Genomic DNA, 72,089 nt, shown 5'->3' with positions numbered 1-72,089 from the left:
ACGATGAGTACATAAGACCCGAAGATGAAGAGCACTGGGCCAAGGATGATAAAGGAAATTATAGCATAGTCGGCAATCTGCAGAGCTTCTGACATTTCTGAGCAGGCCAACTTCATTAGCACGGGGACATCACAGAAAAAGTGATGGATAACCCAACTACAGAATGACTGGGAAGACGTCAGCACAGTGTAGAAAGTAGACTGGAGAAAAGCAATGACCCATGAGAAAGCCAGCAGACAGATACAAGTCCTATTGTTCATAATTATCAGGTAACGTAGAGGTAAACATACTGCACAAAGTCGGTCAAAGGCCATAACCGCCAACAAAAGGCCGTCCATGTTGGCCACTGCCAGAAACAGAAAGAGCTGAATGAAGCAGCCATGCATGGAGATGTAAATGTCTTTGGATAGGAGGCCATACAAGGCCCTGGGGATAATAGTAGAAGTAAAACACACATCTACAAAGGCGAGGTTCCCCATCAAGATATACATGGTGGTATGAAATTGGGGCTGTGACACAATAAGCATGATCATAAATGAGTTTCCTGCAATGCACAGAATATATGTAACCAGGAAGAAGGAGACAAGGAGAAGAAAAAAGTGAGGCACATCCGAGAAACCCAACAGGATAAAACCAGAAAAAGTCTTATTCTCAGAAGGCTCCATGGGTTACTGGACACTTATGTGTTGAAAAGGTGAGCATCATGGAATTTAAGGAGTAGTTTGAAAGCATTCATGCATTAATAACAAATGTAAAAAAATGGATCATAATGCATGACACACATACAGCGTATTTATTGAGGGATCCAATGATAAGGACTAGTCTGTATAGGAAGAGAAGAACAACCTCAGTCACATAATTATATCCCACTATTCTAGGTTCTATAGAGTAAATCTCATATATATTATATAGATTAACCCTCTGTGTCTCCTCACTGCATTGTCTGACCTCCAGCTCGTATTAATAAACAGAAGGAGAGCTTTGGGATTGTCTTTGTCTGAACCAAAGAAGAATATATAGATGGTGCAGAACCCTAGAGAGACCAAACATTTCCCACATGGCACCGCTATACACCTTCCTTGTCAGGTATACAGGGAAATCAAATCTTACTTTGATGAGTTTTTTTTATTGAACACTCAAACAAACAAACAAACAATTAAAACATATAATCAAACATTTTATTTATTAGTGCATCACCCTGTCTCAGAATCATCCTAAAAGTCACTTGGGCTCTGTAGAGCTAGTAAATAAAGAGGAATTTAAATAAAGATGAATTCTAGGCCAATGTCAAAATATCCATGCACTGCAGGAAGGGTGAATGCACACTGACGTCTAGGGCAGGGGTCTGCAACCTGCGGCTCCGGAGCCGCATGCGGCTCTCCAGCCTCCTTGTTGTGGCTCCCTTCGGCTGCCGCGGGGAGATCTCTGATGGGGGTCCCCCTTCCTCCCAAGACACTGCGGAGGAGGTGGATTCCCTATCCGGTGTTCTAATTAAAAAAATCTACCAGTGAAATAAATCCACCACGGGGCGTGTACAAATGGGTGTGTACAATGACATCCCCCTCCTTTGAACCCCAATTCCTCTGGAATGGGGAGATGTACAAAACCAAAAATGTAGGTGCAAGTGGGGGACACCTGTGACTAACACCCCCTTAAATTTAATTGTTAGGCTATCATCAGAACATAAAGAACTCTGCCCATCAAAAAAATCTACCGTTACACATTGCTGGAGGCACCTGGACCCCAATTTCTCTGGAACAGGAAGGGGGTACAGGTGAACAAAATTAGAGGTGCAAGTGGGGGGCACCTGTGGCTAACACCTCCTAAAAACTCCACCCATCAAAAAACCCCCACCCTGTTACACATTGTTGGAGGCTTCTAGCACCTAAATCCCAATTTATCTGGAAACGGGGGTACAGGTGAAAAAAATTTGAGGTGCAAGTACGTGACACCTGTGGCTAACACCTTCTAAAAATTCATAAAAACTCTGCCTATCAAAAAAAATCTACCCTGTTACACATTGCTGGAAGCATCTAGCATCTGAACCCCAATTTCTCTGGAACGAGGGGGAGGCGGTACAGGTGACCAAAATAGAGGTGCAAGTGGGGGACACTTATGGCTAACACCACCTACAATTGAATCGCTAAGGCATCGTCAGAAAATAAAGAACTCTGCCCATCAAAATAATCTACCCTGTTACACATTGCTGGAGGCTTCTAGCACCTGAACCCCAATTACTCAAGATTGGGGGGTACAGGTGAACAAAATTAAAGCTGCAAATGAGGGACACCTGTGGCTAACACCCCTTAAAATTTCATCGCTAAGGCATCGTCAGAACATAAAGAACTCTGCCCATCAAAAAAATCTACCCTGTTACATTAGAAGCCTCCAGCTAATGTAACAGGATGATACATTAGAAGCTGGAGGCTTCTAGGGGCATAGTTCAGTGTTTAATTTATTTCAAAGTAGGCCTACACATGCACACTTGTTGTAACAGGTAAAATTAAAAAAATATTAAAACTTTTAAAAGTTTATAAACTGTGTAATGTTTTGCGGCTCCAGACTATTTTTCTTTAGTGGAAGAGGAGGCAAAATGGCTCTTTTGATAGTAAAGGTTGCTGACCCCTGGTCTGGGGTAACATTATAAATATTTTTTTTCTTACTTTAATATTTACACCTCTGGCAGCTGGTGATCTACTCTTTCCTCCAGTGCCAATGGACTCCAATGGGTTGTGGTTGGGTCCTCATTTATAATGCAGGACTGCTGGTCCTCCATTGTATATGATGACATGACAATGGATTTTCTTTTACTATAGATCCATGCTTGCGCTATGCAATTGGAATTATATGGATTTTGGCATGCTATATGCAGGAGTCCACCTTGAGTAAGTTCTAGTGTTGGGGTTCTCCTGGGATTTGCATTATATTGTTTGGGCTGAGGCCTGAGTGCTGAGAGTAATCAATGCCCCACCCCACACCTGTGCCCAAAAACCCTGCTCTGTTACAGTATAGCTGCAAGAATATGGGTTACAAGGGATGGTGATGAGAAACCATGGATTTGTATACCTATTGGGCACAGGAACAATTTTAGGAAGGCACTGATCCTGATGTATTGAAGCTCTCTGAGATTGGAGAAGATAGACTATCATAGAAGAACCTTAGTGATCCAGCAAACCTGGAATGGATCTGGTCCAGGACTGACAAACATTTGGTAATTAATACCAAATTATTTTTTTATTAAATACATTAAATGTATTTAATAAATTTATTAATTTATTAAATTAAATACATTCAGGTTTGCCGGATCACAAAGGTTCACCTTCTAAATGAGGTTCACTGTCATTATACCCTAAATGGGCAGTGACGGTGTCCTTTTAATGAGAACCTGTAAAAAAAAAAGGTGCTGAAGTATAAGGTGCAGAGAAACTCCTGATACATTGATTTTTTAGGCCAAATGTTGGGTTGCTTAATTAATATTAATCATAAACAGGATTTATATAGCGCCAACATATGCAGTGCTGAACATTAATGATGGACGGTACATGGGTTTATCCTTACAAGTAGTAGTGGAGGGCAAAGTTTATCCTTTTCAGTTATTAGAATGGCGTGCCTTGTATTTTTTACACTGAGAGATAGAAGGGGAAAGGAGTCACTGCTCCACATTCAGATGTGTTTGTATATTTCATTTTCAGCTATTGAGCTCTGTAAATGGCAGATTACTGGAATGAATGTCAGCTATATTTTGGAGAATACCAATCCTGGCTGAACCACTTATATTTTGCATGACTTTTACCATGTAAATGAGACATTTTTATTTGTGCAGAGAAATTTAGAATTTATTAGGTGTAGCTTTAGTAGTATTACGTATAACAGTATTTAACTAATCTCCACTTGCATTCAAATAGTTAATGTATTATCAAGATAGTCATCGGTAAACCATATAGATTTGAATTGAACCTCCTGCCATTATGCTAGTGAACAATAACATATACTGAAACACAATTAAAAAGAAATGTTACATTTAAGTTGAATTGACAACAGCAATAAGATGTTAATCCAGTCCACACCTTAGAAGGGCCCCGACCTCCAAGTGTGTTACACATTGCAGATGATTGAAAGGTCAATGGCGTCATCCAAATGGGCATATTCATACTTATATTTTGTAGTGTTTGAAGCGCAATCACAAATGTATCACTACAAGGTTCTAGTAACAAATTTGGAAATATTTTGGATTTGGATAACAAATTTGGAAACATTCCATATATGCTAAATGTTACAATGTTTAGTAATATTGCAGAATACATATCATGTATCTATAAAATACTTTCACCTATAACAACAATGTTATGTTATCTTTAAATAAAATACATTCCTAATCAAGCAACAAAGCGAAAAAACTTTACATTCTGTGTATATCTTAACATTGAACTGAGCTACTACTGTATCTTTTTGCTAAGTTTATTTTCAGCTACTATGAGGAGTATAGAACCAATGCCACCGTTAGTTTTGAGAAGAGGAGAAGTTAAGATGTTTGTAGTCCAAATCAGGAGAGTAACCTAGCGTGATATAATAAAGGTGGTCCCTTTTGGGCTGGCCAGCAAAAAAAAAAAATGTGCGATGTTGTCTGATCCCTAACACAGCCCATTCCTTCTCAGATGTACAATAACACACCGGAGTAAAAACCCATGGATAAACTGGGCTGTCTCCATGCAGAAACTAAGATTTTGATGGTTTGTCTATGGTTTGCCCAACTTCATCTTCTTATATTATCACTAATTGAACATTATGGCTTGTGGGGAGGAACAAGTATACAAGAAGTTCTATTCTGTTCTCTATAAGTCCCAGCATTTAATGCACTTAAATAAACTTTCTTCTACCCAATCCTTCTCTGTTTGGCCCATCCATCATCCCATTGGTTTGGATCTGCTGAGGAGAACTATCAACATTTAAATGATCCCTTTCTGCCTTGGCAGTACTGATACACCCATCTCTAGCCATACACCCAGTTACACTGACAATCCCCAGTGGGCATGTCATTGCATAATCAGTCATTTCCTTAGAAGCAAGTCAGAAACAGAACATAACATTAGTAGGGATAAAAGCAAAGTTGCAATATGGAAAAGGTTATAGTTCATCATTGATATAAGTAGAGTAGTCTTCGAAGAAATCCCCACTCATGTCCTCTTGGTTGTCTACACATGGTGGTGTAAACCAAGACATCAAACTGGCATCATACTGGTCCCAGGCCATGATGGAGATATGTCCATATCACTTCATGTGCAATTGTTCATAGACACAACTTTAAAAATATCTGGTCTGCCTAATAACCTCATGTTTTCTAAATGTAACAGTAATGTAACCTCAATCAATTTGTTATGTTTACTTTAACATTTTTCTTACAGAATTTTTGACGTCCTTGTTTCTTAGGCTGTAAATAAAGGGGTTAAGTGTTGGGTTAATGACGGTGAACACTACACTGATGACTCGATCATAGGACGGTGAGTAGATGGAGCTGGGCCGAAAGTACATAAATATGACTGAGCTATAGAGGAGGATGACCATGGTGAGATGAGATGAGCAAGTAGAGAAGGTCCTCCACCTTCCTTGGGATGACTGTAGTGCTGACACTGCTCTGATGATGAGTATATAGGTAATGAGGATAAAGAGCACCGGGCCAAAGATGAAGATGGAACTTTCAATGAAGTCAGCATTGTGCAGTGATGCTGAAATGTCTGTACAGGATAGCATCATTATTACTGGAACGTCACAAAAGAAGTGTTGGATAACCCAACTACAGAACATCTGGGAAGAAATCAGCACAGTGTAGAACGTAGAGCGAAGACAAGCCGTGATCCAAGAGAAGGCCACCAGATAGATACATGTTCTTCTGTTCATGATTATCAGGTAACGTAGGGGGAAACAAATTGCACAATATCGGTCAAAGGCCATGATGGCCAACAAAAAACTGTCCATGTTGGCCACTGCCAGAAACAGGAAGAACTGGATGAAGCAGCCATGGATGGAGATGAAGGTGTCTCCTGATAGGAGGCCATACAAGGCCCTAGGGATAATAATGGAAGAAAAACAAACATCTACAAAGGCGAGGTTCCCCATCAAGAAGTACATGGGGGTGTGAAGCTGACGCTGTGACATAATAAGCAAAGACAGAAAGATGTTTCCAGCAATGCTTAGGGTGTATGAAACCAAGAAAAAGGAGGACAGAGGAAGGAGAAGTTGAGGCATATCGGAGAACCCCAACAGGACAAAGCCAGCAAAAGACTTATTCATTGGAGGCTCCATGTATATACCAACTAATTATGAATCTGATGTTATAATGAAAATCACAACATGGTGCAAAATATCTAAAGAATTTATACTGATAAGCCATGGATCATAACACATAATTATAGAAAAACCATGCATACGGTATATCGAAGGCCAAGTAAACAGAGCACCAATCCACGCATATATTTATGGATGATGATTAGGGCTATGCTGTATAGAAAGAACAAAAAAAATTATATTTAATTTTATAGATAAATACCTTTGGATTTAAATTTAATTTAATTTAATTATTTTAAAAAAATAAAAAAACATATACAATGTGTTTGTGCAATAAAAGTCCATATACTAGTTTCATTAATTTAAAACAAATACATGTTGACCCACCAGAAATGCTCCCAGCTATAAAGCCCTGTTGTAAGCTGACAACACGCAGCATTTTTGAGGCTTTATCAGCCCTGATCATAGCTAAACTACACAACCACTATCACTCCTGAATCTCTACAATATTAAGGCTTATCATTCAGTAGCCCAGTTTAGAACCAGGAGGGATATGTTCAGGCATCTTCACCTCTTCTGGGTTCAGGTCTTTGGCCGCCTTCACTGGGCAGGCCAGAACCACATAACTCAGATACAAGCAGATATATCTGAAAGTGGGCTAAAAGGGGGCTAAAATAGCCAATAGTGAAAATATAATGTTAGTTTAGGTTTTTTAACAGAATTTTTTACAGACAAAAAAGTGTAATAGGTTTGTAGGATACAAGCAATGGTGTTCATGCAGGTAACATATCTGGCAGTCATGTTAGCAAGTAACAGAATTTTACATCAATTACTATAGTACTATATGGAGGAATAAAGTGCACAGTGCAGTGGGGAATAACATTAGCAAATAAAACCATGATGACAATAGAACTTATATTAGATTCCATTGCTCTATACATGCTCATAGCCGTTCTTAATCAGGTCCTCCAAACCCTTGTGAACTATATGGATACAACAACATTTTGTACAGTAATGTAGACTAAACATAGACCATCCACTGGAACATCATGGGATTGTCCTTGGACACCCAGCAAGAGACCTTTTCTACCTAGAAAGAAATGCTCATGACATACATTGGTGTAATAAGGAGATATAGTAGTTAGACATTAGATACACACTTGAAGCATGAGTTATTTTGATGTATTTCCAATTTGCTTATTTAAGATATTATGCTTAAACAAGGCTTGTGATCTGGTGGAAACAAGAACATAAAGACTGGCACCACAAGGGGTGATTGGATATATAATCAATTCTTGCATATGTTTTTCTTGGCACCAGTTTGTATTGAGACCCCAATACTGTAATAGTTTATAGGCGTAAGTTTTGAATTCTGTACATCCATTATATGTTACATAAAAGTACAAATGATTCAATATTATACTTACTCTGTTTAATGCTGTGACGTCTGAACCACATTTTGGCGACCTGGAACAAAAAAGAACGAATGGGTTTACCTATAAATAACAAATTCACTGTAAAGATTCTGTAGGTGAATCTCAAATTCCTAAATTCAAGAATAAATTCCATCAGCGTTATCAGTGTATGGAAAGTGAAGTAAAGAGAAATAGATTTGCTCCGTAATCCTGTTCATATTTTAGATATGCATCATGTATAGACAAATACATTTTAGAGAGATGGTTCTTTGTCCTTCTACTTGAGAAGCATTACAACCAATGACAGACGTGGCCAATGGTGGACCTGGTGCAGAACTGGCTTGGGTTCCCTGTTGGCTGCGAAGGGTCTGGAGACCTTGTTCACTGGCACACTTTGTACTTCTCTATGTCTGCTTTGATTACAACAAAGTATAAAGACACCAAAAAGCAAAAAGCAGCACGAACAATGGGTAAGTGAACAATGCAGAGCCGTTTGCTGATGCTACTTTGCAAATCCCACTAAATTATTAGTCAAAAATTGCTGTAAAAACAGAATGGCCTTAATTTACAATAGAAGTAGCACATTTTTTTACGTGTACACAATTGTGTATTTTTGCACTAGGATAAATGAAGATTTACTTTAATGGTGAACGCTCTACACCTTTATGAATTGGCCCTTGGTGGGAGTAAAAGGATTGAAGAGGTCTGGAGGTGAGATGCTGTGCTCCATGTGGACAGTGGATTGGCTCTATGCTTGTGGTTTCTGCACATGTTACAGATACAATACATTTATTTTGTGAGTATAGCTTTCTTGTACATCAACAATTACGTTTTTTCTCAACAATACTTTCTACTACTAATATTTGTGGAATTAAAAAATGTAATCAGTCTTTTTCAGTTTAAAAAAAATTGGGAAAAAAGGTTAAAGTAATGTATTATCATGGTTGCTATAGATAGAACACAACTCAGTGTAGAGAGTTATAAATTAACTTTTTTGTTTAGCTAAAGTTCAAGCCAAGTAGAGCTAAGCATTTCCACTTTATTAAACCATCTAGGTGTAGCATACAGTAAGTTGCAGATTAGCAGTCAGTTAGTAACTGATACAGTCAGTGGAGCTAATATACTGTACTATAGGAATATAGGCTGTTCATTTAGCAAGCTGTATTATAACTTTGCAAGATATTTAATTTAGGTTAGTGGAAGTGCTGATAATTCACCCCCAAAAAAACTAAATGCTTGCACATAATTGGATGGTTGAAGTCAGCAACCCTTTTTAAGCTAATTGAGATATCTCTTGCAAGAGGATAATTCACTTTGCTATGTGAACAGCATATATTGCTTTGGTAAATCATACCCAATGTATGGTGTAAGTTACACAGTACTTTGTAGTCCCAGAATATGGCCCCATTGTAAAAATGTTTACCGACAAGTCAAATGTACAAAGGAGAATCATCCATTGCTCCATCACCTAAAGCAAACAAAGCTCATGGGGATGACTGCTCTTCATCAAACTTTTAAACACAACTGACCTGATATATTATAGAGAACAAAATCTTTGTACCTAAGTCATACAATCTGATGGGCCCATGTTCTTGTTTCACAAATGGAAAGACACTGTGGCCCATTCACACCCTCCTGTTCCTGTGTGTTACAGCAGTCCATTTTTTTTTAATGGGCTGTCAAACAAAAATAAAGGGTCAAAAGACTATCCAGCATTTTTTTCTGTGCAATGCACAGTAGTGGGTTACCATGTGTTGTGGAGCATTGCTTCACATGTGTTGGAGTTGTGTTGCCTTTCCAGTGCATTTGGCGCCATTTTTTACTATGTGAGGGATTCTACAAACATCCACTTACCTGTCATTGGTCTAAACATAATTGCTTCTGCAAAGTCAATTCCTGATGTAGTATGATTTTATATGCAGAATAAGATAACTAGGATCCACTGTCTAACCCCCCCACCACAAGCTTCATAAAGTACACATGACACTGAATGATTGCCAGTATGTCATATTGGAGACAAGGAGACATTTATAGAGTATACATAGAACCCCAGAGACTCCCAGCATCTCCCCAGAGTATAATTATAAACTGTGACTGTCAGGTATACATCAGAATAAGGGTGTAGGATGATTAGGAGTGACATGAGTTTTTTTTTTTAATAAACCATTTGGTAACTTTTTAGGTCTGCATGAATATATTTCTAGCATAATATCTACAAATATCATTTTTCAGACAAGGACCACCTTCTATCATTAAAAAAAAACAACTAAGCTATTGAGCTATGATCATTTTCTTTGCTTAGGCTGAGACTATACAAAACACCTTTTTATATTCAATATTATAGCTCTGGTATACCAACCTTCAAAGACCATTCAACCATCAACCATCCTAGGTTCAATGGGAATGTCCTGGGCTTGGTCCTGGCATCCTGAGGATATGGGCTGTGTCTTGTAGCCAAGGGGAGGAAAGCTTGTTCCTGGGCTCAGCTGCTGCCCTGTGCATAATTGGGGGCAGAATGATGAATGATGGCAGAATGATCTTCTCCCCAACAGACTTTGCTTTGTGACATAGATTTTAGAGGGTGAGGGTGTTAGTATGGGACACAGACTACTACAAAGTGAATGTTTTCTACTGGCCACCAAAGCTTACCCCAATCCCAGTGGGGACCTTTATTCTCCCACACCTCCCATTGAGCACTGGTATTCTTCCACATTCCCCCCTGAGCACCTGTTGTTCCACACCCTTCACAGAGCACCATTGTTCTCCCATACACCCCACTAGGCACCATTGTTTTCCTCCACTGGGCACTGGTATTCTCCCACACCCCTCACTGGGCGCCATTCCTCCCCTATATTTTCCATTAGGCTCCAATGTTCTCCTACATTTTTAGTATACTAGCTGGGCACTATTATTCCTGCAGCTGTTGCTGGGCACTGTTTTTCTCGCATACTACCCACTGAGCACCATTGTGCTCTCCCAACCCCCTTTGGCCGCAGTTTCACCCCTTAACACCTACTAGGCAGCATTGCCCCCACAGGCATTATTTAATCCCTCTTTTACTGGGCATCATTGTTCTCAAACACTACAACTGGCCACTATTGTCCTTCTTACATCCCCATTGGGTATTATTGTTTTTCCCCACTTCACTCAGGGCACTGATGTTTTTCCCAACCCCCTGCTGCCCTGATGGCAGACATACTACTACAGGGTTTGTGTATTCTGTTAAACCCCCACCCTCCCTGAATACCATTGTTCTTGCACTTCCGCCATGGGGCACTTGTTGTTCTTCCACACCCTTCGCTGGGCACCATTGTTTTCTCATATTCCCCACGATCCCCAACAGGATCTCCTACACTATTAGTGTAATAGCTGGGCACTTTTATTCCTTCAGCCCTTACTGGGCACTATAGTACTCACACACTGCCCCTGGGCACTGTTTTTTCTCCACACTACCCACTGGGTACTATTGTTTTCTCCCAACCCCCTTTGGCCACAGTTCTACACCACAACCCCCCCTGGACAGTATTCCTTTCCCTCCTAGGCAGTATTCAGCCCCCTTCCCATGGTGGGCATCATTGTTCTCAAACACTCTTACTGGGCATGTCCTCCTTCATTCACTATTGTGCATTGGTATCGTCCTCACCTCACTCTGGGCACAATTGTTCTCCCCCACCTAATGCCAAGAGAGAGAGGAAGCGTGGCAGACAGACTACTACAAGGTTAGTGTATTCTACTGACCATCTACCCTTACCCCATTGTTATCTCACATCCTCCACTGCCCCACTGGGCACACATTGTTCTTCAACATTCTCGATGTTTGCCCCACTCCACTGGCCACTATTGTCCCCTCTCCACTCTGAGACGTATTGTTTTCCCTCCACGGGCACTATTGTTCCCTATTATTAAATATATAGGATCCTCAGCCTTCCCAGGTTCTGAAGAAAAGGCCCAGTGAATATTAAGGCATAGGCAACCTGAAGAATCCTCACAATATTTACTTATCATATAAAGATGTTTTTGGAATGTTTTAGGCTTCCAGATAAATTTTCCACAGATTATTGCCTATCTAGATGGTTTACAAGTTTGTGGCAATTTATTGATGGTTTCAATGGTTGGATTGTGTGTTCATGTATCTACACCATTTGATGCCTTCGAACAATTGCATTCCAAATAGGTGGTTTAGTAATATATATTTTTATTTTAATTAATTCACTTTTTTTATTTATAAATATATTTTCTGTATTATTTTCTACTCAACTGTATCCAGTATATGATCTACCATATTGGAGAACGCATTTTGTACGTTTTGAGATGTTGACACTTTAGGAATCACAAAAATGTAGACAATAAAAACAAACAAACATTAAATAAAGGTTAGGCTCTCAAAAACAGGCATACATATGTACATATAAAATAAATAATAACACAACAAGAGGTACCTAAAAAACAGCTGCAATCATTTTTGTGTATCATCGTGAACTAACATACCTTCATCCTGTAGTTGGAAACCTTTGAAGGAGAAAACTAAATTCACAGTTATTAAATATTTTAATATACTGAATATTCTTTATTCCTACTTATTGAAAATCTTGTGTTGAATAGACTATAACATATAGAAAAAACTATACACCTTTATAAAACTAATCATGTATTTTTTCCTCTGAAGTCCATTTTAGACTTTCCTTCTTGCAGCATTGTGTGACCCTCTTCACAGCTCCTTTCACCTCCTTGTTCCTTAGACTATATATAAATGGGTTGAACATTGGTGTGATGACACTGTAGACAACACTGACCACCCGATCATAGGTTACTGAGTAAAGGGTACTTGGCCGAAAGTACATGAATATGATGGAGCTGTAGAAAAAGATTACCACAGTTAAGTGTGAGGAACAAGTGGAGAAGGTCCGTCTCCTGCCTTTGGAGGTCCGTAGCTTCATAATGTCTCTAATGATGAGAATGTAGGAGCCCAGGATAAATAACATGGGGCCCATGACAATTAAGGACCCTTCAATGAAGACAGTCATTTGCTGGGGATAAGTGTCTGTGCAAGACAGCAGTAACATGGCTGGAACATCACAAAAGTAGTGATGAATAACAGAATTGCAGTACTGAAGAGTCGATGTCATGGCTGTGAACAGGGTGGAATGTAGAGTAACAACAGTCCATGAAGAAGTCACCAAACCCAGGCATGTCCTCTTGCTCATAATGGTTGCATAACGCAAGGGTTGGCACACAGCAGCATAGCGATCCAAAGCCATGATGGCCAATAGAAAGCTGTCCATGTTACCGACTGCATGGAAAAGGAAGAGTTGCGCAAAACAACCATGGAATGAAATGGCCATATTTTGAGTCAAGAGACTACAAAGGGCCCGGGGGATGGTAATAGAGGTCATGCAAATATCAACAACAGAAAGGTTTCCCAACAAGAAATACATCGGGGTGCGGAGCTGAGACTGAGTCACGATAAGGAAGAAAATGAGACAGTTGCCCAAGACACAAAGAATATAAGCTATCATGAAGAATGAGAATAGGGGTAGTTGAAGGTGAGGTTTCTCTGAAAGGCCCAGCAAAGTGAAGTCCCTGAAGGTTTGGTTCTTTAAATCCATATTTGAGGAACTAGTATGAGTTACATGTTTTATGGATCCTCCCAGCTGTAGGTAAAATGTGTGATTCAGAGCTCAGACACAACTTGCCATTGAGTAAATCAAAGGATTTAAAAACAGAAGCCATGTTTAATAACAATGATTTTACAATGGATTAAAATAAGATCAACAAAAAAAAAATAGTCTTATGATACTGTAAGAAAAAAAAATGATAGTTTGCTATGGGAAAAAATCATATAGACCTTGTAAAAAAATTTATTTTTTCAAATTATGTAAATTTATTGTATCAACAAAAACAAGACATCACCTACATGGTCCTCTGCACCTTTTTGAGAAAGATCAGAGGTTACCTTTCATGTGTTTTTGGAAAGCAAATCTCATACTCTATTACAGTTTGTGTAAACTCCAAATGTAATTTAAAAATGTCTTTCCTATCGTTTTCTCTTTTCTTTTAAATAATTTGGAGATGAACATACTAACCTTACCAGCCTTTGGTCTCATCCTGTAGGTGCGGGTGACATTAATGGGCCCCAATGAAGAATTCTGGGAAAACTGAGGAAACCTGTAAAAGTCAAGGGGCTACAAAGAACACAGAGGATGGTGATGGAAGGCAAAAGAATATCAATTAAAAAAAAAGCTGCCCATAAAGTGGTAAATTAGATTTAGCAACTGGGTCATGATGAGCATGGAAATTGGTTCCCCCAAAGAACATAAACTATCATGGACAACAAAAAGACAAAAAAGTAAAGTTGGGGTTGCCTTGAAAGAACCACCAAGGTGAAGCTCCTGATTGTCTGATTTTTCATATCCATATGTAAGGAACTAGAAGAATTTTAATGCTTGATGGCCCCTCACAGCTGTATCTAAAAAGTGTGTGCCAAGCCACAGACATCTTGTTACAAGTTCAGAGGAACAAGTTAATAAGCCTTTCAAAAATGAAAAACATATCCAAGAAAAAAGGAAAGACAAAGAGAAAAGACTGGGGTTTTGAGGAGCTAAACTTTAAAATATAATTAGTATGAATGCCTATATTCCATATGAGTAAGGTGATACAATATTTACAGTAATGATATAATAAACAGGTAATATAAGGTTGGCTCTAATGTGCGAAGACACAAAGGAGAATGCCAGGTTTACTAAACAAAAGCCACCTGACTAAATATTATTCGTAGGACTGATAATTGTCTCAATTACGACGCGTTTCACTAATCGGGCGTCCTCAGGGAACATGTAGAGACTTTTCAAACAACTGTATAATAAAGCAGAGTAAAATTGGATGTTTAAGCAATCGCATATAATATACAAGATTAGAAAATATATAATATTATAATTATACGGTTAGTGATATATTCACAAATAGCACTAAATACTTTCTCACATATATATATATATATATATATATATATAATAAAAATAAGCCTTTGTTATATCTTACATTTTACTGTGTTAGAATGCTGAAAAAGTTTATTAACCAACATTCATTAGTTACCACCTTCACACTTTCTATTTCTGATTAGTGTTTAATTGAATATATGAGTGCAGGAAAAGATCTACTTATTCTTCCAGATTCCCAGTGTCCCTGCTACTTTCAACTATACAATGTTATCAGATCTATTTTCCTAGGTGAACTACAGAACACAATAAGCCGGATTTATTAAATCTCTCCAAGGCTGAATAGGAACTATCATGGGAGAATCTGGGTGATCAGGCAAACCTGGAAAGGATTTTTTTTAATTTTTTAAATGATTTTCTATTATTTGTCCTTTTTTTTCAATCCTGGACCTGATCCAGGTTTGCTGGATCACACAAGTTCTTCCATGATAGTCTATCTTCTCCAGTCTCAGAGAGCTTTATTAAATCGTTATATTATGGGGATGAGGAGTTGGTGGGGTGTTGTGCACACCTCTTGTAGGGTGCAATGCTGCTCCCCTATGGATGCAATGCAGTGAGTGTTGTCACCCTAGGTAAGATTACTGCCAGGATCAACACATGAATCACTACATTCAGGACTGGTAAACTGCAATATATTATGTGTTTGTTTTTGGATTGACATTCATTTTGAATAATTATTATACACTTGCAGAAAAATGTTTTTCTCCTAAATACAGAAGCAGGAAACTCTTCACTGACCTGCAACAAAAACCAGACAGAGAGAGATAATTCCAGGTCTGCAGCTTCTGTCTCACCCACAAATGATGAGATATGGAAGCATTTAAAGCAGGGGTGTCAAACTCAAATACAGAATTAGAAACTTAGACCAAGTCGCGGGCCAAACTTGAAATTTATTGAAAAAACAATTAATCTCAAGAGCATGCAGCAATATGCAGTGAATAATTTAGATGAATCCACAGAATATTACTGCATGCTTTTCTCATGTGTTCTTGTTTCTTCTTATTGAGATTATTGTTTTACTTTGCAGGAGTATACAATGTGAAACCAAATGAATTGCTGCATTCTCTAGGACAGTAAAACAATAATATAGAAATAGCTCTATGATAATTCCTCATTATTGAGTTTACCTGTCAGTATAAACTCTGTGGGGTCCGCGCATAGGCTGCTGTTCATTTGATACAATAAATTGTTTTAGGCAATACATTCCAGGTTTGCTGGTTCACCCAGGTTCTCCCCTGATTGTCTAAATTTCTCCAGTCTTGGAGAGCTTTAAAAAATCAGACTCTTTATATAATTAGGTCCATAAATATTTGGACAGAGACAACTTTCTTCTAATTTTGGTTCTGTACATTACCACAAATAATTTTCAATGAAACAACTCAGATGCATTTGAACTGCAGACTTTCAGCTTTAATTCAGTGGGTTGAACAAAAAGATTGCAAAAAAAAGCCTTTTTTTTACACAATCATTCATTTCAGGGGCTCAAAAATAATTCGACAAATAACTCAAAGGCTATTTCATGGGCTGGTGTGGGCAATTCCTTTTTTGTGTCATTATCAATTAAGCAGATAAAAGCCTGGAGTTGATGTGACAACATGTGGTCCAAAGAGCTCTCCATGCAGGTGAAACAAGCCACCCTTAAGCTGCAAAAACAGAAAAAACCCTCCGAGAAATTGCCACAATATTAGGAGTGGCAAAATCTACAGTTTGGTACATCATGAGAAAGAAACAAATCACTGGTGAACTCAGCAACGCCAAAAGACCTGGACATCCACGGAAGACAACAGTGGTGGATGATCACAGAATCATTTTAATGGTGAAGAGAAACCCCTTCACAGCAGCCAACCAAGTGACCAACACTCTCCAGGAGGTAGGCGTATCGATATCCAAGTCTACCATACAGAGAAGCCATTCATAAGCCTCAAGAATAGAAAGGCTAGATTGGACTTTGCGAAAAAACATCTAAAAAAGCCAGCACAGTTCTGGAAAAACATTGGGCAGATGGAACCCAAGCTTATTGGTAACTGACATCTAGAGCTGGGTGTAGTGCATCGTCAATGACACCCAGTAGTGTGTAATACAAATATAGTGAATGGAGTACTGACAGGCGGCAGCAACAGCAGGAGGAGAAGGCGGTGGGCCCTGAGAAGGAGCGAGGACTGCATTGGTAACTGGCATCTAGAGCTGGGTGTAGTGCATCATCAATGACACACAGGAGTGTGTAATACCTTTTTTGTGAATGGAGTACTGGGCAGGCCGCAGCAGCAACAGCTGGAGGAGGAGGCGTTGGGCCCTGAGACAGAGCGTGGAGCGCATTGATAACTGGCATCTAGAGCTGGGTATACTGCATCGTCAGTGACACCCAGAAGTGTGTAATACAATTATAGTGAATAGAGTACTGACAGGCGGCAGCAACAGCAGGAGGAGGAGGCGGTGGACCTGGGGACGGAGCGTGGAAGGCTTTGGTAACTGGCTGAGTGTAGTGCATCATCAATGCCAACCCAAAGTGTGTAATGCAAATATTGGAAATTTGTGATTAAACGTAGAAGGGCCAGACCAGGATGTTTTGTGGACCAGCACTGTTGCTGCAGTCTGTGTGTCTGGAGTGGTAGGAAGGTAGACAATATTGCTAGTTTGCATCATGAAGTGGATGACATGAATGCCAACCCTCAATCTTACACTCTTTAGCTGAAAAATTAGACAAAGGCCATGGTACCCATCAATGTGGCAGTACTGGGGGGTTTCATCTGCAGTTTGTTGGCCTCATGGAAGCAGCAGAAATGTAAAGTAAATTGCTAGCTGGCACAATGGTAGGCATGACACCGGCAAAGAATGCCACCCCTGGACGTTGAATTTACTAGCGGAAAAATTCAACCAAGGCAGGCCCAGCTGACAGTGTGTTTGGTGATACGTAAGCCACAGACTCAGCACAGGAGCAGTGTGGGTACAGAGGCATCTTGGTTGGCCTAGTGGGTACTTGTGTCAGTCAATCAGTGACATCCGCAGTGGGGATATGATAGTTGTTATTAAACCACCTTTCGTTCATTTTTGAAAAGGTGAGGCGATTGACATATTCCGGCGACAGTTGTGATTGGTTATCTGTTACCACTCCACTGTCTTTCGGACAAAACACTGGATGCCGGGCACGAAAGAAGCTTGATGGCATGCTGTGCCAACTGCAAGCAGATTTCAAGCCTGTTGACCCAAAAATGAATGGCGTCACTACTGTCAGCACAGCATCCTCCTCATAACCGCTGATGTCAACACAACCACCAGCCAGAAAAGAACCAACGTAATCTGTTCTCAATTGTTTATGCCCCTGCACTTCACTTGTTTGAGGTGGCCGCATCAGGTTTCGCCAGGCATCCAGAAAATCACCCCTGCCTTGGCCTACACTTTTGGATGTGTGCAGCCTGCTGCCATTACTGCTGATGCTGCCGCCGCCGCCACAAGAGCATACAGTGGAGGCGGTGTCCGTCTGAGCTCCCTGTGTGGAATGCGGTGGGCAGAACTCCTCACACAGCCGGTCGCATAGTATTCTGCTCAGGTGGGTCACCTTTTCTTTCTCTTGCACCGGGTTGGGTACAAACTGTGACATTTTGTAGCCACTGTGACATCCAGAAGGGTGGTCAGCCAGTAATCATCCCTGTTTTTGATGCTGCAAACACGGGCGTCCCCCTTTAGGCATCGCAACATGTGGACACCCTTATGAAGGGGGGGTTCCCTGGGCTCATCCTCCTCCTGTCCCTCAGTAGGTGCCAAAACATCTTCCTCCTCATCACCCACCTCCTCCTATTCAAGCTGCAGCAGTTCCTGTTGTTCCATCGCCTGCACAATGCCTGGGGCGTGACAGCACAAATGCAGTTTAGACAGGTTACGGCAGCAGTAGGGGATCGGCGTACATGGCTGCAGATGGAAAGCAGGGCACATGTGTTATGCAGCCTATGCGCATTGCGACCACAAGGTTGACCCCGTTGTCGCACACTACATTGCCTGTTGTGAGCCAGGAGGGCAACAGCCAAGCATCAACCTCTTTGTGCAAAGCGGACAAGAGTTCTCTGGCGGTGTGACTTTTCTCCCCCAAGAGTACCAGTTTTAGCACTGCCTGGCAATGCGTGTGCTTGAGGGAGCCGTAGTGGCATGCCCGCTTAACCACAGTTTCCTCTGCTGCTGGCCTTTCAGGAGGAGTGTCTAAAAGAGAGGGTTTGCGAGTAGAAGGAATGAAGGAGGAGGAGGGAGAGGACTGGGGTGGCCCATGCTTTCCCACCACACCCCTCGGCGGGGGTACCAGGTGATGTAATGCCTCTTGCAGACTACCGCCCACTGAGCTTTGCAAGGCCACCCAGTGAGCAGTGAAGGACAAGTAGCGACCCAGTCCGTGCCTGGTTGTCCAGCTGTCCATGGTGACGTAGATTAGACTGGACACCGAGAATGCCAATGCCTGGGAGGGGTTACCCATTACATGTGTATGTAAACTGGGAACGGCTGTGCGGGAGAAGTAATGCCTGCTTGGTATACTCCACCGACACTCAGCACAGGCCATCAAGGCACAGAAGGGAGCAGAGTCCACAATGCTGTACAGCAGTGGCTGCAAGGCCAAAAGTTTGGTTAGACGTGAATTGAGTTTGATGACTCTTTTATTGGTTGGGCCCATAGCCTGATGCCTTGCACAGAACTCTGGTAGAGTGAGCTGAAGGGACTGGGAGCTAGGGGAGCTGAAGGGGTCACTGGAGTACCCATCTTTCGGCGACAAACGTTGTCTGACGCCACAAAACCTGCGCCCAGAAGCTGATACTTCCTCGCAGCTTGAAGTCTGGCTGTCACCAACCTCCTGAGTAGCAATGACAGTTGGAGGTGTAGAAGGAGTCGAATGAGGTGAAAGAAGAGACGATGACATGGTTGCAGCTCCTTCAACAGAACGCAAGAACTGCTCCCACTTTGGTTTGTGGTTTTTGCACATGTGGGAAAGCAGGGATGATGTACCCAAATGTGATCCAGCCTGTCCTCTGCGAATCTGCCTGTGGCACAGGATGCAGATTACTATGCGCCCGTCATCGTCTTTCAGCGTGAAAAAGGACCACATTGGAGAGGTGCGTGCAACCACTCTGCTTTTTTTTCTTTGCCTGCCTGTGCGTCTGCTGGGTGCCCTGCGTCTGCTCCACCTCCATCTCCCCTACGGTCTCATAGTTTCTGATTGTTACCCTGCTTGTGCCCACTCGTCTGTGTGTTCTTTGGGACTCACATGAGGCAGATTTGAGGCCCCTTCCATCCCCAGTCTTTTGCTGCTGTTGCTGCTGCCTTTCCTCTATGTCTGTTTTGGAACTGCTGCTAGCCCTTACACGCAGCGGTGGTTCCCAGGTGACATCACGGTCATCATCATCCTCATTTTCATCTAAGCCAACCTCTGCAATGCAGCCACTAATGCAGAACCCTCACCCACCAAGTGCTGACCACACTCTCCAAGAGTCTCAAAGTCAGCCTCCTGCTCTGAAATTTGCATTGATAGATCCTCAAGCAATTCGTCAAACAACAAGGGAGAGTCATCGGGAGGCACAAGCACATTACCCAAGCAAACTCCTGTCTTTGCTCCTGTCACGGCTGTGCTGGTTTCTACTGTTGCTGCTGCTGCAGAAGAAAAAGAGCCTGCTGCACTTGAAGCCCCTTAGACCCAGTCCACAATACTCTCAACATGACGTGGCTGTATGATAGTAGTATGCCCTCTCAATAAATCTACCAGCGTACTGGTGCTCTGTACACATCTCAGACCTGTTTGACAACTTGTGCTGCTGCCTCCAACAGTTTGCTGCTGCTGCTGTCCTACAGTGGCGGAATCCCAGGGGGTGTGCCCGCTGCCAGATGCAGCAGGTTGCCAAACGCCATGCCTTCCCCTGAGTCTACCGCTCACTTTTTACTTATTCGGGAAAAAAATGCACCTGTACCAAACAGTTCCATTGGTAAATAGCAAGTGATATCAGAAATAAATATCTTTATTTTTTTGAGAAAAATACAGAAAATTTTCTGGCTTGTTTGAAAGATAACAAGTGGGATCACAATAAAATATCTTCATTTTTTTAGAGAAATGCAGAATTTTTTCTGGCTTTCTTGACAGCAAGCAAGATCAGAATAAAATATCTGTATTTTTTTGAGAGAAATACAGAAATTTTTCTGGCTTTTTTGATAGATAGCAAGTGGGATCAGAATAAAATATCTGTATTTTTTTTTAGAGAAATACAGAATTTTTTCTGGCTTTTTTGATAGATAGCAAGTGGTATCAGAATTAAATATCTGTATTTTTTTGAGAGAAATACAGAATTTTTTCTGGCTTTTTTGATAAATAGCAAATGGGATCAGAATAAAATATCTTTATGTTTTTTTATTGAAATACAGATTTTTCTGTTTTTTTTTTGATAGATAGCAAGTGGGATCAGAATAAAATATCTGTATTTTTTTTTAGAGAAATACAGAATTTTTTCTGGCTTTTCTGATAAATAGCAAATGGGATCAGAATAAAATATCTTTATGTTTTTTAGAGAAATAAAGAAATGTTTCTGGCTTTTTTGATAGATAGCAATTGGGACCAGAATACAATATCTGTATTTTTTGAGAGAAATACAGAATTTTTCAGGCTTTTTTGATAGAAAGCAAGTGGGATCAGAATAAAACATATTTTTTGAGAGAAATACAGGCATTTTTTGGCATTTTTATTAGGTAGCAAGTGGGATCAGAATAAAATATATGTATTATTTTGAGAGAAATACAGAAATTTTTCTGGCTTTTTTGATGGATAGCAAGTGGAATCAGAAAAAAAATATCTTTATATTTTTTGAGAGAAATACAGAAATGTTTCTGCCTTTTCTGATAACTAGCAAGAGCTAGCAAGAAAAACTGCATAATGTGTATATTTCAAGATATACACAAGGCTCCTAACCTGTCCCTGTCACAATCCACGCCTCCCCCTGCTTCTCTCCCTTACACAAAACACAAGATGGAGTGACTAACCCCTCCCTCCTTCCCTGTATATATGCCGGTTCTGAGATCTCTGCTGATTGGGCTGCTGGGCCCTGCTGTGCATCCTGGGAGCAAATGATTCGCTCCCAGCCACGCCATTCCCAACGCAAATAGTCACCGTTCCCGCCCCCTGCATTTCCCCTGACCTCATGGCGAATCACAAGGCTGTTCTCACTTAAATGTTTGGTAAGCGAGAAAGGCCCAAATTGCTGTGAGATCAAACTTACAAATCTTGCTTCCTCATCCCTAATCCCTACAATTCTTACAGCTTCTGGTCACCTAAACTGTGACTTGTGCATGAGGTTTGTACACTTTAGAAAAGGTATTGAGGCTTTAGGAAAACATCAGCACAGGGCAGCGGGCTGGCCTGCTGCACCAGGCTAGTTCCCCCATGGTGTCACTGACTGTGTGAGGATATGTCTAGAATCCCTAATATAGGAGGTGCACTGGACTCTTACTATAGGGAACTCAGCCCATACGTGGTGCAGGGATAAGCAAGCAATGAAGAATTAGATTGTTGCCAATTACTTGCAGGTCTGCTCAAATAGAACCCAGAAGGACTCCTCGTGGGTAACTTTCACTCTCAGAATGAAATTTTATAGGAGTTCCAACATTTAATGTTCCAGCAGCAATTGGGGTGGGCATGATGGGAAGCCTGTTGTCAATTAACTAAAGTAACTAGCTCACTAGAAAACATTGGGAAAGAACCAGTCACTCCTTGCTAGAGCCTGCTGTGCCAGGGAAGTACCCCGTTGGTTTTGCATCTGTGGCACAGCTCAGATTCTACAGTACCATAGACACTCAGTACTAGGAAGTAGATGCAAAAGGCATTGAAAGATATTAGGTTGCCTTTCAGAGTAGTGGTGAAGCTTTTTACCAATATGTAATGTAAAACAACCTTTCTCAACATTTTAAACATGGAGGAACTCTTAAAGATAACTTCTAGTGCCAGATAAGTCTACAAATAATTACCTGATCAATACCATTTTTCCTTACATTGGGTATTGTTGGAGAGTTGTTCAAAGATAGACATTATGATGGTGGTCATGGGGAAGAATGCTTTTTAATTTGGTGGTCACATGTTAGGGATGAACCTCTTATTGGTGGTCAATTGGATGAATTATCCTTAAATTAGTGTCCAATGGTGCAAGTCCTCCTTACATTGGTGGTCAATGGGAAAAATGCTCTTTGATTTAGTGTCCATTGGGGTAAGTTCTCCTTACATTGGTGGTCAATGGAAAGAATTCTCCTTGATTTAGTAGACATAGGGGCAAGTCCTCCTTACATAGGTGGTCAATGGGAAGAATTCTCCTTAAATTAGTGGCCATTGGGGTAAGTTTTTCTTACATTCAAGGTCAATGGGAAGAATTCTCCTTGATTTAGTGTTCATTGGGGTATGTTGTTCTTCTATTAGTGGTCATTGGGGCAATCTCCCTCTTACAGACAGCAAAAAGATCATCATTTGTTTTAGTGGTTACTTTTCGGAGACTCGGACATTGTTCTTTGCTTATGGAACCCCCTATCAACCTCTGGGAGAACCCTGGATAAGAAAGGCTGATGTAAAAGATTACAACTTTATCTTTGCCATGTTTATTATATGTAACATTATATAATAAAAAATTACTTTGAACCAAATAGGGGCCTAAATAAGTCTTTAGTTGGCAAGAATGCCCTAAACTTCTAGATTTGCATAAGATTTAGGTTGAGGGTCAAGCTTGACAAAATAAAAAAATAAATTTTTTATGAAAGTTGGGAGAATTTGGGTATCTGCTGTAAAAAAGGAGGGGATGCGCCAGTTCACAAAGTATTTGGTGGTCAGCATTCACAATGACTGAGGTCCATCCCTGATGACCACCAGCAAAAGAGACCCTTAACACCATTTTCCTTGACAATGGACTAACATCCCATTGTTTACAGATACTAACAGCAATAAACTAGGTCTTAATCCAAGCAATAGACAGTGATTGCTCATTGTGCACTGTTCAGGCTTATAGACAATGCAAGCCAAGCATGCAAGAACTGGACTATATAGTGTTAATGGGACAGCTAGGGAGTGGCAACGCTAAAGCTAAACCATCATGTAACGTAAGTTGGGTAAGAAGATCTGATGCTGTGCCAGATAACTACATAATATTTATTTTCCTTTAGTAGTATTTAGTATTAGTATAATATATAATATTTAGTTTCCTTACCCTGATGGTTTAAAATAGCCTATTACATATTTGGAAGATTTGCAATAAACACAACCTTTATTACAGAATGCAGACAATTAGCATCATCATTCTCAGATTTAATGGATGGCACAAGCTCTATTAAAAAAGTTTTTTAATTGCAGAATTTTGCTTATTACACAAACAAAACAAAATTACTGGGAATTCTCCCAACTTTTGTCTTTTTTGTACATCCATCTCTTCATAGCCGTCTTCACATCACTGTTCCTCAAGCAGTAAATGTATGGGTTACACATGGGCGTCAATGCCGTATACATAAGGGTGACAAATTTGCCTTTTTGTGGTGAGGAGGCCGACGAAGGTTTAAAATACATGGAGACTGCAGAGGCTGAGAAGAGAAAGAAGACGGCTAGATGGGAAGCACAGGTGGAGAAAGCCTTTTGTCTACCAGAAGAAGAATGAATGCGGAGAATGGAGATAGTAATACGGATATAGGAGAGCACTGTGAGAAGTGATGGAACCAAAGCCACCAGAGAGCCTTCTGCGAAAATGAGAAGTTCATTTAATGTTGTGTCGGAGATAGAAACCTCCAAAAGGGGTGGTATGTCACAGAAGAAGTGTGGGATGTATACCAGAAGACAGAACTTAAGCAATGTTGTCACCATGGCATGGAGAAGGGCGTGGGCTGAGGCAAACAAACAACAAGTACTGCACATGGCTGAACAAGTGTTTTTGTTCATGAGTGTTGAGTATCTCAATGGGTGGCATATAGCGGCATATCGGTCATAAGCCATGACGGCTAGCAGCAAGTTCTCACTGTTGCCAAACCCATGGAAGAAGAAGATCTGGGTGATGCAGCTAGAAAAGGAGATTTTGTTTTTCTGGGTTAACACAGTGGCCAGCATTCCAGGCACGGTGGTAGAAGAGAAAGAGAAATCCATTAGGGAGAAGTTCCACAAGAGCTGGTACATTGGAGAATGAAGGTGAGAGTCAATGGCTATAACACTTAGCATCATTACATTTCCAAATACAGTAATCAGGTAGACAAGAAGAAAGAGGACAAACAGAGGTAGGCGAAGAGCTGGAGAGTCCGAAAGACTAAAGAGGTAGAATTCAGATGGTGGAGTGATGTTCATGAGGGTGCTTTGTAAGCTGAAGACACTGAGGAGATGAGGGCATATTTTGTTAACTAAAGAAACTTGAATTTTATGCTTTTAGTAGAATAGAAACACAAGCTTCTATCTATTTTTGTTACAATATGATTGAGGAAACATTCTGATAAACCCAAATCTGGTCTAAAAGAGGGGTCTTAGGGATAACAACATTGAATATTAGATCATTTAAAAAGCATTAAAAAGCAACAACTTCATTAAATTTCATATACAGATGAGAAACTATTGATATATATATTAAAACTAGCCCTAGAATCCAACACGTTTTGCAATACATGCTTCTTCAGGGGACATAGGAAGCTAAATATCAAGTAACCAAGAGCATATATGGATGCCTGTTAATTGGACTCTATCACATGTCCCTTTTCCATGGAGCAGCCATTTCAAAGGAAGCATCAGGTCCCACTCAATTAGTCTGAGGGGAACATTCTCAAACTGGTAAGACAGAGATTGAAGGTAGGGTTTAGAGGGAAAGAAAAACACAATTTATTGCAGTATAGGGGATGGGGGAATAAATCATAAAAGACAAGTCTAACAATAAATTCCAACCTGGTGTGTAGAGTATTGGGTTCCAGAATGATGTCTGTAGTCCTTCAATTTGTGACTTGGTCCTACCAGTACGAGAATGGTGTGTGATGATTGCATGTGGACCCCCTTGCTTTTTTTAAGGCATCTGAGAAAGTGTGTGGATCCATAGACAGAACTTTCATAGCTTTGTCTAAGAATCCACAAAAAAGGGTCCTTAAACCAAACCATGTTTTCCTGAGCATCAGGACTTGGGTCTGGGCCTTGGTGGCTGGTCAACTGGCCATGGTGTCCTCTACCCTGTATGGAAGAATTTTAGTTGCTATTCTGTACTAAGGCTAAATAGTATTAACAAAATTTAATACATAACTAAAAATGTAAAAATGTAAATAAGGACAACAGAGAGACATTTGAAAGTGTTGGTAATGCTCCTTAATTTATTTTAGGATAAACATCGATATTTTCCTTTTACTGGAAGCACGTTCTAAGATTTTTGCTCGCAGTGCCTTACTTAAACAACCTTTGAAGGAACCATTTTTGCTGCACTCTTCACTGGACAAGCAATGTTATTCCATTCACATTCACTACCTCACCCACCCACATGAATTCTTTAATAAGGAATGTTGAAGATGGAAACCCTATTGGATTGTCATATAGATCCTTAGATATATTCACACATAGCAGCCCTTCCTGCAGTACAAGATTAAAAGTCTAAGTCTGAACTCTTTAAGCAACAACTATCAATAAAACATTGGATCATCAATAAAAACTGATATGCAATGTCTTTAAAATATTAGGGATTATGGATAACAATGCTGAGGCGGCATCCATGATGTTCCAGCAGCTTTACCCTATTAAAGAATGGAAAATAGGTATTTACCCACATAGCATGTGTAATGGTAATTAATATGCATAACTTACTTGGTCAATCAAAGTAAGCTCAGACATTGTCCACATAGTCATATGCTTACTTGCCATATCAGTATTTATTCTATCACTTATTAAATTACTAATTATTTATTATATGGAAATCTGGAACTGTCTGGTTTTCAGATATCTAAGCAAATGTAACAACAAGGAATAATACACTGTCATCCATGCAGTTTGCTAGGTTAAGCATATTTTAACAAATATTCCTTCCCAGGCATTTAGCAATGTTCTGCAAAGCAGGAAAAATGCCCTCAGCATCTGTTTTTATAGGACTTGTTCCCACTGCCACCTTGCAAGGTATTTGGTCCAACATTCTGCATTTTATGTTCTACTTTATGGTATCCTTCAAACCAGCAGTGCAATTCAGTGTGACGTATGTGTGGCTGTGCATGTTATGGAAATAATAGAATAAAATCAAAATTTGTTCTGCATCTGGCCTATCATTCTGTAATTCAGTGTTTCCCGACCTTTATAACATGGGTCCATAACTTTCAGGTCTTCAGGGACCCCCTTCTATAAATATTATATCCACAGATCACAGTACATTAGTGTGGTGGTCAGTGGGAAGAATTCCTCTTACATTGCTGGCCATTGGAAAGAATGTTACTCTTACACATATCATTACAAATATCATCAAACTGACCTGAAGTGCACAAACCGTTAATACCATTATTTAGGAATACTATAAAAATATACTCCATAAAATTAATAATAAATAAATAAATATATATATTAAAAAAAGAGATTTGTATTAGTTTTAAATTTGTACACAAGATCCAAAATACCATTAAATGTTTTTGATATTCTGAATTGATCTGTATTTTTGAATTGTATGAACTGATTCTGGATTTTTTTTAAATCCTGGCAGCTATGCTATAACCCAACATACAGAGAAGTCATATTGTAAAAAAAATGCAAAGAAAAACAATATCAGAAAATTAAAAGAATCCAAATAGATTTTATTTATTTATGTACTAACCTTTGAAAACTTACCACAAAGTGACAAAAACTCTGCTAGCTTGAGTCTGCTTGAGTGATAAATAAAAATGTATTTGATCTTCAACAAACACAAATATTCTTCTGGTAAAAGATAAACGGTTTAACACTGATGCTGTTCACGCTCATTATATAAAAAAGAAGCATTGACTTGTTGATATTCAGTCTCAGGAAGACAGGCCATGAATTGGGATTTTGCACACACACGCTCAGCATTGACATGAATTGGTATTTTAGTAATTTGCTGCACGTAGAACGATTAGATACAATGTTACATTTTAGTGTTCTCATATTCTTAAATAAACTATATTGTATAATAATATGAGATGTGCATATTTAAAGAAGATATAAATGAATACAGATAATGAGGTTCTGTGTAACAGATACCATACAGGGACATGAGGTATCTATATCAGATGTCAGTCCTGGATACAGGAGACAACTGACCGCCCTATATCAGGATCCACCATGCCCTCATCTACAATACCAGGCTGTGTTATCCCCTTGCCTGCTCATTATATCCTGCCCAGGGACCACAATTTGTATTTCTTTAAATGAAGTCCTTAGTGAGCTGCAGGATTGCGCAGTTAAAAAAATCTAAAATCTTATACTTAAAGTTTATCTAAATTTCAAATGGACAAATTTATTTTTGCTGTAAACAATAAATGTATGTTTTTTTACATACATGTAAAAATGTTGTATGTGTTTTTTTTAATAAATATACTATTTGTAGGGATGAGCAAACGAGATTTGTAAATTCAATCTCGTGGCAAATCGGGCTTTTCTTGCTTACTGAACATTTACGCAAGAACGGCCTTGTGATTCACCATGAGGTCGTGTTCTCGCTGAACGAAGGAGGGAAAAAGCAGAGGGCCGAGAGCCCACTATTTCCGGAGAGACTTGCGTCTGGGAGTGAATCATTTGCTCCGAGGATGCACAGGAAGGCCCAGCAGCCCAATCAGGAGAGATTTGAGCACTGGCATATATACAGGGAGGGAGGGAGGGGTTAGTCACTCCATCTTGTGTTCTGAGTGAAGGATAGAAGCAGGGAGAGACGTGGATTGTGACAGGGACAGGTTAGGAGCTTTCTGTATATCTGTATATAGATATAGATATTGCAGTTTTTGATGCTACCTGTTCCTATTTATTAAAGAAGCCAGTTTGCCGCTTATACAGGTGTCTTTTTGCCCGAATAAGTAAAAGATGAGCGGTAGATGCAGGGGAAGGCATTGGGCAACCTGCCGCATCTGGCAGGGGGCATACTCCCCGGGAGTCCTTCACTGTAGGACAGCAGCAGCAGCAAACTGTTGGAGGCAGCAGCACAAGTTGTCAATCAGGTCTGAGATGTGTACAGAGCACCAGTACGCTGGTAGATGTATTGAGAGGGCGGATAACAATCATACAGCCACGTCATGTTGAGAGTATTGTTGACTGGGTCTCAGGGGCCTCAAGCGCAGCAGGCTCTTCTTCTGCAGCAGCAGCAACCAGCACAGCCGTGACAGGAGCAAAGACAGGAGTTAGCGTGGTTAATGTTACCTTCCGATAACTCAGAGCAGGGTGGTTAGCACTTGCTGGGCGAGGGTTCTGCATCAGTGGCTGCATTTTCAAAGGTTGGCTTAGATGAAAATGAGGATGATGATGACGGTGATGCAACCTGGAAACCACTTGTGCGTGTAAAGGCTAGCAGCAGTTCCGAAACAGATGTAGAGGAAAGGCAGCAGCAGCAAAAGACTGTGGATTGAAAGGGGCAATCTGCCTCATGTGAGTCCCAAAGAAGAGACAGAGGAGTGGGCACAAGCAGGGGAACAGTCAGAGACGATGTGAGCGTGGGGGAGGTGGAGCTGGAGCAGGCGCAAAGGCAGGCAATGAAAAAGAGCAGCAGAGTGGTTGCACGCACCTCTCCAGTGTGGTCTTTTTGATGCTGAAAGACGCTGACAGGTGCGTAGCAATCTGCATCCGGTGCCACAGGCACATCCGCAGAGCACAGGCCGGATCACATTTGGGTACATGATCCATGCTTCCCCACATGCTTTTCCCACATCCCCACCTATATTGACTCCTTCTCCACCTCCAACTGTCATTGCTACTACGTCTCAGGGGGTTTGTGCCAGCCAGACTTCTAGCGGTAATGAAGTATCAGCTTCTGCCTACAGGTTTCGTGGTGTCAGACGACGTTTGTCACTGCAAAATGGGTACTCCAGTCACCCCTTCAGCTCCCCTAGCTCCCAGTCCCTTCAGCTTACTCTACCGGAGTTCAGCACAAGGCATCAGGCTATGGGTCCGACCAACAAAAGAGTCATCAAACTAAATTTACATCTAGCCAAACTATTGGCCTTGCAGCTACTGCCGTACAGCATTGTGGACTCTGCTCCCTTTCGACTTCTGACCTGATGGCCTGTGCTGAGTGGTGGTGAAATATACCAAGCAATCATTACTTCTCCCGCACAGCTGTTCCCAGTGTACATGCACATGTAATGGAAAACCTCTCCCGGGCATTGGCATTCTTGGTGTCTAGCCAAATTCCTGTCACCATGCACAGCTGGACATGCAGGCACGCTACAAGTGGACAACCAGTGGGATGCTCCCTGTCCTTTACCGCTCGAAGGATGGCCTTGCTTAGCTCAGTGGGCGGTAATCTGCAAAAGGCATTGCAGCACCTGGTACCCCTACTGAGGGGTGTGGTGGGAAAGCATGGGCCACCCCAGTCCTCTCCCTCCTTCTCCTCCTGCATTCCTCCTACCGTCAACCCCTCTCTTTTCGACACTCCTCCTAAAAGGCCAGCAGCGGAGGGCATTGTGGTTAAGTGGGCACACCACTACGGCTCCCTCAAGCACACGGTGTCCTTGGGGGAGAAAAGTCACACTGCCAGAGAAGTCTTGTCCACTTTGCACAGAGAGGTTGAGGCTTGGATGACACCCTCCTGGCTCACAACCAGCAACGTAGTGTGCAACAACGGGTCCAACCTTGTGGTAGCGCTGCGTATGGGCTGCATAACACATTTGTCTTGCTTTGCACACGTACTGAACCTGGTGGTGCAGAAGCTCCTCCACACGTACCCAGGACTGCAGGACTTACTGAGACAGGCTCGCTCAATCTGCAGCCATGTACGCCGATCCCCTACTGCCGCTGCGGCGCATAGCATGATCCAGCGCCAACAGAGGCTACCACCGCAATTCATTTGTGACACTGTGACTAGATGGAACTCCACCCTGCACATGCTCCAGCGTCTGTGTAAGCAAAAGCCAGCCATCCGCCATTACTTGGTGGTGCACGGAGGCAGGGGGGCCCTTGGTACAGCCACACAACTGAGCTATCTTACCAGTGACCAGTGGCTGGAGACGCTAGAGATGGAGACGCTGTGCAAGGTACTGGCCCCCTTTGAGCAGGCCACAAACGTTGTCGGGAGCGGTCAGGCTGGAACAATGTCATACCCATCATCTTTCTGCTTGATAATACCCTGTGTGGCTTGATGGAAAGTGGCGATGGCAGAGTAGGGGAAGAAATGGGGGAGGACGATGAGGGTGACATTATACTCTATAGTGCACAGCCAGCATCAGGAGGAGCAAGAAGGGACACTGGCGAGCATCAGGATTTTCAAGAGAAGGAGGAGGAGGAAGATGAATATGATGATGATGATGATGAGGGAGACCATATTGGGGGGAGGAGGTGGGTGATGAGGAGGAACATGTTTTGGTGCCTACTGAGGGACAGGAGGAGAATGAGCCCAGGGAACCCCTCTTAAATATGTGTGTCCATATGTTGCGATGCCTAAAGAGGGACCCCTGTATTTGCAGCATCAAAAACTGGGATAATTACTGGCTGGCCACCCTTCTGGATCACCGCTACAAAGACAAAATATCACAGTTTCTACCCAACCAGGCGCAAAAAAGTAAAGGTGACCCACCTGAGCAGAATACTATGTGACCGGCTGTGTGAGGAGTTCCGTGCACCACATTCCACAAAGGGAGCTCAGGCAGACACCGTTCCACCGTATACTCCTCTAGCGGCGGCAGCAGCAGTAGTGGCAGCAGGCCACACACATCCAATGCCTGGCGAAACCTGATGCAGCCATCTCAAACAAGTGAAGTGCAGGGGACCATCGAGAACGGATGAAGCGCATGGTGCACGCTTACGCTGGCTCTTTTCTGGCTGGTGGTGTTGACGACAGCAGTTATGAGTAGGATGCCTGTCCCGACAGTAGTGACGCCATTAATTTTTGGGTCAACAGGCTTGAAATCTGTCGCAGTTGGCACAATATGCCATCAAGCTTCTTTCATGCCCGGCATCCAGTGTTCTGTCCGAAAGACCCTTCAGTGCCGCTGGCGGAGTGGTCACTGACAACCACCAATCACGACTGTTGCTGGAAAATGTCAATCACCTCACCTTTTTGAAAATTAACGAAAGGTGGGTTACTAACAACTATCATATCCCCACTGCAGATGTCACTGATTGACTGACACAAGTACTCACTGGCCAACCAAGATTCCTTTGTGAACCAACACTGCTTCTATTCTGAGTCTGTGGCTGCCTATCACCAATGCCCTTTCAGCTGAGCCTTCTGTTGAATTTTTCTGGTAGTTATCGCAATGCCCAGGTAGTGTAAGATTGAGTATTGGCATTCATGTCATCCACTTCATTATGCAAACTAGCAATATTGCCTACCTTCCTACCACTTCCGGCATCACAGACCACAGCAACAGTGCTGGTTCACAAAACATCTTGGTCTGGCCCTTCACAAATTTTAGATATGTGTATTACACACTTCTGGGTGGTCCAATGTGGTCCACGCTCCGTCTCAGGGCCCACCCCGTCTTCCTGATGCTGCTGCTGCCGCCTGTCGGTACTCCATTCACTAAAATTGTAAACTTCTGGGTGGCATTGTTTTTGCACTACATCCAGCTCTAGATGCCAGTTACCAATGCGGTCCACGCTCCATTTCAGGACCCACTGCCTTCTCCTGCTGCTGCTGCCGCCTGTCAGTACTCCATTCACTAAAATTGTACACTTCTGGGTGGAATTGATGATGTACTACACCCAGCTCTAGATGCCAGTTACCAATACGATCCCTGCTACGTCTCAGGACCCACCGCCTCGACCTCCTGCTGTTGCTGCCGCCTGTCAGTACTCCATTCACTAAAATTGTATTACACACTTCTGGGTGGTATTGACGATGCACTACACCCAGCTCTCCATGAACCTTACCAATGCGGTCTCCCTGGAGATAGCGTACATTAGGGGTGCGTACATTAACTTCCCTAGCATTCCAATTCTGTCAGTTTTTTGATGCTCTGGGTTGACAATGGTGGAAGCACGACGTCCAGGTCTATTCATAGTCACTGATAGTGTTTGATGGTTCTTGACTATGGATTCAGCAACTTGCAAAATGAAGTCTGAATGATTCACAGACCTCTTACTATTTTTTTTTGTATAGAACGTAGGCATTCCATAGGCACTGCTCAACTAGATGCCTGATTTCCATCCCAGGTGTGCCAGTGAATAAAAATCTTGGCGGTGCTGCCTGGTCAGCATCAAGGTCATTAGGACACCATGTGCGCACAGCACTGACCTCACAGAATCCTCACTCAGTTCACTTTTGCTGTCTGATGACAAATTTCCTGGTGAATCACTATCGCTCGATTCCACAAGGGACTCCAAATCGCTGTCGTTGCTTTCAAATTCCTCCAAAACAGCGCTTGCGCCGGCGAGATGCATTTTGGATGCCATGCGGTCTACAGTAATCAGTCAGGAACAATCAAGGTCAAAGACAAAGTGGTGAAATGATACATTCAGGAAGTGATTTATAAGTCATCAAAAGGTCAGATCAAGGTCAGGGCTAATAGTGGGCGAAATGTAAATCAGGGCACTGGGCAATGATGCTTGCTGCACTACAATATGTATTTATACTTTTTATTATATGTTTTATGTGTTTTTTACTGTAAAAAAAAAATTTAAAGCAGATTACATAGTAACCTGCTTTTTAAATTGCCCGTCCCCACAATCCATGACTACACCGCATCGCCCGGAAGATGTCACATCTTGCTGGGTGATGCGATGGGGATGTCCCCACCCTGCTAACTCCCCTGAATCCACCAATGATGCTGCAACCAGCATAAGTAAATTCTGGGGGAGATGCCAGCGGGAAATCACCCCTAAAATTTACTATTGCTAATCGCATCAGCAGTTAGGTGTAATGCACCATGCAGGAATAGGCACAGCAGCATGACCAGGACCCGGGAGACATTTATAAGCAGATTACTCGGTAATCTGTTTTTTAATTTCCCGCCCGACCACACCCCGACAGACAGACACCCTGGCATCACAGCGGGATCGTCTGATCGCCACTGGAGCGCGGGGCACAGGTAAGAGGGGCTTCTAAAGGGTTACCGCATTTTGCAAGTGTTTTCCACCCCGAGTCACACTCGGGATTACCGCTAGGGGGGTTAAATAGCAATGCGGTCTCCTGCTGTTTTGACAGCAGACACTGTGGCAAGTGGGTTGAGTTCACCCTTTCTCAATGTCCTAATGTTTATGCTTCCTTCTGGACGCTGTCCATCACGCAAAAATCCTATTTGCCTTCTGTCACTTTGCCTGCCATTTTCTGGAAAACCACAAGGCTTTTGGAACTTTTGTATTTGCCCCTTGTTGCCACTTTTTTCCTACACATACCTAGCAAATTTGGTGGTCCTAATATGTATGGGGGCTTTGCTATTAATGTTTAAAGTTGGCCCATTGACTTTAATAGAATTCGCCAAATCGGTTCCCCGAAATTTCGTGGACCCATCGGAAGTTTGAGGACATTTTCGCCAGACTGTCAGAGGCCTTCTCGCTAATTCCTAATTATTTGTCTTCTTTTTGCTCATACTAGTGCTGCTGATTTCCTGCAATCTCTGCAAAAGCGTATGTACACTCTCCAGCAGGAGCTGCACGTCATTGCTCTGAATTGGCTTCCTCATAGTGACAACTATGGACCATGCCTGTGTGTTAACTTATTAGTGTTTGCAAGGGATAAATGTGGCGGGGAAACTAGGAGACCGTTGTTGCCCCCTTAGATTGTTTTATGGAAAGATCACATGGTATTATTTTTGAAGAAAGCTGCAGATTTGTTTCAAAAATGAAAACAATATTGAAAATTATAATACAATGTTAAAGCTTAATTAAAAATGAAATGCATTGGTTTAGGTCTACTTCCAGAATTGCTCATTTCCTGCACACACTTTAGGGATAGCAGAAGATCCCATACCACAATTTTGGTTTATTAAAGTTCTCCAAGGCTGGAGAGGATACACTTTCATCAGTGAAGCTGGGTGATCCAGCAAACGTACATATATTAGTGCACATGAAGCAAAACAAACAATATACACCTAAAAATTAAAACTCACCCGAATGATGCAAAAGTGGCCGGCATGTTTTTAACTGATAGAACACAGTTCAGGCGCACATAGCGGGTCCACATTGGCGCACAACAATGCGCAGCAAACAACTAAAATTTAATTGGACAAATATGCTGTTTTTAGCCTTTTAACAATTAATAGAAAGGAAATGCTTAAAAACAATCACAGTTGACTTGTAAATTGAAGGTCTGTTGGATCACCCAAGGTTAAAAGGTCCTGGGAGATTGTAATGGAGATCGCATAAAAACAAACCCCCAAAAAAAATACAAATAACAACTACAACATTTTTCAAACAACTTTATTCACAATAAACACATTTTCGAAAAGGTCACTTTAATATATAGAGACCACACATACACCACACAATTTACATGACAAAAAAAAAAAAAAAACACAAACACATGTAAACCCTCACTTCCATATAAAGCCAAATTAGTTCAAAAATGGCCCAAGAAATATTGCATTAAAAAAAAAAATACTTACCAAACCAATATGCAATTTAAAGGGTGGAAAACTGGATAAAAAATATTTATCCAGGACAAACATTTAAAGGTGCTAATAAAGACATATTACTGCAATGAACAATATGGCTACAAACACAATACCATAGCATTAACATTGACTTCTTAATTGCAAAATGGTCATTGAATCATTCAAGGTTTAAAAAACAAAAGCAGCTATTGTGCCAAATGGTAAGCAAAGCATTAAATGCTGCGTAAGGTGGCGGAGATCTGTGATCCTTATTAAAGGGGGCTTCCAAATTACAAAGTCCTGCTAAAAACACTTGAAAAAAAAACCCCATTTTTTTCAATGGAATATTTTATACTATATTTATATTTACAATCACTTGTTAAAGTGCCTAAAAACACATATAAACATGACAGAAACGTTTACATGTGTTGTTAAAACAGTACGTTTAAAACAAGCCTATATATGAAGTGGAAGATGATGCGCGCCTCGAAGCGTACGATCATTTCAGTTGATTAATGTCGGGAGAATACGCCAGCGTGTTCTCGGCAGCTGAAAATCCGTTAATTATTTGGTTTTCTTGCATGCACAAGCGTACTTCCAATTTTGCTTGATGAATCAGGCTCATTATAAGGGCTTTTTTTGCCTTCCTCTGGATTAACTATGTCTATAGGGTTTGTATCTGAGATATGTTTATTATTTTCCTGCGTCGTCCTGGCATTCGTCCCAAAGCTGGCGCTCAGGGCGCCAGCATCTTCTCTTCTTCTTCCTGTTCTTCTTCCTATGTCACCCGACCCAGGCGCGTCATCGGGTGATGTAGGATGGAAAAAAAATTTGCAGATCTCACTCCGCATGCGTGAGATTGGCAAATTTTTCTTTTCGCACAAAAAGGCTCCTTCTGCATATGCCCAAGATGTTTGGGCATGCACAGAAGAAGCGCCCAAGAGCCTCCTGGGATGCCTGACGTAGCTTTGCGTTACCATTCATTCTCGACCGCCTAGGCAATGGAGAATTAGGGGGCGGTGCTTAACCCTTTTTTTTTTTTTTTTTAAAAAGGTGTTGCACCTAAAAAAAAAACAAACACACAGACTTTTACTCTACATAAAAGGTTTGTCTACCCTTTTATGTAAAGTTAAAATTGTGAATTTAGGTAAGCTTTAAGTAATAAAAAGTTATTGATGAATAAACAATAGATGAATAAACAAGCCTATAAAAAAAGTGTAAACATTGCCCTACCCTATAAGAGGTATATATATATAAAAGTTGGAACTGGTTAAACAATTGGTGTTTTTTTCCATGTCACCCTCATAATTACATTAAAAGGACTTTTGATATGGTATTTTTTTGAATATTTGTTTGAATCTGTTAAATGCCCCCATAGCAGTTCCCAGCTCCCCATCTATTGACAAATGTTTTCACACAAGATTCACTCATCCTTTTCCCACAGTATGTACATTTATAAAATTGGATTCAGTTAGAAAATATATGACTCAACTTTCACTCATGATTTATACATGGTTGTAATTCAATCACGTGCAATTTTTTGGGTGAATCTTGGGTAAAAACATTTATAAATAGACCTCTTATCCTTTAAATTGGGCAGATTTTATTATCATGATTCACTCCTCAGTGGGCTGTAGTCAGTGAAAAGATTTTCTCATCCCTATGGCTGCTGTGCTCTGCTATCTGAGCTCTCCATACCACTTGGTTCTCAGGCTTCCCCAACATCTGCAAAGTTTTCATGACAGCTACTTTCACCTCCTGGTTCCGAAAACAGTAAATGATGGGGTTCATGAGAGGGGTCACAACACAGTAGAAGATAGAAATGACTTTGTCCATTGAGAAACGGATATGGGATGTTGGTCGAATGTACATGAAGATCACAGTCCCATAGAAGATGGACACCACCGCTAAGTGGGAAGCACATGTACTGAAAGCCTTCTTCTGCCCTTCCGTTGATGGGATCCTTAGGACGGCAAAGATGATGAAGGTGTAGGATATCATAATAAGGAAAAAACAGCCCAATATTACACTCCATGACATGACCATGAAGGCAAATTCTCCTTCTGAAGTGTCCTCACAGGAGAGCTTTAGCAGGGGGGAATAATCACAAAAGAAGTGGTCAATAAAATTGGGAAAGCAGAACCTCAAGGTTGAGATCCAGACAGCAGGAGGAAGGGCAGCCAATAGACCTCCCACCCAAGCGCCAAGAGCCAGTTTTGAGCTAGTCTTACTAGTCATTAGAGTTGCATAATGCAATGGTCTGCAAATGGCCACATAGCGGTCATAAGCCATCACGGCTAGAAGGCAATTTTCTGCAGCCCCAAAACCGAACAAGCAATAAAACTGCACCAAGCATGATGAAGAAGAGATCTCTTTGTTTCGGGTCAGTAGTGCATGAAGCATTTTAGGAACAGTCACAGTGGTGTACACTACCTCCAGCATGGAGAAGTTGGCTAGCAGTATATACATTGGTTTATGGAGATGGCGGTTCACTGCCACCAGGGTAATGACCAGGATATGGGCTCCCATTGTGAGTATGTACATGCTGGTGAAGAGGGTGAAGAGAAACAGTTCCACTTCTCGCAAGGTCTCAAACCCAACAATGATGAAAGAAGCAGCGATACTGCGGTTCCCATGGTCAACTTTTGGCATTATCCTTAGGAAAGAAGACATTGTACAGTATAATATCTATTAGTTGTGACTTACTAGGAATGACAGGTTATTTTTGGTAGATAAAGGAACTTTAAACCCCCTATCAGGTTTAATATATTTGTTAGACTCAGGGTTCCCAAATGTTCTCACCATTTGGGTCCAAAAGAAGCCCCCATCATTCCTTCTTGATGTGTATTAATTTTGTACCATGAAGAATATAACTCAAATGCACAAAGGTATAGGAAGATATGGTGAAAACGGCATGACATACCAATCAGTGGGTCCAAAGATGTCAGCAACTGATGGTATAGACAAGTGACCCCTGTTGATTCTATATTGTTTCTGGTTGCTCATTAACCTACAGGGAGACACAAAAGGAAGCACTGGGCAAAGTTGAGCTCAATTTATTTACAGAAAAGGATGATATTTGTTTAAATTTCAGCTGCCTATCTGAATGTTTTAGGATGAAGTTTGAACTTGGCCTCAACCTATCCGTCCACCAAAACCTTTTTATTGGTCGTTAAACCACCCATTATAATAAAGGGGCAATAGAAAGGTACCGGAGGTGGTCAAAGCTGACTTTTATTGGGAAACGTAAGACTCCCACATCATTTAATCAACTGGAGACTCTTGACATTGATTGATTGGTCTTCACATTCAGTTGTCTTAGGCAATTACATTTGCCTAAGCATTCTTCACCACATGATCACTTTTTATTGGACCCCCTCCACCCCATTTCTCCTTATATTCATCACTGTAAATCCAGGGAGACATCACCTATGAAGCCACTGAGATACACATATCAATTTCCATACATTGGGGTTCCTCCAGAGGTTGTTGGGGTTTCCATGAGCAACGAGAAGTTCAATGATCTTTTTGGCTATCTGTAAGGGTGATATTCTTCCCAATGGACAGCAATGTAAGAGGCATTTCTAGCATTGAGCGCTATGCTAATGTACTGTGAGCTGTGGATATAGTAATTATAGCAGGGGATCATTGAAAGATATTTCAAGGGTTCCTTCATGTTAACATGGTGAAGAATTGTTTCTGTAAAGCATGGACACATACAATAGGTGTAATGCATTGCATATATGCTAACAAAAGGAATGATGTGACATAGGGGGGAAATAATATACAAATATTTGTAACTGTATACAATATAGGGGTGCTCAGTATTTCTGGGACTAACTGAAGATTTTTTTCTATTGAAATAAAAGCCCCGAATTAGATAGCAATGAGCTAGACTTACCAAGTCACTTTGGGATGGACCTGGTGGTAATAGGCAGGACCACAATTAGTAGGGGGACAAGGGTTTCTTCGGTACCAGGCCCCTATCAAAAGATTATGATATTTGCAAAGCTGGGACTTTTAGACATGGAGGTGGGGGGGGTAGGAAGATTACCTAGTTTGGAGCCAAAAATTCTCATGGTGGTCCCGGGGACAGTTGAAATTAAATTCCAGTGTGTCAGTCCAGTTAAGGACAAAGCAAAGTGATCAGAGTAGATATTTTCCCTCACTCCTAGTCCCAGTGTCACGAAGATGGAAAATGTGGATTTCTCCAATGGGGACAAAGAAACTGGATAGCTGTTTTAACCCATGCTCATAGAAGGGCATATTGGCCTTTTTATCTCCTTGCCCTAGCACTGCTTTGGCTTTACTATAATGACTGGTGGCCAATTGCTGCTGTACAGAAGAGCCTTAGGGGCCATTTCTAGGTGGAATTGGAGAGAAAGAAGAACTATAAGTTAAAAGTCCAAAAATGATCTATTTCACTATTATTATTTCAACACAATCTGTAGCAACAGCCAATATGGTGCCAATTCAGAGGACCATAGCTGCCTTCATTGTGGCTTGTATAGTACTTAGAAAAAATAAAATGAAAAGATAATGAATATGTGTATAATTTTTCATCCTTTGTTGTATCTCATCTCATGCAGCCACTTTCTTCTATATGTACATCAGTGATAGCTGCTTGGCCTCAGGGTCTCAGGTCGGGTTTGCTGATGGTCACAACAGTAAACCATGGCTGCATATTGTGTGCTTGTACTGATACCTGTAGTGTCAATTGGTGGAGAATATGATGGATAAGGACCCCCTCTGAATGTGTACTTCTCCCCCCACCTCTTAGATTGTAAGCTCCTTTGGGGCAGGGTTCTCCTGTCATTGTTTGCATCTGTTTGCCATTTGCCACTCCTATTTAGTGTACAGCTCTGTGTAATATGTTGGTGCTCTAATAATAATGATAATGAGTAACAATGAAGGAGCCCAGCAATTGTGACACAGGAACAGGAAAGCACAATGACCTTCATGGTGGAATCACTGAGTATTATTTTAATAAAAGCTGAATACTTTAAAGCTGAATGTGTATTATTAGTATGTTTTTACAGATCTGTGCAGTAATCTAGCACTAAGCTACCTATGTGCAGGAGATCTTGTAATACAGACCGGTCACTGCTGCTTTCTCTTCCATTGCAGGGTTACTGGTCTTGTATCGGTGCCCTCCTGCAGTTTTTTTGTAGTTGGGGGTCTGTTGGGTCAATCCCAATGTTCTTCCCTTAGCACAGGCCATGCACAGCACAATGTAAGGTCACTGTTACATTTACAACACAATATTCCGGTTTGCATAAGCAAACAGGAAGAAGATTTATAAAATAGGCTTTAAAATCTAAAATGATTTTTTTTTGTGCTCATAGTTCAGTAATAAAAGTATGAATAAAATGTATGAAATGTTTAAATTTTAAAGCTTATATGGTTACATTTACTTTAACTGCTGTGTAGAAAAAAAATATTCAACAGGATACTTTTTCTTTTGGTTTACATTTAATTATATTTTTATGTATTTGTAATAATATTTTTATTTTTTTAATAATTATTATTATTTTTAAAGGGGAAAATGTTGATCCAAAAAATTTTGAAATAAAACATTACAATAAAATTGTAATTACGGGTTGTATTGCGTGCTCTGCATGTTTAAATCTATATAATAAATGAGTTTTGCATGTTATAAAAAATGATATTACTGTATATGTGTTAAAGGGATTTTTGTGCTTTGCAGATAATATATTTGTTTGGATTTTCTTTTTGCAGTAAATGTTAATTTTATTTTCCAAATCACAGAACAATGGAGGGTCCTTTCAGTGTCCAGGGATTTCTACAGACAGTGATAATCTTTATTTTCTTATGATATAGTAATACAGACCTGTGAGGTGTCCTGGTATCCGGTCCTGGTGAATCAGTGTTCAGGGTTTTTATGGTGTTTCAGATGCAGAGATGTATCTGAAGGTTTGAGCTCTTGAGAGTTCCGGAAATATTACATTTCCCAGCTCTCAGTCATTTAACTAAAACATTTCCAATGAGATATAACAACAAAGTTTTACTGATTCTTCACCACCAAGCCAGTGTTTCCTAACTAGGGTTCCATGAATCTTGACCCTGCTAGTGTTCCAGAGATTGCTTGGGGTTCCTTGAGCAAAGAATTTGCACTTCTCAGGTCAGTTTAAGAGACCCCCAACAATCTTTTTGGCTATCTGTAAGGGTGACATTCTTCCCAATGGGCCGCAATGTAAGAGGAATTCTTCCCACTGACCACCACACTAATGTACTGTGAGCTGTAGATATAGGAATTATAGAAGGGGTTCCATGAAGACCTGAAAGTTAATTTAATGGTTCCCCCCTGTTAAAAAGGTGAAGAAAGCCAGCACCAAGGTACCCCAGGTAAAATATTTCTTACAGTTATATTTTTTCATGGACCTGCAGTTTGGAAAAAATATGTATGGGCTAATTTACAAATGTTTTTGCCCAAGATTTCCCAAAACATTACCCCAAATTTACACATTTTACACAATGGATTTAATTAGGGCCATTGCAGACTAAGGGTGAGCTGCAACATTCTGGAGTGGGTCAAGCGCAGTCCCAGTCTCTTTTATTCAATTAACAGGGGGGGACATGATTTTTTTGCATGTGGCGACCAATGAAAATGAAAGCACGGTTTCCAAAAGATGACTTATAATTTTTGGCCATGTGCATGTTCATCTGCAAATGTGGTTGTCCGCAGTTTGCCTCTCCCAGCTGCACAGCAGCAGTTTTCTGAAAAAAAAAGGTCCTTAGGAAAAATATATGAATCATGAATAAAAATTTATTTACATATTTTCCTATTGAATGCAATGTGAAAAAATGCACAGTTTGGCTGAATCTTGGACATTTATAAATAGACCTTCATACATCAATTAGAAAAGGGAACTGCCCTTATCTTGGTTGGTCTCTCTCTAAACAACCATCTATAAAGAACTGTGCAGAGCAGCCTGAAGGGTAATTTGTCACTAAGGTAAATAATTTAGCTGTGTATAAACTTGTGCTTCAGCTGTTGAACTCTGTAAACAATACGTTCAGTAGAATAGGGAGCCTAGAGCACCACCTGCAGGCTGAAAATGCTAATAGAAGATATTCATGTACCACAGTTTGTTTTATTCTAAATATATACCTATGGTGAGTCCTTCATTGATTTGGCGGACCCAGCACACTCAGATACCACTGAGAATATTTCATTTTTTAGGTAAACAACAGAGTAATATGGGACTCATTTCTCTACAAATGTGGTAAACCTTCATGTGCTGTAATTCTCCGGCTGGCAAAGGTCTTTTTAAGAGCTTTTTTTACCTCTTTGTTCCTCAGGCAATAAATCACAGGGTTCAACAATGGGGTCACCACACAGTAGAAGATTGACACCACTTTGTCAAGAGTGAATCTTACGTGAGAGTTGGGGCAAATGTACATGAAGATGATCGTCCCATTAAAGATCAATACCACTGTGAGGTGGGAAGCACAAGTGCTGAAAGCCTTCTTTTGGCCTTCAACAGATGGAATCTTTAACACAGTATGAATGATAAAAGAGTAGGACACCATGATAAGACAAAAACACCCGAGTGTCAAACCCCAAGAGATGACAGAGAAAGTGAACTCTCCATTGGAGGTGTCCTCACAAGACAGCTTCAGGAGGGGCGAGTAGTCACTAAAGAAGTGGTCAATGTAATTGGGGAAACAGAAAGTGAGGGTGGATATCCAAATAGCTGGACAGGCCGCTGTTATAAACCCAACAATCCATGGGGCAAGGGTCAGCCCCATGGTGGTCCTTTTGGTCATCAACATGGTGTAGTATAACGGCTTGCAGATTGCGGCATATCGATCATAGCCCATAACAACCAGAAAACAGTTCTCTGCCGCTCCGAAAGCAAAGAAAAAGTAAAACTGAGCCAGGCAGCCATTGGAGGGAATCTCTTTGTTCCGAGTCAGCAAAGCATCCAACATCTTTGGTATAGTCACTGTGGTATAGAGAACCTCCACCAAGGAGAAATTGGCCAGAAGCAGATACATGGGCTTGTGTAAGTGGTGATCCATTAGAACAAGCATGATTATAAGAACATGAGCTGCCATAGTAAGGATGTAAATGACCGAAAAAAGGGAAAAAAGGAAGATTTCAGTGTCCCGCATTGTCTCAAAACCTACAATAATGAAGATGTATGCTAAACTTTGATTTCCATGGTCTGCTGTTGGCATGGTTCCTGGAACACAGAAATATGTAAGATACAACTAAAGGCTCCAGTGTGATGGTGGAAACAAGTGCCAAACCCAGTTAATATGTGATAGATGACAAAACACAAGAATTATCATCCAACAGCACTGATCAAGCTTCTAATAATCCTACAGCCAAATCATAGAGAAGCCATCTCTGCCTCTAGAAGTATATTGACTAAAAGCCATGATAGGGGCACCGGATACTGCTTCTCTTGATGTAACAGTAGATGTTATCATTGCCTGCATGGTGGTCATGCCTTGGTGGTGGAGATGTTCTAGGTGGACCTCAGATCTCAAATATAAGCTTTAGGGATAATAAATGGCAATTGGCCCTATGGGCCCAAAGGTACCACTTGCCAATAAAACCAGCAAAGTGCTGCCTGTGACTGCTGTGACACCCTAAGTCACGGCCCATGTGTTCTGAAAATCTAGCACTGACACAGGTCTGATTTAATCAATCAATCAATCTCCCCAAGACTGAAGAAGATAGACTATGATGGGAGAAAATGGATGATCCAGCCAACTTGGAATGGATTTCCTAACACCCTTTTGCTATTAGCTGGCAAATATTTTTAGTCCGGAACCAGATCCATTTCAGGTTTGCTGGATCACTCAGTTTTTCATAGAAAGCTTTAATAAATCAGGAACTTTATAGGTCTGAAGAACAAAATATATCACTCAACTACCAACAGCTATCACAAAGCCTACGACCCAAATATGCTGTTGGGCAGGGATAGGTGGATCATGACACTTTCAAATCAGAATCACAAATCCTTTGACAGATAATATGTCATTTTACAATATATTTACCTGGAGTGCAGCTTTAGATAGCCCTAAGAGAAAACTCAATAAAACTTCTTTCAAGGCAGCCCTAAGGACCAGAAGAAAATACTTGAACCCTCCACATATGCAAAGATTAAACACTCATGTAAGTAAATGCATATACAACAGAAGTACAATTAAATGACATTTTATATAAAGGGGACCCCAATCCCTTAATGTACAGTCTATGTTTTTTTTTTGTCATATACTAATAAATGTAAATACAACAATTGTAGATACGTGATTGTGTGTCCACTACTACCCCCTGTAAAAGAAGAGCTCCAACAAATAAGAGGAGGTAGTGAAGGAAGATGAGTTTTGCTTTGGGTTATGTGTGTAAAATGAATTCTATTCATGATACAAGCCTATATTAATATTGATACATTTTTTTTAAATTTATAAATTAGAAAGAGGAGGCTGTGGAGGTAGACGATGAGTTTTCTGAATATATATATAAAAAAAAACTTTTAAGATTTTCTTTTCTCAAGTTTAACATAAGAGAACAAATTAACAACATGTGCACGTGTAGGAACAGTAAGGGAACAATTCAACAGAAGGAACAAATTCCTTGAAAGGTTTGGCTGTGTTTTTTGCCACACAACAGAGCTCACACAGAGGGAAGCTGTAAAGGTATCTGAGAATCACTTTATATTTAACCTCCCTAGCGGTACATTTCTCTCCGGTTTTATGTCTAAAAGCGGTACATTGTTTTTCATGAAAATGTATTTTACAGTATAATTTAATAGTATGAGTATAATAAAGTTCAAACACAAAATCATTTAAAAATAACAGATTAAAAAAAAAAAAAATATATATATATATATATATCAACTTTTTTCTACCACGAGTCACACTCGGGGTTACTGCTAGGGAGGTTAATGACAAAAAACCAACTCAACGTGCTGAGAACTGGTGAAAAGAAGCTAACAGTGGGATAAGAGCGGATTAAAAACCTATCTAAGAGAATGCGTTTTATATGAAGGAGGGACCTCAATCTCCTGAAACGTGTTGGATCTTTTGTTCATATCAGAGAAGTGATTCTCAGCCAGGGTTCCTTCAGAGGTTGTTAGGGGTTTCTTAAGCCATTACAAATTTGTGCCTCTTAGGTCAGATACCATTGATACCAATGATCTTTTTGGCTTTCTGTAAGGGCGGCATTCTTCCCACTAGCCAGCAATGTAAGAGACATTTTTCCTACTGATCATCACACTAATTTACTGTGAGCTGTGGATATAGTAATTGTAGAAGGGGGTCCCTGAGATCTCAAAGGTATTTCAAGGGTTTCCCCATGTTAAGAAGGTTGAGAAAAGCTGTTATGGAGTAATCATCATTCTCCAACCCTCTGTAGGTTTGTAGATTTTCTGAGTCCTCCAGATAACATTTATATTTTCTTTTGATCCTTCCTGTAGATCTAGTATTTTTCAACTTCTTTTTACAAGGTGACAACACTGTAGTGAAATTGTATAGCATTATTATTAATAATAATATTAATAAAATTGTTAATATTATAATAAACAGGATTTATATAGCTCCAACATATTACGCAGTGCTGTACATTAAATAGGGGTTGCAAATGACAGAATAATACAGACAAAGAAACAGAAGGAGAGGACCCTGCCCTGAAGAGCTTACAATCTTTGAGGAGGGGGAATTGTCACACAATGTGGGTATGGTAATCCTAAAAATTGTGATTGTAAAAAAAATGAAATTCCAAGTCCAGGTAATACTAAATAAGCTGCTACAACAGCAGCTTTAGATGTTTTAAAGCCATTGACTGACCCTTGTAGGCCCCCATATCAGTGTTGAATAATTCGTTCCAACAGTGTAATTATTGGCTTACAGCTTGGCTTGGTATGGAAAGTGACGAGATTTACACTGAGGATCAACATAAAATAAAACAATATTGCAGAGAAGACCCAATACATAAATAAGTGGTAGTGGTCTTCTATGATAAACTACATCAGTGATGCTCAACTCTTATAACACAGGGGGGAACCCCTTCTATAATTACTATATCCACAGCTCACAGTATATTAGTGTGGTTGTCAGTAGGAAGAATGCCTCATTGCTGGCCATTGGGCTTACAGATAGCCAAAAAGATCATTGGTGTCACTCAATCTGACCTGATTGGTCATTGCTCAGGGAACCCCTAGACAACTATATAATATATGTCGTTCTTGATCTTGACCAAACTTGGTGAAATGTCCAGTTTGTATGAGAGAAAATATTGGATTTGCCAAGCTCCTGATAAAATGAGCAATACAGACCTGAGACGTGCCTGAATATCATTGCTCTCTGATGTCAGCAAGCCTCAACCTTTTATTTGGATATAAAGATATTTTCCACTCTTGAGGCCAGATTGTCTCTCTTGTTTTGCTCCTGTATACAAATCCAGAAGGGACTGTGAGGACACAGAGAATTCTTCTCCAGAGATAGAGACAGGGACCTGAAATCTAAGGGGTCTATATAGAAATGATTTGCATAGAGATTAGGTCAATAAAAGTTTTTTAATTTGTTTTGTGTAAATTAGGAAGCACAAATCCATTTGTGGTGTAAATGAGGGAGATTGAATGTTGTTGGGTTGAACATGAAGGTTGTTGTTGGGTAAATTTTGCAGAATCAAATTAACTTGACTGGTATTTACTAGAGATGGGTAAACTACATAAATATCTATCTATATAAATTTTTCACTTCCATATTCTTTGGGTGGATCTGCTTTAAGCAATTCATCCAGTACGTTTTGATGGGTTTTGCTCTTGCTTTTTTGATTCCCCCTATTTAAAAATCCAAATTGGTTGGGCAATCTGAAGCAGAGTTTGCTTGATCTCATATGCAATAAAATGAAAAATGTATTTTCTTTTTTAGTATTAAATCTATTTGTCCCCCCCCCCAGATGTCTATTTTCCAAAGCTATGCACCACCAGGGTCAGTTTAATGCAACACACTTGATTTTTGCAGGCATTTGCATACACTTGTACAGGCATGGGCAATGCCCATGTAGATGGTATTATGCATTTTAAGGCATTTCTTTTGACTAGGGTTGCCCCTAATATTCAATAAGGCCCCCTTCAGAATCCCTCAATCAATATGTAGATCCATACAAGATGGCCTCCAAAGTCTTTGATCAATAAAATATCAACAAATGTAGACATTGTCTTCCAGGTTGTTTGAGCCTGGGTCCTATTTTGGATGCAGAGCTCCCAAAAATAGAACCCTTATCATGAAGGATAGAGCAGGAGAATCTGGTTGTAGGTGAACACCATCCACTTGGTCCCCCTTTCAAGTCTTTTTTTAATTAATTTGCCAGTGTTTACTCTTACCTGAGAAGTTTCCAGCAAGGAGTCTCTGTTTTTTCTTAATTTTTTTAACACCACAGACTGGTTTTCCCATCAGTTTTTATTGCAGTCTGCTGGCCATAATACCGCTCCCACTATTTCCCTACTATTTTCTGTGGAGAAGACCATAGCCATTCCATTATTGATCTGAGAAAAGTGTAGATGGGTGTTGGGTGTTGCAGATTATGGAGGAATAAAATATTTATTGGTATGTTAGGTTTTCAGCTTTAGATATTCCACACAGCAGGTGTACAACACCATAGACAATTAAAAAGTAAATGGCCCATCACAGCTATTGACACTCCTTATAGCAGCTTGAACTTTTGATGCCTACATTCCCATTTATAACTTCCCATCTCTTTACGGGTTGGTTCCAGGCATAATTAGCTGTTTATTCTCTCCCTTTGTGGACATTGTCCTTTGCCATGTTTATCATTTGGCATAATTTTTGTCCACTGCTATCTATAGTTGAGTTTTCATGCATTAGGTGGGCCTATTGAGATGATCCTCTGGTCTGAAGAAGCATTTTCTTACTGTAAAACACTTTGAGCAATAAAAAATATTTAAGTAACTGTTATCTTGTTAGGGTTTATATCTACTTTACCATGTTTTATCTGAAGTCCAACATGGCTTGACACAAACTCATAACAACATTGCTTTACTGCCCTATGGTTCATATCCCAAACCACTGTAAACCTTTGTATAGAGCATTTTTGACATCTTTGTTCCTCAAGCAGTAGATGATGGGGTTCAAAAGTGGAGTGACAGTGCTGTAAAAGATTGATACCACTTTGTCTATAGTGAAGCGAATGTTGGAGGTGGGCCGTATGTACATAAATATGACCGTCCCATCAAAGATGGAGACTACAATTATATGGGAAGCACAAGTGCTGAAGGCCTTCTTCTGTCCCTCAACAGAAGGGATTTTTAGAACAGAGAAGATTATGAAGGCATAAGACACCAGTGTTAGTAAAAAACAGCCTAAGATGACACTCCAAGATATGACGGTGAAAGTGAACTCTCCTTTGGAGGTGTCCTCACACGAGAGCTTCAGAAGAGGTGCATAATCACAAAAGAAATGGTCAATGAGGTTGGGGTAGCAGAAGTTTAAGGAAGACACCCACAGAGCAGGAGCTGCGGCAGCCAATAGCCCACCAGTCCAAGCTCCGATAGCTAAACCATGGCTGATTTTTTTGGCCATCATGCTGTAATAGTGCAAAGGATGACAGATGGCTACATAGCGGTCATAGCCCATTACAACTAAGAAACAATGTTCAGTGGCCCCAAAGGAGAAGAAGCCGTAAAACTGAGCTATACAACCAGAGTAAGAGATCTCCTTATTCCTGGTCAAGAGGGCATCAAGCATCTTGGGCATAGTTGTTGAAATGTAGAAGATCTCTGCAACAGAGAAGTTTGCCAAAAACATGTACATGGGTTTATGAAGTTGATGGTCTAGGATGACCAGACCTATGATGAGGATGTGGGCAGCCATTGTTACAATGTACATGCACAGAAATAGAAAAAACAAAAAGATCTCCGTCTTTCTGATCGTCTCAAACCCAACAATGATGAATGAAAGTGCCAGCGTTCGGTTCTCATGGGCAGCTTTGAGCATAGTCCCTAAAACACATAAAAAGTTAAAGGATAATAAATCCTCTTGCAACAAGAAATATTGTAACACAGCACATCTCCTGCAATCCTTCAAGTTCAATTTATTTTATTGCATATGAGTTATATTTCATTTGTTTCAATTACTATTCCAAGCTCCCCAAGTAGCCTATGGTGCTTTCATCTTTCAGGCTAAGAATATTTTCAACAAAAATCCTTTTTGCAATATTCCCTTTGTAAATTGGATGAAGCTATGCTGACAACTATTACCCCATGCAACAAAAAATCCTTTTTAGATTTTCTTGCACATGATTTGGTATGAGAATTTTGAACACATTTACTAAGAAAAGTAAATTATCTCTTGCAAGTGGGTAATTTATTTTGCAAATTTTAGTACATATAATATAGAATGTAGAGAATGTATCAGAGACTATGATCAATTCAATATGTTAAGCAAATTGTGCCATCAACAATAATTGCAGGTAAAAGTTGAAAATAATAGGTATTATGGCAAATATGTGCATTTTTGTTTAGCGAATGAAGCCCAGTATCACCCATTTCACAATAAATATGTAATACATGTATGAATTTATTTAGGCCCCAAAGGACCACATTACTGGGGTCATTCCTATACTTTCCCATGCAAAACAGAGATCTGTCACTCTTTTTACTATTCAGGTAATAATAAGAAAACAAATTCATGTATGTCTGCTAGTTACATATAAATGCATTTAATGATTTTGTTGGATTCAAAACTAAAATAATTCTGTTTTTGTTTTAATCCGTTGCAGGTTACTCTTTAAAACCTTTATTTATGCACAAAGTTTGCATTTTTCTGCCAGTCATTCAGATCATCATTTTACCTGCGTGTCTCAAGTATTCCTGGACATATAATACAGAAATGAGCTTTGCATGGAAGTCCTATCCAATATTGGAGAATATGATGTACAGGTTTTATAATGTGGCAGCAAAAATCTCTGCTCCAGAGGGCTGAACACCAGAGACATCCTTCCATCCCTGCTTCCCTGACCTGCTGAGCAAAGAATAATGATGTCACATGAAATTTACAGTTCCAAAAACAGTACGGGATAACTCAGAGATCCAAAACTCATCAAAGACTTTTTTGAATGCATGTGTAAAACATATTAAAATTCTGGTAAAGACATAATTAGGTAGCAAGTTGAGGTTCAGAGAAAAGATAAATTTGGATGAACGGAACCTCAGTCCCAAACAGGAGTTCAATTAGACAATAGTAACTACAATCAGGCGAAGGAGTTTTAATATTAATATAATTATTATTATTACTATTATTATTATTAATAACAATAAACAGTTTTTATATAGCGCCAACATTGTACACAGCACTGTACATTAAATAGGGGTTGCAAATGACAGACTGACAGTGACACCGAGGAGGAGAGGACTCCTAAGAGCTTACAATCTAAGATTATCAGCCACCTTTTTATCAAAAATGTCCAGATGGTCTTGGTAAACAGGTGAGAAGTGCTCCTTCTTCATCCAAGCACAATAGCTGGTTGGGGCTAGACAATCAGAACCAATGACAATTGACAGAGGAAAATGTCACTTCTCAGCTGGGCCAGTTAGTACAAGGGTTATGGGCCCGCAACTATGGCATACCAAGGATAACAACAAAACATAAACATTCTTGATGGCCAGAGTGAATGGATGGAGGGTAACAAATCTTCATTGTTGCCTGTCCTAACTTGATAGTTAAGCCGTGTGCAAGAATAATGGCTGCTTCCTAAAAAGGAACATGGAGTAGCTTAGAGAGGGAGGCGTCCAACAAACAAGCACCGGCCCAAGAATTGAGGATCACCTGAACTTCAAGGCTTTTTTGGGCACCCTGGAGGAAGAAAAAGATAGACACGAACTGTTGTGAAGGGAGCTAGGGTAGTCACTTTTCCCAGAAGCTTGAAGGAGACAGTGGCACGGAAGATGACCATGACTATGGTAGCCCAAACCTTTGCCCCCTGTCTTCTTAAACCCCCCCTTTAACTACGAAATCATCAACCCCCACTTACCAGCCATTACCTTCCCCTGTTTTACCTACAACCATCTTTAAACTTAACCAACCAGGTTGCAGGCCTAGGAAAGGTAAAGTCCACACCAACCAAGTTTTTTATCCACCAATGCCTTCCCCCACAACTCCACTGCTACCACTATCGGAAACAATTCCAGCACCACCAATTTCTTCACTAACTTTGCCTCCACCCACTTCTTGGGCCACGCCCCCACACACCACTTATCCTGAAAATACGCAGCAAAACCCATAGCGCCCACCGCATCTGTGTAAAGGTCCAAATCCACTGCGTCAATCGACCCCTCTAATCACAACGCCTTCTTGTTAATGGATTCCAAGAATACCCACCACACCTTTAAGTCCACCCGAACCTTCTGGACACTTGCACAAAATGTGACAGCATTTTCACCCCCGCCCGTTGCAGCTGCCAAATGCCTGCAAAATATCCTGCCCATTCTCACCCCCCTACAGGCAAAGTTCAATTTTCCCAACAACAGCTGAACCTCCTTTAGGGGGATTTTCCACATGCCTACTGAATTTCTTCTTGCAACGCCACCAATTTGTCGCTCGGGAGCCTACTCTCCATAGCCACTCAATCCAGTTCGATGCCAAAAAGGTAAGCATCTTCCCTGAGCCCTCTGTCTTGTCCACCGCAAATGGCACCCCAAAACGGTCTGCAACATGCTGTAACGATGCCAGCAACAACCTGCAAATTGAGCAATTAGGCGGTCCCAGCAAGAGAAAATCATTGTATTAGTGATTGACTGACTCCACCCCCGCACCGTGTGCACCACCCATTCCAAAAAGGTGCAAAACTTCTCGAACAATACACGAATACAAGAAATAGAGCACCCCATGTGGAGACAGAGATCCACAAAATACTCCCCACGCCATTTACACCCTAACAACCGAATATACCCTGGATGCACCAGCAACAGGCGAAAAGCGGCTTCAATTTCAGCCTTGGCCATCAAAGCCCCTCTTCCATACTGCCTCACCCACTTAATGGCTGCATCCAGTGATGTATACGCAGCCTCACATAATTCCGGATCAATCCCATAATTCACTGATCCCCCCGCCGGTAACAATAACTGATGGATCATCCAAAACTTACCTTGCCCCTTTTTAGGTACCAACCCCAACAACGATATCACCAAGCCTTCCAACGGCGGCTCCCTAAAAGGCCCACTCATTCTGTCCAAACGTACCTCTTTTGCCAGCTTTTACGACACCACCTCTGGACACCTCAAGGCTGAGCCTAAATTCCTTGGCTCCTCCCGAATCGTCTCCAAACTGCACGGAATCCAAAGCCCATGTAACCCCCCCAGCACCCTTGCAGCCTCATGGTCAGGATACTTACTCAAGAAAGGGGCAATCCTTCTGATGCTTAAAGCAGCATGTAAGTCCATGACTCCCCCTGCATCCTAAGCATTCATGCCAAGACCAACAACGGCCTCCAAACTTGCATTCCCTTCGTTGAACAACTAGCATACTCCTTTATTTTTTCCAGCCGGCGATGCAACAGCAACCTGTTGCCCATCGGCTCCCCCTCAAAAAACTGTGTCTACCCTTGTCTGCCCACTGACATAATCTTCATCCACAGCCCAATATCTTTATGGTCTCAGCGCAGCGACGACCACACCGTCTTCCGTTGGCGCAACTGCCCGTCATACCGCGACCATGCTGTGCTCCCATAAAGCCTAAATGCCTCCCTTACCGTATCCAAATAACAGAACGCCGCACACTGGTTCAGCTGCTGTTCCTCAATAATGCTCGCTGAACATTTGCAGACAAATAACGCCACTGTTCACTCTCTTCCCTGCGCCCCTCACCCCCACTCCGCTCAATATTAAAACGTTCAGAGACTGGTGGTGGAAGAGGAGATAAAGAATTGTAAGACTAGGGGGGTGATGGAATTCCCATCTTCTCTATTTTGTGCACCCATAACATAGGATCAGTTTGGGTGGCCAGCCTGATAAAATCATTAAGGGAGTCTGGAATGCCCATTTGAGCAAGTTAATGGCGTTCTCAATCAGGGTTCCTCTGCAGCAGGGGTGTCCAAACTTTTTGCAAACATGGCCAGATTTGGTGAGGTGAAAATGTGTGGGGGCTGGCCATTCAGTATGTACTCAAGGTAAGTGTGGGCCTGGTCTGCACGGGTCTCACACAGCACACGCCCACCAGGGTGACGTGAGGGATTTCCTGTGCACAAGTCCGATGTCAGTGCGGGCTCTGTACAGAGCACGTTCTTGGAATCAGAGTAGGCGTGGTCCATGTGGGTCCCGCACAGCACACGCACACTATAATGATGTAGGGGTTTCTCTGTGCACACATAGCGACTCCCGTCCTGCCGATTGCCCACCGAGTAGCGCCCTGATAGTTGCAAGGTGGTTGGTCAACTCTAATGAACTATAAAATAGCTTTTTTGTACACGTGTATTTTATATTGTGGTTTATTGACAAAGGCTGCGGACCGGTGGAAATCTGAACACGGGCCGCAATTGGCCCCCGGACGGGACTTTGGACATGCCTGCTCTAGAGGTTGCTAGGAGTTCCTTAAGCAAAAGCACTTTGTGCTTTTCAGGTCAGTTACCACTGATACTAAAGATCTTTTTGGACATCTGACTCCTCTCTGACCAGCAATGTAGGTGGCATTCTTCCCATTGACTACCACGCTAATATACTGTGAGCTGTGGATACTCCCATTATTGTCAGGGGCCCCCACATGACTTCATCAAAGGTTCACCCACGTTAAAAAAAATATTAGGAAAAGTTGCTTTAGAAATTCAGACAACCCAATACAAAATTGGTGTTTGAGAGCAGCGCCATTCTATTAGGTATTGGGAAAGTTGGCAAATCAGGCAACTTGGTTTTAATGATGTCAGACGCCCTAATATTTGGAAACAAAGGTCCATCATGCTTTGTTGAAAATGTCTCACAACTGTGCACTTTGTATTTCTCTGCCCCTGGAGCGTACAGCAGGAGCTGTATTTCCCACTGCATTGGAGAGGAGTAAATGTAAGACCCCAGTTCTGGGAGCAGCCTCCATTCTCTGCTTTGACATTTAAGCAACCTCCCCTGCCCCCACATACAAATACACATTAGTTTACCATATGCATGAAAACTGCTCTACAATTATTAGGTACATTCACGCATGTTGGATGCAGGATTAAGAGCAATTGATCAAGGTAAATTTAAAGTGACGACTTGTAAAGATTTTGAACGCATCTTTTCTGGGGGGAGGGTTATCATTTTTCGAGCATGCACTTTTAGGCTTGACATATCTATCCTCTCAACACAACCTCATAATATATATTATTCTATAAAATTATGGATATATTCAATTTATACTGTATATATACTCTTCTGGCCAACAATCCCAGGCGGTGTCCCACTGCAGTAGAGTGGCCCATTCCCTCCAGCTGCACCTCTTACAGCAGCAGAGTTCTGGAATTAGAGCTCTGGGATTTGCAGCATCCTTGTTTCCCTTTAGCTGTGTTTTCTCTCTCGGTATCCCCTGCACTTAGAAGGCTGAGGGGTATTTGAAGCTGTGCTGCAGCTGATTAGCGGAATAGTTCCTGATCAATCCCATACTGCCATTGGCTGCTGGGTCCCTCTGCTCTCAGATTCCGGTGCCTATTGTAGCATTTAGCTGGGCTAATCAGTGCTGGAGAATATATAAATATAATGTATCAAAAACCTGTGAGTTTTACTACGTCTGTGCGAAATTAAAAAAAAAATATCAGCTCTGGCAGTGAACTTCACCATACACCCAGGGAAATCCACTCTATTGAATTGGCATTACCAGGGATTGCAAGAGGCACATAGAAGCTATCTCACCTGTATTGCCTGAACTGACGTGACCCCATTGCACAACAACGGCCTACAAATATGTTTATTCTTGTAATGCCCAGGGCCAGTTTCAGGATAGGGCAAACTGAGTAATCACCCAGGGCCCCAACCATCTCCAGGGCCCTGTTTAAATGAATGTAGGGCGTGCAGAGATTTCCTACATCCTATTTGCCAAGGGCCCTATTTTGTTTAAAGCCATCCCTGGTGATGTCTCAGGTAGGTGCACTGTCTGCCCAATCCCTATATTTCAATGTTTCCAAACCAGGGTTCCTCCAGAGGTTGCTGGGAGTTCCTTGAGCAATGAGCAGTTTGTACCTCTCAAGCCACTATAAGTGACACCAATGATCTTTTTGGCTACCTATAAAGGTGACATTCTTCCCACCAGGGAGCAGTGTAAGAAACAATCTTACCATTGACCATCACACTAATGTACTGTGAACTGTGAATATAGTAATTATATCGGGGGTTCCCCCCTGTTGAAAAGATCAATAAACACTGCCCAATTTACTGCAGGAGCATGGAGGTTGTAGCTGGAACCCCTACAACTTTCTGATGAGCAAACTGCACCCATAGCTTATAGTGTATTGTGTGCCAACATCGGTCACCTATTGTCTATGTTTACCTACACAATCTGGTATAGGTAAACACCCTATACAAATATTGGAAGCCTAAGTAATATAAATATATATTCATGGTAATGTTTTAACATTTTTGCAGAACATAAAATGCCTTCTTTAAATTAAATGCAACACTGATATCATTTGCAATGTAACAGTTAATATTTTTCAGCGTTCCTCACATAGATACAAATGATTTCCTCCAGGAATGGGTCCGTCGCACCTCTGCAGCCTCGGGATAATTAATTAACATAGTGAATGGCATTTACAACTGATTTCACAACATTAATCTTTTTTCATTTAACAAGTCTCACAGAGGGGTAGTTAATGAGCTGTTTACTGAAACACGAGCTCTCACACTTATTTATTTCTTTATTTTATGTGATGAAACATTGCTAATTATCACAACAGAGATTCAGATCTCTAAGGTTCCCCTCCCCATCCTCCCTTCTCAATTAGATACTTGTGTTTCTATTCTGATCACAGGCAACAGTCAATGGAACTTTATCATGAATTGCGGTATAAATAGAAGTTATTGGTGGAGTGTAAGCTCCTGGGAGCAGCACAGATTTGGATCATGGATGCTAAATGGAACTGTATAGCTCTACTTTACTATGCTTATGTTTTCTATTATAATTTACATTTTGCAACAGAATTACTAAATATGACAACAGAAAACCTAAAACCTAGCTTTTTTCCCCCCAAAAAAGGAAAATTAAAGCAAAATTAAAAATGTAGTGCCCTAGTGCTCTCTTCTCTCCCATTGATCACTGAACAACCCTCCCAGAGAATATTAAATGCTATATTTTATTTTGAATATATATCTTCCTAAAGTCGACAAGCTGATCATGCTGCAGATTTCCTTCCCACAATTTGATGTTGGGCAGTTAAAACAGAACCAAACTTACAAGCAACGTCCCTTCTGCATTATACATACCTGGCAACATACAAAACAAAATATACATGCCAGATTTATGTCTTTTTTTAAAAAAGGTATGCCGATTACCCCTGGGGGTACGGGGCTGAATAAAATCTCTTGAGCATGTGCTTGACTTATGTCCGAGCATGTATGTGCCTGACTTATATCTGAGCATGTGCCTACCCTGCCCAGAAGAGCTTACAATCTAGACATCCTCTGACATCCTCTGCCTGGCCATAAGTCCAAGGGTTTCCTTCCACTTTACCTATTTCAGCCTTTCATACCTGTATACTCCCTCCAAGGGCATTTTTTTTTTCATTATGTTGGCTCTATTTATAAAGCAGCAAATCTGACATTCCCTGGTGGGAATTAATTACTACCATTGAAACACATAGATCCTCACCAAGGAATGTTTGCACGAATGTCAGATTCCTTGTTTTATAAATAGAACCACTGTTCTTTTTATACCAGCATAATATTTTTTAACAAGTTTGTTTTTATTTTTTGCAATATATTTTATGTAAAAAAATAAAATTGTAATATTTATTTTATGCAATGTGTCCTTTTAAAAAAATAAATAAATAAAAAAAGATGCTTCTATTCTAGTACAAAGCATTGCAGAGTTGTTTGCAAATATAAAAATATTATTTTTTAAAATAAATAATACATAATATTTATATTTAGTTATGTCTGTTTACCTGCAACAAAAAAAAATATATATAATCAAATATTAATTGTAAAAAAACAAAAATAAAAATAAATAAGCAGAATAATAAGCAGAATGGAAGGACGAAGTTGATTAGGGGCTGCTTTGGGTTAACAAGGGGTTCACAAAGAATGCATTTTATTTCTTGAAGTTTTGTTTTACTTGTAAGGTCTCTTTACCTCCAGCTGCTTCTTTTAATTATTTGCAAAGTTTCTCAGAATGTTACAGCCAATTGCACCGATCGTTCAAGTAAAGTAATTTGGCTTACGTGAAGTCTTAGGCACTATGAATATTATTAATATATTGTTTGTATATAATATTTTGTATTGAACTACAAAGCGGTTAATGATGTGTCACTGGTGTGATTAGGTCAGAGCTGCCCTTTGCACCATTACACATTGGGCCTGACTTATTAAAGCTCCAAGACTGAAAAATATAGACTATCATGAGAGAACCTGGGTGATCCAGAAAGGTTCCAAGAAAGAAAACATTTGCATGTTTGCTGGATCACCTTAGGCCATTCCAGGTTTGCTGAATCACCCAGGTTCACTGAAGGCAGGTAGTTTAATAAGCAGTGTTACTACCTACGCGTGAGCTGATATTCGCTGCACAATTAAATATTATGTACAACCAGACAGCACAGACGCAACCTCTGCATCAGCAACACAACCTGCCAAGCGGAGAACAAAGGGGCAACATGACAATGATAAATCATCAAAGAGCAACGCAACAGCTGATTGGCTCCTTGTGCTACTTCTCCTTCTCTGCTGTACTGAAAACTGAATTAGTTTGAATTCTAGAACTGTGTTTTAAAGGATTGAAAAAAAATATATTTTTATAGAATACGGATTTTTTATTTCTTGGTATTGGAGTCATAAATACTCATAGGTGTATTTATACCTCCATGTAAGAATTTAAGCAGAATAATATCCAATTAGATTGCATTGATCCTGCTAATTCTCTTCTTCTTCTTTCAGCTTGCAAGGCTCACATATTGTTACAGGGTGACATGGATCTGGGTGAGCCAGGCAATGACATCACAATGGAGGGAGACACAGTGTACATAGTTACAGTCTCCGCAGAGACAAAAATCAGGGCGGAGGGGGACACAGACAGAGGAGGTGATAGGAAGAATCCCAGACAGGGGAGAGCGCAGGGAGCAGAGCACACAGGAGACAACACCTGATACAGGTAAGAGAACACTACCATTATATAGGGATCCGGTGTGATCTGAAATTACAGAAAAGATTAATCTTTTTTTTATATTTCCACCATGAGCTTGTTCATTGGACGATAACTTTTCTATTACTTAACAAAATAATACTTTTTTTTGCAGAGGGGGATCTAAGCTTCATTTTGCAAAAATTGTTTTATTTTATTTTAAATCCATACACATAAATAAAAATATAAATTTATTCTATGATACATCCTGTTTAAAGTAGACCAAAACTAAACTTTTTACCTTACATATAAAGATAGAAAAGCCTTATATATAGGGTAAATATTACCTTCTGTTTTTGGGGAGGTGGGTTTAAAAAAATTTTTTTTTAAAAAGTTCCCCCCCCCCCGGTCTTGATCAATGCAGAATGGGAGACTCCTGGCTGCTCCTTCTACACATGTGTGATATTGGGCATGAGCAGAAGGAGCCTTTTATTATTACACAGTATTTATATAGCACCATCATATTACACAGCACTGTACAGAGTCCATAGTTGTGTCACTAACTGTCCCTCAAAGGAGCTCACAATCCAATGTCCCTACTATAGTCATATATCATTAATGTAGTGTAAGGTCAATTTAGGGGAAAGCCAATTAAACTAACTGCATGTTTTTCAAGTGAAACCCATGCAGACATGGGACAAACCTGCAAACTCCATGCAGATAGTGTCCTGGCTGGGATTTGAACCTAGGACCTAGTGCTGCAAAGGCCAGTGTGCTAACCCCTGAGCCACCATGATGTCCTTTTCCTTAAAGTGCAGTGCAGTGCAGTGCCCATCTACATACCGATCTTGTGCCCGCACAGTGTGATATCGGGTTATGTACGAAGAAGGAGAATGAAGGCCGAAGATGATTGCGGCACCCCACGTTTCCTCCATGATGAGACGAAAGGGGATACCGGGATGACGCGGGACCCAATCCAGTAAAACTCCTGATGTTTTAGTTTAATTCCACTTTAAATCAATGCTAAAATTCAGTTTCAATTCATGTAAATGGTAATTTAAAAAAAAGAAAAGGCTCTTTCTGCACATTTTTCTGGTAAAGGACGCAAAAAAGTGCCAAATAAAGGAATAAAATACTAATGTATAATAAAATAATATGTGTAATATGTTGGCGCTATATAAATCCTGTTTATTAATAATAATAATATTAATAATAATAATAATAATAATGAAAGGCGTGAAGAAGAGGAAGAAGTTAGATGTGTATTTCAGATGAATATTGCTTGATACAAATGGTCCTGCACATCCTGGGTGAGAATCTGAGGTGTACAGAGGTCGCCCAACGTCGCTCATGAATCTGTCCTGACGGAGAATGACCGGTGTACAAATCAATGAAGGAGGGCACAGCAGGGTGCTCGTTCTCCCATCTCCATAGAACAGAATGGGGCTGTGTGTACAGCGCTCATCCATATCTGTCACTCTTTTGTTGCTGGAAACAATCATGAAAGATCATTTCCAGCAACTAAAATTCCACATGTGTGCGCAGCCTTGCATAGGGCTAAATAGCATTAACAAAAAAATGGGTTAAAAAGTTTAAATTCATTTTTTAAAAATTTGATTCGTAATGTTTCTTTAAGAAATCTAATTATAAAGCAGTGAATCTGACATTCATCAAAACATTCTCTGGTGAGGAGTCTTCTAGGTCCATGGGATCTATTTATAAAGCAGTAAATTTGGCAAACGCTGAAATCCCTGGTGGAGAATTGGGAATGTTTCACTGAATTTTAGATTCACTGCTTTATAAATAGTCCCTTCATTAATTTCACCGGTTCTAATTGATTCATATGATATATGTGACATAAAGGTATAGTGATGGACAGTGGCTGATTCTTTAACAAAAAATGTTTGATGATTATCAGATTCACTGCTTTATAAATGGATTCCTCATTAATGTCACTTGCTCTACTGTATTGATAAGATCTACATATGCAATAATAGTTACTATGATGGTAACAAATTTCTCAATGACACTTAAAGACTGTTTGCAAATTAGTATTGCAGCACCAATGCCATTTATGAATTTCCCTGATGCCCCCATTAATGCCCCTGCTTCCTCTGTCAATGCCTAAATCACCAGAACCAGAACAAATATAATATTTAGGTACCAAAAATGGGGGAAGCCCAGACTTTCATTATTTAAGACCCAGCAGAACCCAAAGAGACATTAGGTATAGTTGGACCAGCTATCAGGGCCACCATTGGGGCGGAGGGGGAGCAAGGGGAACTTACTTGACTTTTGCAATGCTGCAACCTTTAGACACAGGGCAGGGGGACCCAGGAGGTTCACTTAATATGGGACTCAGACATTTGTGATAACAGCCCTGCTAGCCATATTGACAATTTTACAAGTCTGTATAGAGAGCCTTGTCCCAAGATATTCACATGGAGCCAGGAGATGGCTACAGATTCATTTTACAGCAGGGAGATCAGATTACACAGACTGCAGAATGGGTCACAGAGGACAAAAACTCTTTATTGTTCTCTCCTAGCAATGACAGGACTGTCCAGCTTAGCTGGTTATATAGACTGCCAACCATTGCAGATTGTGATCACTTTTCTAATTTGAATTCAACTTGTAGACTGAGTGTAAAAGCCACCCCTTCATTAACTGAATATATTATAAACTTTCAGGCAGTACAGTGGCTCAGTGGTTAGCATGCTGGCCTTTGCAGTGCTGGGCCCCAGGTTCAAATATTGGCTAGGATGCTGCATGGAGTTTGTGTGGGTTTTCCCCTGGGAACTCCAGTTTCCTCCCCCATTTCAATAACATACAATTAGGTTATTTGGCTTCCCCCCAACATTGATCTTACACTGCATTAATGACATATGACTATGGTAGGCACATTAGATTGTGAGCTTTTTTGAAGCAAGGTTAGTGACATGAGTATGGACCTTATACAGCGCTGTGTAATATGTTGGCGCTATACGAATATGGTATAATATTTTGCCCTTTATCATAAATCATGCCAATAGCTACCAGGAATGTGGCTTCGATTGGCCTGATTTATCAAAGACTGGAGAAGATAGACTATCATGGGAGAAGCTGGGTAATCCAGCAAACCTGGAATGGATCTGGTCCAGGATTTAAAACATTTTAAGCAAACACTAATAGCAAACGGTTGAAGAAATCCATTCCAGGTTTGCTGGACTACCCAGCTTCTCCCATGATAGTCTATCACCTCCAGTTTTACAGAATTTTAATGAATCAGGTCTTGTATGCAATACTTGACATGACGGATTGCTATTTGGATGAACTTCAAGACTTTTCACAAGTGAATGCATCGCTAGTGAAGCTTGATGACTGTATAATATATAATCCAACAAGACCAATTCTAGTTTAATATGTAACTAAACTGAAGAATAAAAATATTTTACACCAAAAATAATGTAATAATTGTAATATAGGATCCTATAGGAGCATTTATTACACCTGAACTTAGTATTAAAGTGCCCACCCAAAGCCACATTGCATACGGGTTGGTATTAATACTTAGGATTTAAATTACTGAATACTTAGGATTTAATTGTAATATATGTTTAAAAAACATTAATGCCAGGCTGGATTGTGGAATCAGCCCAGACTACTAATCAATCTGTCGGTTGTATTTGATCCACCGCCTGGTTACTTTTCTATTGGACATTACGCCTTGTGTTTTATAGTCATTGCCATTTGGCTTCTGTTTGTAGCTATGGCCACAATGTATCAAACTGCAATGTTGTTAAAGGATTATTATGTACAGACTGATACAATGTAAAAGGGATTTAAATGTCTGATCACATGACCTGAGAAATGCTGACATGGGTTAGGCACATTCTCATTTTCTGTTTGCCATACTTTAAAATCAATCTCAGGTGTCAGCAACCTTTTCATTATGAAAGAGGAGCGAAAGTTCCACTTTATTAATTTGTGATCAGGCCGGGATTTATTGTGGAAAGAGACAGACGGTTTCCCTTCTTACTTGCCTGATCACTCAACGGAAATGTCAAAATTGCACATGTGCAGCTCAGTGTTGGTTGCCAGAATGCCCGGCAAACCCGGCTGGGACTAAACAAACTCCCATGTTCCTGTGTGGAAGTATTGTCATTGCCGGACAATCATCGGCGAAGATCACCGCTAGAAAGAGAAGAGGGGAAAAATGGCAGCACCCTGCAAAGGAACAGGAATGGGTGATTGGGGTTTCATTCTTTTACATTTCACTTTCTATAAATCTCATTTTCATAACACCAGATTTATGCCATACCATATTTTTACCAAATTGGCAATCAGAAACTCCATTGATTGGTGTAACTGATCACCATATTTAGAAGCAGAGCCCATTGTGAGGATTTCTATGAAAGGAGCAAACAGGGTGTTGGAAACAAACATCACTGATCTCCATTGTGGCCGTTTACCATTAAAAGAGTGATAAATGCCCTCTTTGGAAATTGGAGATTAAGCTTATTGCACTTCATAAATGGCTCAGAATTGGTAAATGATAAGATTGCCAGCAATAGTTTGGATAACTAAGATAAAACATAAATATAAAACACATACAGTATTTCCATGTAGTCCAGCGTCATCTTGAATTTTGCCAAAGTCTTCATACTCTTCTGCTCCTTCTCTTTGTTTTCACATCCCCATGTCACTGGCATGATCCTTAACTCAGCCTATAGATTTGCATCTTTTTGTGTATCAGGAAGTGTTTCTATTGGCTGATGTTGTTAGAGATGGGAATGTTCCTAGCAATGTTGTGTAAATCCTTAAAGTAGTAAGTGTAAAGTAGTGTATGAGCTTCTGGCCTCCATTGTTCCCAGAACTGGCCATTTCTATGAAACCAATGCAGACAAGGGAGGCATTGGAGGCAAAGGCCCATTCACAAAATGTTATGTTTTTTGTTGACACCATGGCAGTTACTGTGTGAAAGTAATAACTGAATGCCGAGCCTTGCTTGGTTACAACTTACATGTAGAGTACATGGGGAAAAACAGCCGTTATGATCTGTATGTAAAGATGTGTCCCTTTGCTCTTTTAGGACCCACCGTTGACCCCATGGCCGCCCTTCCTGTGGGCTCTGCCACCTGGCGCGATGCTTCTTACAGGACGATCCGATTGGCTCACAGTTTAAGGTCACGTCCCTTTTCTTCTCTTCCATCCGCTCCAAGCGGTCAAGGAAAGTTAAGGCCTCAAGATGAACATACTAAAGTTATGGGCACCACCAGGCCTCAACCAACACCTCCACCATTTCACCGTGACTTAATAGTCAACCAATGCAATGCATATATCCGTGGTTACATGAGAGAAACTAGAAGCTCCATGTTCATCCTCAGACAGGCCTTGTGGGAGACAGATCGCCAGATCCAGAGACTGCAGAAAGAGAGGGACATATTAGAACGATCCCATGCCAACACTCGAAGGGATATGATGACCAACAATGAGACCATTCAATTACGTCAGACAAGACCAATGACTGAGCGGGTGAGGAAATATCTTCACTAATCTCTAATACCACCTGCTGTTTGGGAGGGGTACTACAACTAGGTCAATGGATATACGCTATGCAAGTTTCTCTCAATGGAATCCTTTTTTAATATTACAAACACAATTACAATTGATTAAAATCAATCCCTGTGATTAACTAGATGTATTCAATGTGAAAACTCTTTTTCAATATTCAATGGGTATTATAATTGTTTTTACCATTATATCTAACTGAAATATTGTTGCTTTGATTTCTAAAAGGCTGAGTACCCTTTCTACATAAACACATGCAATGTCCAAACAATTTTCAACTGAATTTCCACCCATAAAACTAATCACAATTAAACATTTATATCAAATCTTTCTTTTCATAGACTGAGAATATAGCACAGCATATGGCCAGGATTAAAGGCAAATCATGTAGTTTTCCACAATGTGGCCACTCCTATTAGTCAAATGTATTTTGTTAGGTGTATCTAAATCCCAAGCCTATTTTTTTATTGGTAAAGTAGGAATGAGTTAAAGCCCCTGTTAGGTTCTATTGCCCCTGTGCCCTTTCTTGGAAGATTCTCCTTCACTTTTTATTCCAGTGTCCATTGTTACAGTGACAAAAAGTTACGGGAAAGTCCAAAATTTGAGTTGAATCATTAAAACAGAAAAAAGAAGCAACTGCAGCCAACAGTTCCAGTGACAAGCAAGGATTTATTTGTGAAGATTTATTTTACTACCTGTTTGTTCCAAGTATTCCCAATGGGACACCCCACACCCCTTCCCCCTCCATAACTATATACTGAGATTGTTGTCTTCTCAGTGCGATCACGGGTGTTTTTTGGATTGTCAAATAGTCTGTCACCAATATTCTTAAATTTCTCCAAATTTATGCAAATTGTTGTATAATACCTCTCCATAAACATATTACTGTTTATTCACATCCGTTCTTATCATGTAATATTTAATATAGAATACCATAAGATAATATTCTCAATTTAAACAGATTTAATCCCCCCTCCCCACCCAAAAAATATGGATTTTACCCCTTTCCTACTCTATTCAAAAGGAAAACTAAAAATGTTGTCATTTGACTCTTTACAACCTAACTTAAATTACCCTCATAGTGGGACTACTCCTAGTACACTGCAAGGGTGATGGGATGGGAGTAAGCATTTAATATATCCTGCACTCTTCTGTGTGACGGCTCCTCCCTGCAATCAGGACCCTGCAGCTTCTTCTTTAAGGTGCTCTGTGCAGCAGTTGCAGGAACATACGTTATCCCCGCCATTGACCCCACATTGTAAGTGAGGACACCAAGGGGCTATTCACTGCCTGGATGTTATAGGAGTGCACTGGCTGGGAACAGGGGTAAAGTAAGTAACAATTCTTTTGGCTGCCCCCCTAATCCATGAGGAGTATTTAATCCTTAGGTGCAGGGGGAGCCCCATTGCAATTTGTTTTCCCCAGCTGTAGAGGTCAAAGAACAGATGAATTTGTAATGATGATGTTGCTGTGATATTACAATCTATGACATTATCTAATTCTATTTACTTTCCTTTTGTAGTATCCAGACAAAGTCGACGCTCTTCTTCACGAGGAGAGGAACGGCCTTCTGGATCTGAAGCGGCACACAGAACGCCAACTGCAAGAAATCGCCAGACAGCTGCAAGTTAGTCAGTGACTAAGACACATACCATGGGCAAGACATAAAAGTCTTGGTCCTTAGCTGATAAGTGTTGGATGTGTGTGTTGTGTTTGTCCCTAAAAACCCTTATGGTCCTTTATGGTCTAGCAAACCATATCCAAACCCTTTCTCCACCACCCAAGTGGAGCAAGTGAATGTCTATATTACATCTCCAGAGGTCTGGTACTGACTATAGCAGATTGGGAAATGCTGCAAATTAATTGAAAAAAATGTGATGAGAACGCCTCCTGGTGGCCAGGCAGATATTTTACTGAATATACAATATATATATATATATATATATATATCTCATGCACCTTCTTTCTGGTCTTTGGTCTTGTAGGTGCTCCATTCTCACCGGCAGAAACTCTCAGAGTTCTGCAAAGAAAAGGGGCGAGTGCTGGACATCATAAGTGAGAACGCTCGGCCTCAGTCTGTTGGACGGAAAACACCTGGGGGCAGCACTCTTCTAGGCCCAGAAAATAAAGGTATTGTGATAGGACAGATAAATGCTATTATTGTATTTGGAGAAGGTGTTTGATTAAATTACTTTACTAAAGCAGAACTTCTGACCAGGGCTGAATATATACTTTTTGCTCCCCTAAGCAAGCTAGTTTGTGCTGCCCATCTCGATCAATAACCGCTTTGACATTAACACACACAAAATACTCTATGGATGTTGCTCCATAAGAACAAAAGAGAGGGAATGGAGAGAGAGCAGGAGAGGGGAGAGAGAGGAAGAATGAAGAGAGAGAGGGAGAGGGGAGAGAGAAAAAAAGTTGGAGGGAGGCAGAGGGAAGATGGATAGGCAGAGAGAGTGGAGGGAGAGATGTAGAGGGGAGAGTGGGGGAGAGACAAAAATGGAGAAAAAAGGGACATATAGGTAGAATTGAGAGAGAGGGGGAGAGGTAAAGAGTGACGGGAGAGATCGAGGGAGAGAAAAGAGAGAGAGGAAATTAGGGGAGAGAACGAGGGAAGGAAAAGGTCATCAGAAAGGGGGATGGAGGGAGAATGGGAAAGAGAGAGAGAGGGGACGGGCAAAAAAAGGGAACGAAGTGGGAGGGAGAAGGGAGAGAGAAGATAGAGAGATCTGGAGAAGGGAGAATGAACATGGAAGGAAGAGATGCAAGAGGAGAGGGAGAGTGGAGAGAGGTAGAAAGAAAGAGGGGAAGTGAGGAGGGAAAAAATGGAGAGGGGAGAGAGAGAACAGATAGGGCGACAGGGCAAAACAAGAGCAAGAGGGGAAAGAGAGAGGGGGGAAGAAGGAAGAAAGAGGGGATAGAGAGAATGAGGGAGAAAGTGAGGGGGAAGAAAGGAGGTAAAGAGAAAAAAGAATGGAAAAAGTGATACCCTAAATAAAAATGCCCCCCTGCACAGATCCCTGCGCTATAAATGACCTCAGTATACTCACATTCACTTTGTGCGTCCTGTTACTGTAGAGCTTGTCGGCCAGCAGCAGCAGGTTCCAGCTCCAAATAGAGATGTTGTAATGCCACCCTCCAGCAGCCATGTTGTCCTAGGCCATGACCTAGGTGGGAAATCCATCCCTGCTCCTGACAACCCACTAAATACACCACTGAACTACATGTGTGAGAGTTATTTTATCTGCCATAGTATATAGATCTCCAGGTTGATGACCTCCTTTTTCTCCTTAATACACAACCTAGTAGGGCCTGGTTATCAGTCCTATTTGATCTAACATAGAACATGCTGAATGGAGAAGGAAGCAGGAGAAGGGGAGGCAAGAGACACTAAAAGCCCTCATTTGTCATTACAGGAGGCATCCTCTTCCCATATAAGACTATAGGGAACTATAGGGACTATAAGCCAACATCCTTGCTGCAAGTTCAGCAGCCATCATGTAGCATTGTCAGTCCGCTGCAGGTAATGACCTGTCCTTTCTAAAACTAGCAGGACCAAGTGGTACAAAAATGAGGGAAACAAGGGGAGGATAAAAGTCTGCTCGCCTATTAAAGCACAATACCAAGAAAAACAAAAAAAATACAAATCAAAACCTTATAAATAAAAATTAGAAAAAACATTTTGCTTCAATATTGTTTATAATACTTTTTCTGCCCCGGGTGTCAAAGACTTGCCTGAGACTGAGTGGCCATTCCAACAGTATAACTGGAGCATCTGCATTAAATTTCTGATTTTTTTAAATTCTCGTTATTTACCAGACAATCCCTGTGATGTATCATGTGTTCTTCTTCTTCTCTTTTCTATCAAGATTGTCAAGCTGCCTTGAACGATTGCCATTTAACACGTGAAAAATTCCTAAATACACAGCCTCCCAACTGGCAGAAACCATTGGACTGTACAGAATTAAAGGAGAACGTGACACAAGTACTCCGCAAAAAAGCAGAGGAAAGCTCCCGCATCCGGGTAACTCCAAGTACAATTCAGTTAAATTTTGAACATTTGTAACAACATGTGACCTTCTGGTTTTCATGCATACTCCTATTTTCTACTGATACAGATAGTAGGGACTGGGATGTATACAAAGAATGAAATGGCCCATACTGCTGACTATTTAATCTACAATATCAAACCTTTATGCACCTGCTAAATGATTCTATTTGTTATTTTGTTATATAGAAAACCTAGTTGTATTATTAAGCACGTGTTGGCCTAGCCAATCATTTTGGGGAAATCAAAATGGGGACATTTTGCCTAAATACTTTGAGATACATATCGTTCCTCTTTCCAGTTTGCAAAGGATGGAAGGTATGCATTAGGGTTCAGTTTTACAAATGTCAACACATATGAAAAAAATCACTTTCTTAAAATAAATAATAAATTGGAAAGTTTCTTATATTAGGATGATGTGACTCTGGCATTGGGAGATTTGAAGAACACAATTCAGAGGCAGCACAGGCTGTATGAGGAGCTGGAGGCCAGTTATCAATTGCAGTTGGTATGTATGATGCAGAAATGTTGCCCAAAAGTCCATTGTACCTATAATCATTTTAAATTATTTTTGATTGAGTTGATGTTTTTATTGAATAGATTGTCTAATTGAATTAAATACCATTGTGAATGATGAGCTTAAAGTGAACCTAAACCCTGGGGATACTTACCTGTCCCCATTCCATCATGGGCACTGCCATCTTCTCCCCACTTTTTGTCCGCATCCTAAACTTTGGCCAACTCGATTAGCTGGGCCAGGTTGACATAACTCTTGAATGCATCATTCAGTCCCGGTACCTGCAAGCAAAGCCGGTATTCATAGATATTTCTGGAAACAAAATTCATGAATAATACAGGAGTAGCAGCTTTCTTATATTATATCTATTTTCCAGGGTCCGGAGTCCAGCTTGGATCTTTCTGTAAGAGAACGTTTGGACCGTCCACTGGTGAGAATCCTGCAGAGACACCCAGGAACCCAGCTCCCTGAGAGCACCCTAATTTCCCAGGTACAGACAAATGTAATCCAATCCAAATGTTATATATGCACTAATAAAAAATGTATTTTCAATTAGTACATTTTCTGAATGATTCTTGTAACATTAAAAGGTCAAGTAACTTCTTCCTTGTATTATATAATTTTGTTTCCTTTCCCTTTACTTTATGTTCTGTGCCACCATCTTCTTTCTTCTATTTTCTGGCTTCCTGATCCCACAGCAGATCTTGCTCTGTACCTGAAGGAGATTGGGCACCACGTCAGCAGGCAACGTTCCACAAAAAACAATGACTTAGACCAATCTTGCTCTAAGTGTGATTGAGCGCCGGGTTATTTGATTTTGTGGAATGACATCTACTGACACAGCACCCAAACTTGCATTTGCTCAAGAGTTGGGCACCACATTGTACGTTGGATCCTGCAGCCTCCTGGTATATGTAACATCTCGGGATTCACCTGTCAATTATTCCAATATATGCTAATGATGCCTCTATGGGTATAATATTCATATTATTTTCTCTCTCAGGGTTCTGCTTCTCTGGAGAAATCTCTTGGTAAAGCACATGATAGAATTGGCTCTTTGCACGTGGCACAAATGAAGCTGCAGGAAGACCAGAAGAACAAGTTATGGGGAGAACGTATTGACCGGGCGGCTGTCAGACTGCGGGTGAAGAGCGCTAAAGGCCGGAGAGAGAGACTGTGCCTATGATCTGAGGCCTGGAAGATGAGGAGTAACAGTGCTGATGTTCTGGTCTATAGACACGGCTAGGAAATAAAGCAGAAAAAAGTGTTTTCAGTTTCACACGTCATTGTGGCTAAGTGTTTTGACTTTCTGGCTTATGCATACCAAACTGAACATGAAATTGTTCAGGATCAGCTTTACTCTGTTCTCAATTAGTGTAGGGTTTGATACTAAGGACAATGTAGAACACCCCCTATTTAGCTGCTGGTGTGGGTTCAAATGGTTTAAAAATTAAACGAAGCTCAGTTACTTCCTAACGTCTAGGAGTTTTATTGATGATTCTGGAATATAGAAGACAGGAAGAATAGTGCAGATACCCAGAAAGAGTATAGTCTCATAACTGGGGGTGAATAACTCTCTCAAGGTGCCAAAACTAGCACTAGCTGGTCTCATGGGGTGGTCTGATCCTGATACTCTAAAATAAAACCTTGTCAGGAACAACAGGCACATTCAAGTATTAAACTGCCTCCTCCGGTGGCCCAATTTTTATGCTCCTAGTTAAATATCATACTCTTCTTTTAGGTTGGCCTAATTCGGGCATCCAAACTCCCGATTATTAAATGGTAGACCCCAACAATTTTAATGAGTTACATGCAGACGAATAATAGATTCTTTAGCGGACCTCAGGTAAGTCCAGGGCTTGTGGCCTGAGGCCCTGGCTCGGTCAAGCCCAACCACACAGGCCCACCCTGTTACTTACACAAAGCTGACTCCCCTCTACACGGTCATCCCCCTATATTTATCTATTCTCCTCAACCCACCGAACTGAGCAATACCCAGTGCTCATGTAAGATAAATAACTCAATTTGAATTATGAGCACTTCCACCTGCCAGTGGGTTTCTACAAACAAGTACGTTGGGTAGGGTAGTACCTACAGGAACTCAGAAAGTTTAATTAAAATATATTCCTTAAAAGCCAGAAAAAAAATAAAAGTTAAACACCAGATATTAAAAGTAGCAGTGACATCATCACTGTGGGCAAAGAACAGAACTTTGGGAGAAATCCAGAAAGTCTACCCACTACAAGCTGCAGAAAACTATAGGAGGGGCAGATACAAGACCAGCCACCCTGCGCATAGCCAGAGAGCAGCAGTACCCGGGCTTTATTACAGGCAGTTACTGCACACAGGAAGTGTCAAACTTAAATATTCAGTAACAGCACACATAGACAATATTTGATCATGTGTTGTGTTGAGGCATGACAATATATTAAAGGGATACCCAATTCAGGTCAAGTGACACCAATGATCTATTTGGCTATCTGTAAGAGTGACATTCTTCCCAATGGTCAGCTATGTAAGAGGCATTCTTCTCACTGACCACTAAACTAATATACTGTGAGCTGTGGATATAGTAATTATAGCAGGGGGTCCCAAAGGAACTGAAATTTATTTCAAGGGTTCACTCATGTTAAAAAGGTCAGGAAAGGCTGATAAAGGCACTCAGATTTTATGCCTTTGCACAGCCATCATTAATTAAACAGTTTGAAGTATATGGAAGGTTCAAAATGTTTATCTTTAACACGTTTTAAGCTGAATCTTTTGAATCCCTATTCCCAGGTATTTTCAGGACTTTCAGGTATTTAGGTATTTTCAGGAGCTTAATATATTTGTTATTGGATCCCATTCTATACAACTGTATTTTTCACTTTTAGTTCTGTTGCTCTATGTGATGCGTTACAGATATATATTAAACCCATCGACTTATCTAACTGGATCTCAGCATTTGACTTTTTCACTTTGACAGATTTGGTCAAAAAAGTGACATTAATGTAGATCAGAGAGAACTTTCCACTAAAAGTGAACATTGTTCTCCCCAGACCCTTTTAGCAGGGCACACCACTTGGCCAATAAGAGCCGGGTGGTTACTGAAAAGTTGGGTCACTATACAGGGGCTGACACTTGTCTACAGCTCCTTCCCACCCAGCATAACAAAAATTCTGAAAAGAATATTGAGGGAAGATTCCTTACACTGGCTGGGCCCCTCCTCATATCATCACTTCAATACAGGTGAAAAAAGGGCCTCTAATAGATAAATTTAGAATTATACTCACCTGACCCCCATCTTCAGCCCACAACACCTTGGTGAGGAGGACGCCATAGCCCTTAGAGTC

General features: G+C 40.7%; 7 protein-coding genes across 8 annotated transcripts in view; 1 reads left to right on the top strand and 6 right to left on the bottom strand.

Annotated features, from left to right (window-relative positions):
• LOC140343824 (olfactory receptor 1L6-like) overlaps positions 1-491 on the bottom strand; it is a 744-nt gene extending 253 nt beyond the window's left edge. Inside the window, exon 1 of the mRNA XM_072430705.1 lies at positions 1-491. This exon is cut by the window's left edge and continues 253 nt beyond it. Within this exon, the coding sequence (XP_072286806.1) occupies positions 1-491 (491 nt within the window).
• An 11,846-nt stretch (positions 492-12,337) lies between these two features.
• On the bottom strand, positions 12,338-13,303 carry LOC140343823 (olfactory receptor 1L4-like). The gene has a single exon (XM_072430704.1). It carries the CDS (start codon positions 13,301-13,303, stop codon positions 12,338-12,340), a length of 966 nt encoding a protein of 321 aa, XP_072286805.1.
• Positions 13,304-24,065: 10,762 nt separating this feature from the next.
• Positions 24,066-25,007, bottom strand: LOC140343817 (olfactory receptor 1f45-like). The gene has a single exon (XM_072430697.1). The coding sequence runs from the start codon at positions 25,005-25,007 to the stop codon at positions 24,066-24,068; it is 942 nt and encodes a 313-aa protein (XP_072286798.1).
• Positions 25,008-36,979: 11,972 nt separating this feature from the next.
• On the bottom strand, positions 36,980-38,008 carry LOC140343815 (olfactory receptor 6F1-like). Its single transcript, XM_072430696.1, has one exon. It carries the CDS (start codon positions 38,006-38,008, stop codon positions 36,980-36,982), a length of 1,029 nt encoding a protein of 342 aa, XP_072286797.1.
• Positions 38,009-42,592: 4,584 nt separating this feature from the next.
• LOC140343813 (olfactory receptor 11G2-like) lies at positions 42,593-43,495 on the bottom strand. The gene has a single exon (XM_072430695.1). It carries the CDS (start codon positions 43,493-43,495, stop codon positions 42,593-42,595), a length of 903 nt encoding a protein of 300 aa, XP_072286796.1.
• Positions 43,496-48,409: 4,914 nt separating this feature from the next.
• LOC140343811 (olfactory receptor 6F1-like) lies at positions 48,410-49,351 on the bottom strand. Its single transcript, XM_072430693.1, has one exon. It carries the CDS (start codon positions 49,349-49,351, stop codon positions 48,410-48,412), a length of 942 nt encoding a protein of 313 aa, XP_072286794.1.
• A 9,272-nt stretch (positions 49,352-58,623) lies between these two features.
• Positions 58,624-70,043, top strand: TEKTL1 (tektin like 1). Of its 2 annotated transcripts, XM_072431066.1 has the most exons (8): positions 58,624-58,669; positions 63,711-64,153; positions 65,712-65,816; positions 66,175-66,319; positions 68,062-68,216; positions 68,653-68,748; positions 69,134-69,247; positions 69,761-70,043. In XM_072431066.1, exons 2-8 carry the CDS (start codon positions 63,728-63,730, stop codon positions 69,941-69,943), a joined length of 1,224 nt encoding a protein of 407 aa, XP_072287167.1. In that variant the 5' UTR covers positions 58,624-58,669; positions 63,711-63,727; the 3' UTR covers positions 69,944-70,043. The 2 variants fall into 2 exon arrangements, with proteins under 2 accessions (XP_072287167.1, XP_072287166.1); XM_072431065.1 differs by lacking the exon at positions 58,624-58,669 and having other exon boundaries at positions 63,632-64,153.
• The last annotated feature ends 2,046 nt before the right edge of the window (positions 70,044-72,089 follow it).

This window comes from Pyxicephalus adspersus, chromosome Z, assembly GCF_032062135.1.
Source record: "Pyxicephalus adspersus chromosome Z, UCB_Pads_2.0, whole genome shotgun sequence".
Classification (NCBI taxonomy): Eukaryota; Metazoa; Chordata; class Amphibia; order Anura; family Pyxicephalidae; genus Pyxicephalus; species Pyxicephalus adspersus.
Note: the sequence above shows the minus strand (reverse complement) of the source record. Positions and strands in the feature narration are given on the sequence as shown.

Coding starts and splice junctions, on each gene's coding strand:
- LOC140343823 (XM_072430704.1), bottom strand. CDS start 13,303: ATGGATTTAAAGAACCAAACCTTCAGGGACTTCACTTTGCTGGGCCTT.
- LOC140343815 (XM_072430696.1), bottom strand. CDS start 38,008: ATGCCAAAAGTTGACCATGGGAACCGCAGTATCGCTGCTTCTTTCATC.
- LOC140343817 (XM_072430697.1), bottom strand. CDS start 25,007: ATGAACATCACTCCACCATCTGAATTCTACCTCTTTAGTCTTTCGGAC.
- LOC140343811 (XM_072430693.1), bottom strand. CDS start 49,351: ATGCTCAAAGCTGCCCATGAGAACCGAACGCTGGCACTTTCATTCATC.
- LOC140343813 (XM_072430695.1), bottom strand. CDS start 43,495: ATGCGGGACACTGAAATCTTCCTTTTTTCCCTTTTTTCGGTCATTTAC.
- TEKTL1 (XM_072431065.1), top strand. CDS start 63,653: ATGGGGAAAAACAGCCGTTATGATCTGTATGTAAAGATGTGTCCCTTT. Junction 64,154..65,711: donor CAAGACCAATGACTGAGCGG/GTGAGGAAATAT, acceptor TTCCTTTTGTAG/TATCCAGACAAAGTCGACGC. Junction 69,248..69,760: donor AGAGCACCCTAATTTCCCAG/GTACAGACAAAT, acceptor TTTCTCTCTCAG/GGTTCTGCTTCTCTGGAGAA.